This window comes from Chelonia mydas, chromosome 10 (genome assembly GCF_015237465.2).
Source record: "Chelonia mydas isolate rCheMyd1 chromosome 10, rCheMyd1.pri.v2, whole genome shotgun sequence".
Taxonomy (NCBI): Eukaryota; Metazoa; Chordata; order Testudines; family Cheloniidae; genus Chelonia; species Chelonia mydas.
The window spans coordinates 80,528,366-80,599,920 of NC_051250.2; the positions used below are offsets into that span (position 1 = coordinate 80,528,366).

The 71,555-nt window shown below is 44.7% G+C and overlaps 1 protein-coding gene across 3 annotated transcripts; it reads left to right on the top strand.

The window, feature by feature from the left end:
- Positions 1–2,509: 2,509 nt before the first annotated feature.
- Positions 2,510–26,996, top strand: KIF23 (kinesin family member 23). 3 transcript variants are annotated; one of them, XM_037911314.2, is made up of 23 exons: positions 2,512–2,702; positions 5,481–5,550; positions 6,854–6,982; positions 7,584–7,689; positions 8,955–9,091; positions 9,448–9,557; positions 11,028–11,198; positions 12,845–12,957; positions 13,073–13,194; positions 13,716–13,818; positions 14,172–14,251; positions 14,343–14,462; positions 14,984–15,143; positions 15,822–15,989; positions 16,341–16,498; positions 17,413–17,586; positions 18,317–18,496; positions 18,893–19,201; positions 21,985–22,215; positions 23,344–23,426; positions 23,799–23,880; positions 24,002–24,072; positions 26,135–26,996. In XM_037911314.2, exons 1-23 carry the CDS (start codon positions 2,692–2,694, stop codon positions 26,148–26,150), a joined length of 2,904 nt encoding a protein of 967 aa, XP_037767242.1. In that variant the 5' UTR covers positions 2,512–2,691; the 3' UTR covers positions 26,151–26,996. The 3 variants fall into 3 exon arrangements, with proteins under 3 accessions (XP_037767243.1, XP_037767242.1, XP_043380370.1); XM_043524435.1 differs by having other exon boundaries at positions 2,515–2,702; positions 5,484–5,550; XM_037911315.2 differs by lacking the exon at positions 18,893–19,201 and having other exon boundaries at positions 2,510–2,702.
- The last annotated feature ends 44,559 nt before the right edge of the window (positions 26,997–71,555 follow it).

Here is a 71,555-nt window from a genome sequence, read left to right on the forward strand (position 1 = left end):
AGGCGGTAGCGGCTGCCGGAGCCCTTTAAATCCCCATTGGAGCCCTGCCACCCCGGCAGCAGGGCTCAGGCGGGGATTTAAAGGGCTCGGGGCTCCAGCAGCTGCTACCCTAGCAGAGTTCCAGGCCCTTTAAAGCTCTGCCAGAGCCCAGAGCCCCGGGGTAGCGGTGGCAGCCGGGAGCCCCCAGGGCTCCTCAGTGATTTAAAGGCCTGGGGATTTAAGGCCCTGCCTCTTCCGATTGAGGCCACGCCCCCTACTCAGGACTCCGGTGTACTGGTAAGTCCTCTAACTTACTTTCACCCCTGGATATGTCTGTCATTTCTATCCATTCCTGATCCAGTGCCAGGCTCTAAGTTCCCTCTAAACTGTGCAGCCACGCAGGGGGAGAGGTGCCTTGGCCCTGTCCCTGCTGAAGCTGCCACCGCGGAGAGGTGCTCTCCCCAGCCCTGGGCTGCTGTAGGCAAGAGAGAGCTGGGGGGAATCCTCTCTCCCTGCCGCAGCCGTGGGGCAGCCTGCACCCTAAGTGCCTCATTCCCAGCCCAACCCCAGAGCCCACACCCCCAGCCAGAGCCCTCACTACCCTGCATCCCAATCCTCTGCCCCAGCCCTAAGCCCCCTCCCACACTCTGAACCCCTTGGCCCCACCCCAGCCACACATCACCTCCATATTGGTGCATATAACAAAATTCATTCTGCACATGGATGTAAAAAAACTAAAGGGAACATCAGCCAGGATGCTACATAGTATGATGCCTCTTGAATTTAACCTCTTCCTTCTTTTTAACCCTAGTCTTTATTTTACACCAGGCTCCCAACACTAACTCTCTTCCCATAATATTATGCCTAGTCCATATCCCATTCTTAGTCTGAGAATTACATTAGTCCACCTCTTAGGTCCAATGTTCTTCATCTCCACCCCACTGATTATCAGGAGCTGTTGAATGTATTACTTAATGTCATGGAAAAACTGGGGCATGGATGAGGGCTAACTGGCTGAGATTCAGTTCACATAAGACTGAGGTGATGTTGGTTGATTGACAAAAGCAACCAGAAGAGATGAGTGGATTATTTCTGCCCACTGACTGAGGTGTGGTCCTGCCTTTGGTGGCTGGGATTTGCAATCTTCAGAGCAATCAGATCATGGCTGTTGCTAGAAGATCAGGTAGCTGCTATTGCCAAGTTAGCCTTTTTCCCATCTATGGAGAGCTGGGAGGTAATGCACCCTGCCCCCCCCTTTTTTTTGGATGCAGGCCTTGCAACCATCACCCATGCCTTTGTCACCTTGAGATTAGACACTGTAGTATGCTCTCCATATTAAATCTATTTGGAAACTGGTTAGCAGGCAGGATATTCTCTGTTAGGGCCCTGGGCCTTTGGAACTTACTTCCTTTCCAGGTCTGAAACAGCCCAACTTCCTCAGCCTTCAGGGCCCACTAGAGGCACCACCTTTTCTCCCGAGGTCCAGAGGAAACAAGTAGGGCAGAGGGTGGGACTCGGGGGATTGATTCATTTCTGCTGTGTAATTAAGCTGATCTAGGGAAACTGATACATCTGCTTATTTTTGGGTAGTACAATAGATATATTTATATCAAGAGCAGAGCAAGTCCAGAGCAGTGGATGGACTATTCTTCTTGTAGTTTGTATAAATCTAAAGGACGGATAACTACTACAGTAAACAACAACATGAAGCTAGAGCATTTGGCCCGTTAATCTACCCACTCTGGGTCCCGCATTGGGCTTGTTTGTTAGCTTTCTGGCTGTTGTCACATGTCCCAATGACCACACTTTCGGTTTCAGCACTAAGGATACTTTCCTAGGGGACAGTCCCTTGCTGACAGAAAATTAACCATTTCCTGCTGTCCTCAGTAACTTCAAAGCGTAGAAATTTAAGCCCCGGGAAGGCTCATGCCTCGAGGCTCAGGCACTCGGGTGCGATGGGCACCTTCTCTCCTGCCCGGGCTCGGAGGGAAGCAGCGAGACAAGGTGGGGGAGGGAACACTTTTACATGCTCTCTGTTACTCCGCTATCAGTAAACAAAAGCTCCCCCTCCCCCGTCTCGTTACTATCCCGGGTATCCTGCGCCACACCGGCCCCAGCTACCCTGCAGCCAGCAGGGGATGGAAAGAAACGGGAAACCCGCCCAGGGGAACGTCCTAGGCAGCGGGTCCCCAGAGCACGCGCGGGGTGGGGGTGAGGGGGGCTCTCTCTCCTCCGAGCCTGCCCCAGCGCCACCCGGGGCTCGCGGTCCCCGGCTCGCAGCGAGGCCAGAGCCCGGGCTCCCGCCCCGCCCGGCTCTGGGCCTGCCCGGCTGCCCCTGGGCCCCCACTGCGCAGCCCGGGTCCCGGCCTCCCGCCCCGGGCCTCGCCCCCGCACCTGGAGCCTGGGCGTTCCTGTCGGCGTCTCCATGGGGACGGCGATGGTCCGTGACGCTCCGGCACGCCACACGCGTTGCGTGGCGACGCTCAGCCGCACGGCGCCCTCTGATTGGCCGGATTTGAATCGCAGCAGCGCGCGGGCCGCTGGGAGCGGAGGGACAGTTCAAATCGAATCATCCCTAAGTGAGAGAGAGCGAGAGACCCACCGACCCTCCTGCCGGCCCCGCGCAGGCCTCGGCAGAGCGGCCCCGCCCGGCCACCGTCCCGCGACCCGCCCGGCCACCGTCCCGGGACCCGAGAGAGCGGCCCCGGCACCATGAAGGCGGCGTGAGTATGGGGCAGACCCCCCGCGCGGGAACCCCCCGGCCCGACCCGGCTCGACTCGGCTCGGCTCGGCTCTACTGCCGGGGGCCTCGGGTCGCCGCCCTCCCCCGGCCAGCCCAGCTCTTGCCCCACTCGAGGCCGGCGGCGGGTAGAAAAGCCCCGGCGATGGGCGCGCCCGGAGGGGGCGGGGCGGCTGACTGAGCCGCCCCGCCGAGCGCGGTGAGGGGGAAGCGTGTGTGTGGTGGGGGGCCTTGCAGGGCGAAAGACACCCCCCCCCGTCCTGCCCACCCCGCACCCGGCAAGCGGCGTGACGGGGGCTGGCCGCTGCCGGCGGGGCGGGTCGGAGGGGGCCGAGCGGCGGGCCTGAGAAACCCCCGCTTGTGCTAAAGACGCAGCCAAGTTGACCCAGGAGCGGCCAGGACCGGAAAGCCGGCAGCGCAGTTGCGCGGTGAGGTCAGCCCCATGTGGGTTGTGTAGCGGTCAGCCCCCTCCCAGGAGGGGTGTTGGCTCCTTAGCTGCGTGTGGGGCCCTTGCCTGGTATGTTCTGCGGCTTTGCCGCGGCGGCGTAGCCCTGTTTGTCCCGGGCTGGTAGCGAGAGACAGAGCGCTGGGTAGGCTGGAAAGCCCCTCTCTTTCACCAACAGAAGCTGGTCCAGTAAAACACAGTCCCTCACCCACCTTGTCTCTGTCATTAGGCTTGTTTGCTGTGTTGGCCCCAGGGGATTAGGGTAGGTCTACATTGGAAATGTAAGTTGGCCTGTGTTAGGTCGACTTACAACCATCACAGTGATTAGTGCAGTGGCTCGTGTCCCCGTTACCCTCCTTTTGTCTGCGGTGCGCCATCCCCATGAGGAGTGCTTCTAGGGACTTAACAGGGGCAGTGTGGGGGGCTGAGAGCCTGGGCTGTCAGCTCCACACACAGCTCCTCCCTGCCAGGAGCCCAGTTTTCTTGTCAGGTTCATGGCTCCTGCCTGAATGACAGCCAACAGTGAATGACAGCCAGCAGCGGATGTAAGTAACACAGTGTCTACACACACACACTGCGTCACCCTGACTACACCGACATAAGCCCTACACCTCTCTTGGAGGTGGAGTTATAATGTCAGTGTAGTAGGGCGCTTACATCAGTGGGAGCAAGGCTGGAGTGTGTACGCTGACATAATTAGGTCAACATAAGCTGCCTTATGTTGACCTAACTCTGTAGTGTAGACCAAGCCTGAAAGTAACAAGGTGGGCGAGATATTATCTTTTACTGGACCAGCTTCTACTCGTGAGAGAGACAAGCTTTCCAGCTACACAGAGCTCTTCATCTGGTCTGGGAAAAGTACTCAGAGTGTCACAACTAAATACAAGGTGGAACAGATTGTTTATCATAGGCAGTTGCACATTGTAAGGGACCATTCAAGGTGAAATGGCTGTTAACACCACTGGAATCATTAGACAAAAAAGGGGGGTTAGTGAGTTACAGATTGCAGTAATAAGCCAGAAATCCAGTATCCTTTAGACTGTGATTTTTAGTGTCTAGCAAAGTTATGAATTTAAACTCCCAGACTTGTGTTAGAAGGCGTTGTGCAGGTTTCCTTTGCAGATGACGACTGAGAGATCAGAACTGGAGTAATTGTATTGTGAAAAATGTTTTCCCTTGGGTGATATGGTGTGTTTGTCTTTTATCTTTATTTGGGATGTCATTTGAGAGCTTAGTGATTGTTTTCACCCACATCATTTTTATTGGGGACATTTAGTGCACTGGATCAGGTACATCACATGATGTGATGGGCATTTGTAGGACCCACGGATCTTGAAAGGTCTGATGTGGGGTTATTGATCTTCGTAACAGTGGGGATATGTCTGCAGGTTTTGCATCTGTCGTTACGGCAGGTTCTGATACCACTTTGAGTTGGAGAGTCCTGGTCTGTGGGTAACTTGCTTGTGATGATGAGGTTGGGGGTTTGAAGACCAGAAGAGAGGGTTCTGAAAATATTTTTATTTATTTATTTATTACTTTCTCTGTTATTAGGCTTGGCAGAATTTGATATAGAATCATAGAATATCAGCGTTGGAAGGGACCTCAGGTCATCTAGTCCAACCCCCTGCTCAAAGCAGGACCAATCCCCAATTTTTGGGAGCTGGTCAGACAATAATTATTTATTGATTCAAAAAATTAAAGCTTTATACTGTTAAAACACATTGTCAACATCGCATGTCAAAATATACATAGTAAATAGTTTTCAGGCAGCATTTTTTTCTTTGCCTGTTTGATTTAAGACTATCTATAAATTTTGATGATTATCGATGGAAGTATTTTTTTAGTTTGTGTGTTTATGATTAAATTGATGTTTATTGACACTTATCGATTACAAAATCTAATCTGTCCAAGTTTAGTTGCAATAAATCCCTGTTTAAGTAAGTATTACAGTACAATCCTGACCTCTCCTATTTTACCTTAGGTAAAAGTAAAATGCTTTGTCTTCACTGTGTCTGTATCTCAGGATAGCTCTCATGTTTTTTACCCTGAGATAAGAATCAAAAACAAAAGCCTTCAGCCGTGAATACAAGGTCTTAGGAGCCTATGACATTTTGTCATTTTGGAGCAATGGTGTCCTGTTTCCATAAGTGGCCAGTGTTTTCCTAAAGAGATGTAGGTAGATCACTGCTGTTGGAATGTTAGTCTAAAAGATTGTTGGGGAGAGGCAAGTTAATGTTCTTTAGGTAGAACTATGCTAATCAATGTATGTATCGTGTGACTAGATGACAAGTCTAACTTTCAGTTCTTTATTTTCAGTAGAACTAAAACTCCTAGAAAACCAGTGCTAAAGAAGTCATCCAACACAAATCTGAAAGATCCAGTTGGGGTAAGGTGTCTTGCTTTCCCCTCTTGCTCTTCCAGGTCAACTGGAAAGCAAACCTACTGTAGCTTTGAGAGGCTGTTTGGGGTAAATCTGAATAACATTTCAGAAATGGTGCCATAGTGTTAGTGGCTGAGAATGTTTCTACAAAACAGCTGACTGGAAGCCCAGTGAGTCTAATTTCTATGATTAACTTTCTACTAGCACTGTGGTCTCCTTGGTTTGTGTGTGTCTGACATAATGCTGATGAGCTGAAAGCAGCCCCTACCTCTCCTTCTGTTATACAGGCTTATTTATACCTGTGCTTAAGTCTTTTTGGAATCCACTTGTTGTGATCAGGCTTATGCATTTCTAATCCATTTCTTCAATGTTTTTCTGCTTGCTTTCTGGTGAATCCCATCTGTGGTTCTGGGGAATGAAGGGGGAGGAAAACCATGTAGTGGCAGAGAATATTCCCTCAATTTCTCTCTTCTTCCCCATCCCCAGCAGAGTTTTACTCTCCTCTCATCTTTCCCTGATTCTGTGGCTCAAGGTCCTGAGTCATAACTTTACTTCTTGCCAACAAGGATTGTATGGGATCATAAGAATCTGTCAGTGGCACTCCTGGGTTGATGAGAGGCACTTGACAGACAGTCCTTTACCCACAAGGGCAGTGTGTGCTCCAGAATCTAAATCTGGGACTCTTGTGTGGTAATTTAGAGTAGAAAGATTTTCAGGGACAGCACTGTCAGTATGCAGTGGCAAGTGACAGAGGTAGACACAAATCTGTTAAAAGAGTGACTTTGTTAATCTGCTAATGGCACTGGACAAACTTGGGGGTGGAGGGGGAGGTCTTAAAATTGTCCTGTCACTGCCATAGTAGGAATTTCTCTGAAGAGAAGCAGTCAGGGAATTTCTTCATGTGGGTTGTTGTGTTTTTTTTGTTTTTTGTTTTTGTAAATCACGTGTATTTTCAAGTACATATGATCTGGTACATGATTATAAGATGCTGAGATAAAACAATTTCTTTGGTGACTTTAAAGTAGAACAAATTAAGCATTCTGCAGCATGAAATACCCTGCACAAATATCACTAGGTGGGAACGGTTGGCTAATGTAGATTCAATTGACCAAATGTCTTGGGTATTAAAATAAACTTTATGTATAAATGTTTTTAACTTTCTACGGTGCATGTAAACTGTAGTGGCAAACATCAAAATGTTAATTTCACCTTGCTGTGTCAAAAAAACTGAACCAAAGTAGACTGCCTTTTTATTATTATTTATTATTACTACTTTTTATTCTAAGAAAACCGACTTCTGTTCCATCAGGTGTACTGCAGAGTGCGTCCCCTAAGTGTTCAGGATCAGGAGTGTTGCATAGAAGTGATCAGTGAAACAACAGTTCAGATTCATCCTCCTGATGGATACAGAATATTCCGGAATGGGGAATACAGGGAGGTATAGTACTTTTTAAGACTAGCAGTAGAAACAAATTTAAAATGGGCAAGTTGATAGCTAATGCTCATGCTGGCTTTGTCCAGCAAACTTTGGACCTAATCTGTTTATCATAGGCGTGCCATACAGTTCGTATATCAATCTACAGAGGGCTGGCTTCTAAAATTTGTATTTCACTTTTTTGTAAACTGTTTGATTAAACTATGTATTTATTATCACACTAAGCTCTTAATTTAAGAGTTAAATGGCTTAAACTCAAACGCTGAAAATCAGGGAACTAACCAATTAACATCCACGATAACCTCAACTCGCATGCCTTTAATTCCCAAGCATAATATGTTAACATACTGTCAAGGGCCTGATCTAATGCTCATTGAAGTCAGTGGAAAGAATCCCTCTGACTTCAACGCATGTTGAAACAGGCTTCAGCTCTGCAGCTCCACAACACACTCCCCTTCAGTTCCATCATGGGACCACACGCTGTGCACACATCCAGTTCCTCATCCTCCTACTCAAATACAGTTCTAACCTCTTATTATCTTGCGGGAAGGAGGGTGGCTTTTTCTTCTGTCTGGAATGTGCTAGTGTTTTTTCTTTTCCCCAGACGCAGTATACGTTTAAGGAAGTATTTGGAACTCTTGTCACTCAGAAAGCACTCTTTGATGTTGTGGCTAGACCTCTAGTAGAAGATCTCATTCGTGGAAAGAATGGTATGCCCCTGTTTTGTATTTAACCTGCTGCAGTGGCACTGCATAGCTAAAACCATTTATTTTTTACTCTTGTTTGGTTGCCTTTCTCCTGGAATCTTTTTTTAACCACTGTTAAGCCTGTTCAAAACTTAAGGATACTTATTTTCTTCAGGTTTACTTTGCTTATTCTGGCACTCCCACAAATTGTCAAGGTTTCTCAGTTTGTCTTCTGAAAGCGAGTTTTCAAATAGTCCTATCCTTTCATGAAAATAGGAACAACTTCCTTGTAACAAAGTGGAAAGAACCCCCCCCTCCCCCCCGCGCATTCTAAATTACTCCTGTTTCAGATGCATGCAAGATATTTATATTGAGGCTTAATTTTCTTGCATACCAATCAACTGTAGAGGCTTTTGTCTACAAAACCATGACATTGTATAATTTTGGTAAATAGACTAGAGTCTTGATTGGCAAGCAATTTGGCCTAGTAGGTCTCCTGAATCCCAGTCCAGCGCTCGCTCTATGTTCTACTTTGGGTTCAGCCATGGCCCGCTGGGTGACCATGGGAAGTCACTCCCCTACTCCATGCCTCAGTTTCCTCAGCTGTAAAATAGGGATAATGATGCCGACTTTCTTTGAAAAGAGCTTTGAGATCTATGGATGAAAAGTATGATTGAAGAGCTAGATGGTGGTGGTAATTTGGTGATTGGCTCATGTGAACTATCAAAAAGTGTCTGATACCATGAGGCCAGGTTCTTCAGGTCCATCTTGCTGCTGTATCTGAAGCTCTTCAGAGCAGAATAAAAACAAACAAGCTTCCCGCAGTCAGGTTTTAAGCGACAGTCAAAATGGCTGCCTTCACTCTCATTTCTAAATGTACTTAACCAGAAAGGGGAACTCTGAGCAGCTAGAGTTTATTAAAAACTGTTCATTTCTAGTACTTCCCTGAGGTCTGTCTGCTAGTGCCAGCTAGCCTTGTCCTGAGCAGCATTACAGTATGCTGGGGAAATGGCTTTATACTAGCTGGCCCAGTCCTGCTCTCTGGGCAGTCGCTGCACTGACGACATGCAGCTGTGGTCTTTCCTCCTTTGGACTAACTCTTTCCTTTCTCACTCCTGGGATGGTACCAACATGTCTTGAGTATTCGTGCTGACCGTTCCAAATGAGGAAGTCTTCCCCTCCCGCCCCCCCGTCTTTATTGGATAGGATCAAGTGACAGTTCAAGTTGAAGGTTTTCTAGTTAATAAGGTCCAATTAGGAACATTTAACTGTAACTATTTTACTCCTAGGTCTCCTTTTCACCTATGGTGTGACAGGTAGTGGGAAAACACACACAATGACAGGTTCTCCTGGTGATGGAGGACTTCTTCCCCGGTGCTTAGACATGATCTTCAACAGCATAGGACCATTTCAGGCCAAGCGATTTGTGAGTTGCTTTGTTTTAAGTCTTAAGAGAAACTTTCCCAGTAACAGCCTAAAACACAGTCAGTTATTCTCTGTTCTAAATTGTTAAATTGTAAGAAAAACCTTACAGTCCTTTAATCAAAATAAAGTAATCAAACAAAACATCTGCATCAGAAGCAGAGCCTGATCAAAAATGGAGAATGACTACAGGATGGCACGTCAATGAAATAGTTCGGTCTGACTATTTCAGAGATCATTAGTCATATTTTCACTTTTTTATCATACTCACATTTTTATCACAATTAACCCTCGCCACAAATGACCATTTCCAGTGTTTAAGTTCGTCACATGACCGCTAACCCCATTTGCTGCCCTCAGGTTTTTAAACTTGATGACAAGAACGGTGTGGATGTGCAGTGTGAAGTTGACGCTTTGTTAGAGCGTCAGAAAAGAGATGCCATGCCAATTCCAAAGACTCCATCTGGCAAGTAAGTAGAATGAAATGGTGTATTAATACATATATATGAAATGTTGTAGCTGTGTCAATCCCAGGATATGAGAGAGACAAGGTGGGTAAGGCAGTATCTTTTTATTGAACCAACCTCTGTTGGGGAGAGAGACAAGCTTTCGAGCTGTACAGCTCTGCTCTTCAGGTCTGGGAAAGATACTCAGGCCATTCAAGGTAAAGTGGCCCTTTAACACCTCTCCAGGCATAGGGGGGAAAAGAGAAAGGGGGGCAAGAACTGGTGGGGGAGGCAGGTTATAGACTGTTGTAATAAGCCATAAATCCAGTGTCTCTGTTCAGTCCATGCTTTTTAGTATCTAGAAAAGTTATGCATTTAAGCTCCCAGGCTACTTTTGATGGTATTGTACAGGTTTCCTTTGAGGATGAGGACTGAAAGGTCCGATATAGAGAGGTGAAAAGTGTTCATCCACAGGTGATATGGTGTTTTTGCTTCTCATTTTCTGAGAGTTTATTTAGTTGTGACACTCAAAGTATATTTCCCAGACCTGAAGAAGAGCTCTCTGTAATCTTGTAAATTTGTCTATAAAAGAGATCACCTCACCTTCTTTTTCTCTGTTGATACATGTCATTCCAAAACTTGAGTTTTGATGACTTGGACGCCCTTCATGAACACTTCTTGCCACTTTCAGGAAGCGTTAATATATCACTCTACCTTTTATTCTGGTGTGATAAAGCATAGTCTAATCAACATTTAAAGCTGAGTACTTGGAGGCAGGCAACCTAGGTTCTATTCTTTGCAATATGATTCGTAGCATTACCTTGGTTAAGTCACTTAAACTGTCTGTGGTTTAGCCTTTCCTGTTAGTAAAAGGTATGTTAAATTTAAAAAGTGTTTGAGTCCAATGAATGGAAGATGCTATAAGTACAAAGTATTAATGAGCTCTGCATAGGGCTGACTAACTGTAACTGCTTGGTAATTGACTAGGTAACACAACTACATCTGAAAATTTTATATCACAATATATAGTAATAAACATGACTATATTTAAGCTTTTTACTGCTTTCACAAGTGCTCTAGCTCTTCCTTTTTGGAGGAGAACTGGATACATGGCATCAATGTTCAACGTGGGCATTTTTGGGACTGCAGTTATATACCCGTGGCTGGCCAATGCCAGCTGACTCTGGCTAAGGGGCTGTTTAATTGCAGTGTAGACATTTGGGCTCAGGCTGCATGCTGAGCTCAGGGACCCCCCACAGGGTACTAGAGCCTGGGATCCAGCCTGAGCCTAAAAACATCTACTCTGCATTTAAATGGTGCTTAGCCTGAGCCAAAGTCAGCTGGCCTAATCCACCCACAGGTTTTAATTGCAGTATAGACGTACCCTTAGACTGTGCTGCTTTCAATATAGCTTCTAATTCTAGGGTATATGTGATGAATTATCCGCTTGTCATGGATGCTGTATTGTAATAATGTCATGCATGGTTTTAACAGACGACAAATAGATCCAGAATTTGCTGATATGATCAGTGTACGAGATCATTACAAAGTGGAAGACGTTGAAGAAGACAATGTCTATAGTGTGTTTGTCTCGTATATTGAAATCTACAATAACTACATATATGACCTGTTGGAGGAAGTTCCCTTCGATCCAATAAAACCAAAGTAAGTGTCTTTTTTTTAATATGCCTCTTTGAGTGATTGTCACCTCTCCAGGTTGTAATTAATATTGGGTTACCTTGAGACATGCTCACAATCCCCACCTCTTTGTCTTGAGTCCAAACGAGATTACTCAAGAAAGGAATATTGGGTACAGTGGTCTGGAGACAAGACTGTGAACCAGACAGTTGAATCTGACTTTGCCACTGACACCCTCCATAGCCTTTTACAAGTCTGCCTCAACCTCATCTGAAAAATGGGGACTTGCTGTGATGTAGTGTGGAGTTGGCTTGTTTAAGTTTCTACAGCAGGGTCTAAAACTGCAGAACAGGGGTCTTATTGCTGGTGCTAAATTGTAACACACTCTAAAGGGAATGTGAAAAGAGGAACTTAAGTTTGTTACATTGGTACAGGCTCTTGGAACCTGTGGGACTCCCAAATCTGTTCATGCTGTCTTACAAACAGCACTCTCAACTGATGACTACAACTTGCAATCTATACAACTTTTTAGCTGCCATTCCTACTCCTGTTTCCAAAGAAACTGATACTGGCTTGGTGACCGTGACTCACTGTTAATCAGCTTCACGCTTCATTGAAACAGGAACAGAAATGTTGGGTGTCAGTTTGAAACTCTGGCTTTTGGAGGCAGCCTCTGGGTGAGCTCCCTCCCACCATTACAGTGTTGGGGAACTTTTGGGAAAATAGTGCCCTTCAGGGACAACACAAGCGCACCTCTAAACTTTTGTCTTGTCTCCACGTTAACTCTCTGCTTTGTGCTTGTGTTTAAATGGATCTAAAATTAAGGTTCTCACAAATAGCTACTGGTGTACAAATATGTTTGTGAAACTTGACACACTTATGGCAGAACAATTAATGCACACAGATTTGTCATGGCTCTGGCCTGAGGTCTTTGGATCTAATCTTTTTGGATTCCTTCTCTGAATAGGGTCCACAAACCAATAGAACATATTGGCTATGTCATGAGGCTTTAAGAGGAGAATTGCAATTATTTTGTTTAACCACTTGTTAAGCTCTCACTAGAGGATCACCATCTTGTTAAATGTTTCCATAACTTGGTCTTAACTTTTACATTATTTCCTGTTGTGCAAACTACAATGATTAAAATGTTAGGTGGTTGCTATGGGTGCTGTAATATTTTACCCTATTCCCTTGATAGGTGGAACAGTTGCAACACTCCTGTGCGGAATGGTGATTTTATGTATGTGCCCAGCATATTGTCTCTTCCATTAAAAATGGAGAAGCTGAATTTATTGTATGGTGTTGCTGTAAATAAATTCAGACCCCATCTCTTTCTCTGCTTCTCTAGCAAATTCAGAATAATGCTGTTGAAGTCTATTATATGCTTCTGTATGAGCTTATGCATGTAGGAGAGTAGCAGTAGTCCTCCAGCCTCATAGTGCCTACTATGCATTGCAATTAAATGTGTAAAAGCAAAGCAATAACTGAACTGTATCTAGTCCTGCCTAAATATTTCCCCATGCATTTGTATTGGCTCTCTGTTCTGTTAGTGTGGGATAATGTTTGACATCTGTGTTCAGGTTGAATTTGATCTTTAAACATAAGGATATGCATGGGGCTTGCTTTAAAAGCCTTGCTGCCTGTCAGCTTGATCTAAACCATGCTCTTTGCAGACCTCCACAATCCAAAGTACTCCGTGAGGACCAGAATCACAACATGTATGTTATAGGATGCACCGAAGTCGAGGTAAAATCTACTGAAGAAGCTTTTGAAGTTTTTTGGAGAGGTAAGAAATGTTCAGGAGTAGTGGTCACTTTAGTCATGTATATCCCTGTGGCATGAAGACCTGCATGGCCTCTACCGATCTGCCACTCAGATTAAAGGGCTCTCTCGTTTAACAGGTCAAAAGAAAAGGCGCATTGCTAACACTCAGCTGAATCGCGAATCTAGTCGTTCTCACAGCGTGTTTATGATTAAGTTGGCTCAGGCGCCGCTGGATGCAGATGGAGATAATGTCCTGCAGGTGAAATTCAGAGGCTAATTATTTTAAAGAGCACAATGTGTGTGTGGGAAGGGCGGTGATGACCTAGACAATGACTCCTCTCTGGGATGTTCTAATTACTAGTTTCCAGTTGCACTTTTTAAATGCCTCATAAGTCAAAGCTCTCTCTGTCAAGGTGAGCATTAATGAAATAAGCAAAGTTTGTTGTTCCCTTGCTCTTTGTCTTGGCTACTGTTACGCAAAAACTAAGCATATAGAAATTGGGAGAGGTTTTGGGAGAGGCATTTGTAGTTTGAGACTGCCTGAAATAGAATATGAATCCTGGATTCCAGAACCTGGAATGCTAGGGCACTAAACCATTAGTAGCTCATAGCCTCTCACGTAATTATAAGAGAGAGCTTCAATTCTCTCCCTAGCCTTTATTAAGTGTTAACTTACAACAGTTATGTAAGGCTTAAAAGTCTCATGTAATTTTATTTCTTCCCCTATATTGGGGACATGTTGCAAATGGCATTAAACATTTTATTTTTTTTCTTGAACAGGAGAGAGAACAAATAACTTTAAGCCAGCTGTCCTTGGTTGATTTAGCTGGAAGCGAAAGAACAAATAGGACAAAAGCTGAAGGAAACAGACTACGTGAAGCAGGTACATAGTTGGCTTGGGTGGTCTGTTGCTTATATGCTCATATGCAACTATTGGTTTGTGGACTAGAAAGCTGGTCATACGGTAGTGCCTCCTGGCTCAAGATAAATATCCTGGTCGGGTGTCTTTTTGTTCTGTTAAGTCAAATGACTCTTAAATCCCTTTGTCTGGAAAGCTGGACACTACCCATTGTCTTAATGTAACTAGAAAAGGCTTGAGGTATTCCTAAGCTAATCAGAATAGTTTATCCCCCCAAACAATGCAATTTTAGGCATAAATTGGCCACTAACTTTGGAACATTGTAACTGAGGGGCAATATCCATCTGAGTGCTTAACACTAGCTCTGTTTCTTTCAGGTAATATTAACCAGTCACTTATGACATTAAGAACATGTATTGAAGTTCTACGGGAGAACCAAATGTATGGAACCAACAAGGTATACGACAACCCACCTTCTTACTGTCTTTTAACCCGTCAAGACTTTTGCTTGAGACTATTGTTGTTGAGTTTTTTTTCGTTCTTTTTAGATGGTCCCTTATCGAGACTCCAAATTAACCCACCTGTTCAAGAACTACTTTGACGGAGAAGGAAAAGTGCGTATGGTCGTGTGCGTTAACCCCAAGGCTGAGGACTATGAGGAAAGCTTGGTAACTTGCATGTGATTCTTCTCTTCTTCCTCCCCCCCCATTCCATCCCCACCAAACTGATGAAATGAATATGAAGAGATAGAAAATATAAAGGGGAGGGAATCTCTCACTTCATCTAACAAGGAACAAAACTGAAACTTTAAAGGGAAACCCACAACCTAACAATCACACTCCTTATTCCTAGAAATGGCATTGAAGAATACTATAACGGAAAGAAGCCACATTTCTCCTAGGCCTTAACTGTTTGCCAACACTCTGTATAGTCACTTTCACTGTTTCCTTTGTTGGCAGCATCAGGGAGAGGGTGGGGAGGGGGCGACACACACCCCTGTAAAACCACCAGGGAAACTGGGCAGGAGCTGTCGTAGTTGAAACTACCTGTAACTTGGCTTTTAAAAGCCATCTCAACTTGATAATGTCCCTTTTTAATATGTATCTAGATACTTGCGAGTTCACACTGTGGCTAAAGATTGTGGTAACTAAATACGGAGTATCTAAAACAGCATATTATTCTATCATAGCAAGTCATGCGATTTGCAGAAATGACCCAAGAAGTTGAAGTTGCAAGACCTGTTGATAAACCACTGTGTGGCTTAACCCCGGGACGCCGATTTAGAAACCAGGCCTTTAAGGATGAACTCTCACGAAGACTTGAGATTCGAGGTGGCCCAATCGGCGGAGGTAAAAACTGGAATGATGTTACATGGTTTCATAGCACAGACTTATTAGTCAGAAGTGCTGGACTGACTAATAGAAAAGACATTAAAATAAAACAAAAACTCCTACATAATCTATAACTTAACCAAGACAATAAAGTCATAAGGATATTTGTTACCTTGGGTTTATGCTGCAGGGTTATAAATTATAATGAACACAGTTGGTTTTAGTGCACATATTACTAGTTCCAAGATACATTTTAAATATGGTGATAACAGACGTAGATGAACTTTCCCTTACCCCCTCCCTTGAGGGAGGTCATGGATCTAGAAATACAGCAATATTTGGACAAAGAAATAATTTTTAAACTGGATAAAAAATTGTATGCTCACAGGACTTCTAATCTCTCTTAAATTTCCAAGCTTCCCTCTACACCTATCTTTTGTTTATAACTTCTCTAATCGAAACACTTATTACATGCAGCAATGTCCCATTCAAACCCTTCTTTTGGTACAGTTGTGCCTGATCAGCTACCATCTAGGTGGTTGAAACTCTTCCTTGTTAAAATGTCCAGGCTTTTATATTTCCAAAATGCTTTGGGGTGAGAGGGAGTGAGTGCATGGCTTCAGTCTGTGTGCTGCAATGCTGAAGTAGGTTTAGAATAGCTTGCTGTCAAGGATTGTCTGCTTTAAATCCTTACAGAAACAGAAGAAAAATCTGTGACTGAAATGCTTCTGCAGAACTTCCCCCCGTTACCATCATGTGAACTACTGGACGTGAATGATGACCAAACACTTCCTAGGCTGATTGAAGTCCTTGAGAAACGCCACAGAATGCGGCAGATGCTGTCAGAAGAGTTCACCAAAAATGGTGAGCATTGATTCTCCATATGAAACCATTCCTCTGCTAATCAATACATGAAAGGCAGTTGTGCAAAGCAGCTGGAGTAAAATAGCTATATCTTCTATCCCAGTGGGCACGTGGCAGAACGTATCTGGTTTGCCTAAATTCATGAATGATGCTTCAAAAACTTCACTGTGGTTTGATATAAATACTCAGACATTTGGCAGGGTTGTGTCAGCAAGCAAAATAAGGCAATCTTCATATTTCAAGCTAGTAGGGAAGAGGCAAAAGTTGATCTAGTTTAATGTTCTGGGGAGGGAGTGCAAAGATTCTCCCTAAGTGAATTTATATGGATTACAATGTCTGAATCTGTTCCAGTACTCGCATTTAAAACTATGCTGCAGGAATTTGATAGCAGCATTGTATCCAAGGAAAACTACGCTCAAGGAAAACTCACTGAAAAGGAGAAAATGATAGCAGGACAGAAAATGGAGATTGAACGACTGGAAAAGAAAACTAAAACATTAGAGTACAAGGTTTGTTCTTGCATAATCTGAAATTACTCAGTTCTTAGGCACAAAACTTATACCTTACTTAGCAAATGTCAAATTTTTAATTCAAAGACCAGTTTTTTCCACATAAGGTTTTCTCAAAATACTTTAGTTAATTGTTTTTTCTCTTATTTGATGGGGATATTAATCAAAATGTCTTACTTGTTTTGGCTTTAGCAGGAGTTAAGGTTAAGTTTCTTTCAAGAAAACCAGAAATCGCTAAACTACCATATATACTTGTTCATAAGCTGAATATTTTTGGTAAAAAAGTGACACGTCAGAGAGCGGGGGTCGGCTTATAAATGGGTCTACACCAAAATTTGATGATTTTTAAACTCTGTGAAATCATTGAATTGAATATCTAATACATTGTCGTTTTGTTTACCCAGAGCATCTGCAGGCACAGAGCCCCTCAGTTCCCTGTGGCCGCGGTCTGCAGCTCCCACTGGCTGGGAGCGGCGAACTGCGGCCACAGGGAGCTGAGGGGCTCCGTGCCTGAGAACGCTCCAGGTAAACAAAATGTCCCGACCCACCAGCGGCTTATCCTGACGGGCTGGGAGCCAAAGTTTGCCAACCCCTGAAATATTGGGTTGGCTTATGAAAGGGTCATACAATTTTTACTATTTTTACCTATCCATCTTGGGGGATTGGCTTATAAACAAACTGGCTAATGAACGAGTATATATGGTATGTGCTACAAACTTCTGAAATTGTCTTTGAAATTTCAGGGGAACTTATGGAGTGTTTGTTTATGTCTGTACTAAAATCGCTGATTGTGGTCTAAAGCATGTTAAAATATGATTAGCTCCTTTGCTCTTTTGTGCACCTCTTCAAGAAAATGCTTTGTGAGCAATTAAATGTGAAACTTAAAAGAAAAAATGCTATGGTCTTTCCTCCAGATTGAGATTTTAGAGAAAACTACTACAATTTATGAAGAAGACAAACGTAATTTGCAGCAAGAGCTAGAAAGCAAGAGTCAGAAATTGCAGCGGCAGGCTTCTGATAAGCGTAGATTGGAAGCACGATTGCAAGGCATGGTGACAGAGACAACAATGAAGTGGGAGAAGGAATGTGTAAGTACACTAGCATATCTGTTAGAAATGCTTAATGGAGCAATGTTCGTTGTACCAAGCTAAGGCTGAAATTAATTTTTCTTTGTGTATCCAGTTTTGAGAGACAGACCAGACCATCCACTTTCATCTTGAAATTTGACAAGTGTGATCTTATGCTGAAGTAGAATTTTTCTAGAAGGGTATTGATGTGACCTTGGTAAATTCTGTTAAAAATTATTTTACAAAAATTTGCTTTTTTAAACAGTTTAGCATTGTTTCCTTCTGGTTCATAACTTTTTTGCCTCCTGAAATCAGATTTTCTTTGTCAGTTGTCGTCATTGACCTAGCCACAAGGGTTCTGCTCTTCCCATGGTATATTAGCAACAGCAAATTTTCTGCCAATTGCACACGTGTGTGTATGGGGAAATAGCTTTTGAGGAACCAACCTGCTATAGTGATCCATTACCTGAGCTAGAGACTTAGCCACTACAATATGAGCGATGTGTGCTACTAAATGAATGTAATCACTTTGTTCTTCAGTTAGGATATTGAAGATGCTAGATACCTTTCAAAGTTGGCCAGGCCTAGTGTACATAGGGACTACTTTGACAAGTCTACATCTTGGCTGGAAAGTCTTCATTCCGTTTGAAATACACAGCTCTCCTCAATTCAGTTGTTATCACAATAACATATGATTGTCTAATTTGGTCTTTGTTTACAACAATATCCTCCACCCTGTTCTCACCTGTAGGAGCGCCGTGTGGCGGCAAAACAGCTGGAGATGCAGAACAAGCTCTGGGTCAAAGATGAGAAACTGAAGCAACTGAAAGCTATTGTTACTGAACCAAAGAATGAAAAACCAGAGAGGCCTTCACGGGAGAAGGACCGGGAGAAGACTTTTCAGAGATCTGTGTCTCCCCCGCCAGCACCAGTATGTTATATGTGAATCTCTTTGTATGTCAGTGCAGAGACAAACAGGTTTTTATAAAGCTAAATGTAGCTGATTATTTTTCTCTCTAGTTGTTGGGAATGGGACACGAGAATGAGTATATGTTTTGGGCTCTACTAAATTCCTTAAGTGGTTTTTTTTTCTTTTCCCCCCTCTAGTGTGTTGTCTCTGCATGCTCTTTTACCTTACACTTGACTAATTGAAAGAGTGCCCTGGCTTTTTAAAGCTGACAGTGAAACACCTAGTTATGTGAAGTACTTGCGTTGATTACTCTCTGCATATACGCAAGTCAGCCACACAGGATGATTTCTGAGAAGTGTTGTACTTTACCAGTTCAAAATTGTATGTGTTCACTAACTTCTCTCCCATTTTCTTCAGTTTTCTAGTAACTATGTTACTCAAGTCCCTAACAGCCAACCTCTCATGAGCCAGCCACAGCTGCATAGACGCTCTAACTCTTGTAGCAGCATTTGTGTGGCATCCTGTATTTCGGAGTGGGAGCAGAAAATTCCTCCATACAACAAGCACACCATTGGCACACCTAAGGCAAGGAGTAGACAACAGGAACCAGAGCAAAATAGAAACTGTAATGTGTCAGACAGAAGGCGAGGGATGCACTGGACTGGAGTCATTGAGGTCCCCAGCCGTAGAGATGAGATAGAAATAGAAGAGGACCAATGCTGCAGGGTTAGTGCTACTCCTAGCAATGGTTACATGTAGCAGTGCTTGGTTGCCATGGCTCAGAAGATTACCATTCTCAAACAATTGCTAAGCTTAGTGTGTGCTGCCATATGTGAGCTCACCCCTGAAATGGAATTGGACCCAATTTTACAAATTTTCTCCAAGTTTGACTGCTGCCTCCAAGTTGTGTGTCATGGCACTTGCGAAACACAATCTAATTTGGTTTCTAAAGTCGGCATATAAAAGCCCTTAAAGGAGTGTGTCTGTCTGTGTCTCATCAGCGTGTGTATAGTTCTCTCCAGGAACAACAATTTAATTTTTCTGACTATAAACCTCCTTGTGTCTCCATTTGTCTGTCTCTTAAACTTATTTGGCAGTCTGCAATTGCCAGAGTCATTTTTGGGCAGATTAAAGATCTCATGAGCTGTTTGTGGAAATTTCATTTATCAGCTGGAAAATGTTTGGACAAGCAGTCTCGCTTGTAATGAGCTGAGTCTGGGATTCATACAACCGTTAAAATGTTCTTACTAAATTTGAATATTTGTAATAAAACTGGTGGTTTTACTTGCAGTTTTCATTCAGTTTTAATTGGTCTAAGTGATTCTTCTGTGTACCAGTTCGTATCAAGGAGATGCTTGTCTTAACACTATACGCTTTATCATCACATTCTTGCTACAGGGGTTCAGGTAAAACTAATAGACAAATACAAATACAAGATTATTCTGAGAGACGTTCTAAACAGGAGCAAAATCTCTGTTACATTGTGAATCCATATCTTGGACTCCCTTAATGGTATTACAAACAAAGTTCCTGTAACAGACTTTTTGATGCAAGTCATGCTTTCATACTAATGCCATTCAAATTAAACTTTACCTTAACCCCTGTTGGTAGCAAGTTAAGGAACATTGTCCACTGTCAAATACAGTGCACGCTTTTTTAAGGATCTAAACTCCTAAGGCAGCTTTTCAGAACTGTCTCAAAAAATTACCAATGGAAAAATGAATACTTCACTCACCCAGCCAAGAAAAAAGGTTACTGTAGGTAGCTTTAGGTGAGCCTTGAAAACTTCTGTTTGCCCAAATCTTAATGTTGCGTTCTACATCCTGGCAGCATGTAGTTTTTGATATCATAGATGCTTGTAAACAGTGTTTGGGGCTTCTGAGAAGAGACCTATCAAGAGGGTGCACTGTAAGCCTTATACCTGTTGCTAAAATACAGTGTAATCAATGCTCAAGTCTTGGAAGTACAGTGGATGGGGTTAGTATCCATGGATCTGAGTTAGGTGGTCTTGCCACATGTCACTAATGAAATGGATTTTCATTGGGTGTATATGTGAGACAGAAGTATAAAATCTCCCCTTATTATTTACAGCTGTTAGTTCCCAGAGCCTGATAGAGGAACACTTACCCATATGCGTGGTCTTGCTAGTTTCATCTTACTTCTCTTAAAACTGAGCAATGTAAACTCTCGCATGATAGGCGGAAAAGGCTGAATTTGATGGGGACAGTGAACTGTGTGACTGAATGGAGATCTTGTGTACTTTGGATGGGTCAAAAAGAGGCCCTTTTTCCCTCTTCTTCCCTGCACCTCGTTGGAAGGATATTAAGTGACCTCTGCTGTAGAGTTTATTTGGCAGGGGGACAACACTGTATATAATTGTTCTTTGTGGCTGGGATTTTACTTCTAGACTCTGACCCTGAATCTAGCTGTCTGTAGAATAAGAGTTGGTACGTAGTCACCCAGTTATGCAGTTCAAAAGAAGGTAGTGGAAAGTACCATTATAACTTCATCCCTTGAGTCTGGTGTTCAGATTGGCCCCTCCATGGTTGGTCTTCAGCTCCCCATCAAGAGCAGCATTTAAAATATGCACCTTGTTAAAGTCATGTCTTGGTCAAGAGTGATTTCAGTTTGACAAACATAAATCACGGCCTTGTGTCAGAGGTCCCTCAAATTCTTTCTTAAGAAGAGGATTACGTTGCCCCTCCTGAGACTTCAACCATCCTTCTGCTTAACTTTCAGAGAAGATCCTCGGCATAAAGCTTATTTTCTTGCATAATAATACTACCTCTTGTAACATTTTCACTTGTGATCTCATAAGAGGGTCCATATTTAACAGACCTCCTGTTGCAGTTTAAAACAGACTTCTAGTTCTGCCCAGCAGAGGGTGGGTGGTGTGCGGGTAGAGCTATCCACACATCAATAACTTCTGATACATTCCAGCAACTGAGTGCCAAACCAGTCTCACTCTGGAAAGAGGGGCTAATGTCAAGCTTCTTCCTTCTCCACAGTATTTACCCAGAAATACACTTGAGGCCTCCCATCTTTGAGTGACTCCGCTGAAGTAACACCTCCTAAAACCTGTGCCATGAATCTGCTCCCTTGATTACCTGAGAAACAGACCATTTGACCCAGGAATGTGTCCATGGAAACTATCTTATGTAACTGCTTTTTCAGGCCTGTTTAATGTGTGTAGAATTCATAGTTTGGCTGGACATTTGAGAGCTGCTGCAAAAAAGTTCAAATTCTTTTGTCTGAAGTTCTGGTTAAGGAATCCATCCAATTACGTAGAACTTAATTAAAACTGCAAAGAATGAGTTGGCCTAAGTGTAATTCTAATAGCAGTGTTGTGTAAGTGTGTCAGTAATGGTTCCCTGCAAGATCAATTCTGATTAAAAGTTTAGAGATGAAATTTTGGTCTTCATCCAAATACATTTTAACCAGGCCTGAAAAGCTGCACTTTAACTACTGATTATGCTTATTTCTTCTGGTTCCTTTTCTGCTCTGATCAGACTGCACCGCCAGTTCGTCTCAGACACAGACGATCACGCTCAGCGGGGGAGAGATGGGTAGATCATAAGCCACCTTCTAATGTGCCAACTGAAACAGTCATGCAACCACATGTCCCCCATGCCATCACAGTAGCAGCTGCAAACGAAAAGGCACTAGCTAAGTGTGACAAGTACATGCTGACTCACCAGGAACTAGCTTCTGATGGGGAGATTGAAACTAAACTGATTAAGGTAAAGCAAATACCTTTGTGTTGTCAAATCGTACTTAACTGATCCGGAGTTTCTGATTTTAGCTTGCATAAGGATGTGTTTGACTTTAATGTGCTTTTGTTGATTGTGGTTTTGGAAGTTGCAGGTTGGGGTAGGAGACACTTCAGTTCCTAGAAAACATTTCTAGTAAGCTTACAGTACTTGAATGTGTTCTTCTAGCTATTTGCATGCCAAGTTTCATCTGCATCCGTTTTGATTTTAAAAAAAAAGATAGTTTGTCCCATTATGTAAGACACCATCCATAATCAGTGGATGTGTCAAGCCTGTGACTGCCACTGGTTTTCTGAAGCCTAGTTACGGAGGCTTGACCATCTTGTTGAAGTGATGTCGCTTCGTTCCTCTAGCAGCGTGAACCAGTTCCCATCTTGCTGCAACAACAAAGCAATATGAAATCTAACACTTTCAGAATGTAGCTTCCAAGTGTTAGTCTGGCAAACACTTAAAGCAAGTTGGGATGCAGCGTAGGCTTTGAGTTCCAGGGGGCTCTGCTAGTTTCACACAAGTTGTCAATTCCGCCAGATGGCCGCTTTCAGCACGTTTGTTTGGAAATGCCAATTGTTGTCACTTAAACCCCCTCCCAAAGAAACAGTGTTGATAAGTACTTCTTGTGGTGAACTTTAAACTGGATAAAACAGCTGCAGTTTTCCTTTAGCTCTGACTACTAGGGCATGGTCACTTTTTAAAATAAAATTCCTCCATGCTACCCCAAGGGCTTGTTGACCTCACTTATCCCAGGGTTTATCCCATCTGCCAACACAGTTACAGTCCTGTCTAGACTGCCGAATGAAAGCATTGAAACTGGGCCTTACTCAGTTGTGTTTTTAATCTGCTATCTTAGGAATTTCTTGCACCATTTGGGGGGGGGGGGGGCAGCTGACAACCTCTGGGTACATCATGTGCTGATGGTTCACTCTAGTGCATGCTCAAGTGTTTGTGCTCTCTGGGTTGATCGATGAGCTTCCTTGAAAGAAATGGTAGTTATTGCAAACACTGAGGTCACGTACTAGTTGGCCACAATTCAAGTTTCTGTGCAAACATAATATCCAAGTAATTATATTAATTTGTAAGTAACTTGTTTCTTTTCCTCAGGGTGATGTTTACAGAACCAGAGGTGGTGGACAGGCAGTCCAGTTCACGGATATAGAGACTCTAAAACAAGAATCACCAACCGGGTCAGTCACATATAATTTTATAATTGCATAATGTCAAGAAACTAGTATCCCCAGAATGTGCACACAGCTCTAATTCTATCAATGGTTTGGTGAGAAACTTCAGAAGAATGAAGTTGCTGAGATTTTGAACTTACCAGCTTTAAGGTAAGACTGGCTTAATATACGTAAAACTGAGGTAAGGTTTTCTTGTAAAGCCTGCAGCTACAGGTATCGCTGGCGTGCTCCTGGAGTTTTGGGGTACCAGAAGCTATTCATCATCTCCGTATGAGTGAACCGTCTCTAGATAATGGCTTGTGCAGTCGCTCATTGGACAGTCTATTGAACTATACACAGCAGTCTTTCAGGACTAACTCTTCTCTCTGCCTCCTTTAGTCGAAAGCGAAGATCATCAACTTCAAGTCCTGCTCCACCAGAAGATGCTGCAGAATCTGAATGGACAGATGTAGAAACCAGAGTAAGTTACAAGTAGGCGGCCAGATTCTTACGTTGGTGTGAATCTGGAATAACGCCAGTAATTCTGTCGTCTTTTTGCTGGCTTTATGCAGCAGCTGTGACTAATGCATGTGTCTTTCCAGTGTTCAGTAGCTGTGGAGATGAGGGCAGGATCCAGTCTGGGACCTGGGTATCAGCATCATGCTCAGTCCAAGTAGGTGTCACACTAACTTATCATAACTGGAGCTTCTGGCTTTCTTGCTCTAAATGCTCCTTGGCTGGAAAAATGTTATTCCCCTCAAGTCTTACCAGCTTTAAGGTAAGGATTGACTCCTGAAATGTCAAACTTGGCGGCATTGCCACTTTGCCTTTGTGGTTCCAGCCATTTACTCTTCTCCTTTGCTGGTGTGAATGGGTTCTCTTGCTGACTCAGATTATCAAGGAGCAGTGATATGTCACCGAAGGGTCAACTGGAGACAGTCAAGTGCCATGGCAATTGGAATGACAAAGTGACCTAAAATTGAAGCCAAATTTAGCATGACAAGTGACTTTTTTGGGTGCCCAACTTGATAAGCCTGAAAGGAGCCTGATGTTCAGAGTTGGGCCAACTTTCTGAACATCAGTCCCCTGTAAGACATCTCAAGCTGGGCCCTCAAAATCACTGGTCACACGTGGCCTGAGGTGTGATAGTAACATCTGACATGGATACCGTATGTCTTCAGCGGCAGTTTGAGTGGACCCACAAACCTGTGCTGGAGCACTGGCTGCCCTAACAGCTCAGAGGTGGAGCAGTGTATCTGGGACAGAAGTGAAGAGAAATGATAATATTCTACCTTGATTTCCTTGGCCATTATACATCTAAGGTTGCAAAGGATTAAAGTAATCTCCGTGCCTGTCAATGTTAGTAACACGCTGTAGTGCAAATGAGCATATCTGCGATCTCTGCTTGATGACTGGAAGGAAGGATAGTTTAAGTACATTTTATTAGTTTACAAAAACTGTTCAAGGTACCTTGTAGAGGGGGATGGTGTTCAGCAATCTGATGGCAAAGTTGATGTAGTTCATATTAAATTCCAACTACCACTTGCCAGATTGGGTACTTAAAGCTTCTAACAGAGAAGCAGAGGCCTTAGCTGTGCCTGAGGAGCCCTGCTTCTGTTCAGAGTCTGGAGTACCACATACTGAATTCACAGATGACAGCCTGAGGCTTCTTGGGGAAGCTCAGTCTCACCCTGGAGAGTTTGTGAATCTAAAGCTCCCATCTTGCTATAACAAATAGAAAACTCACCTGATGTCGTGTAGAAGTCCCAGTTTCTAACACCAGAGTCCAAACAAATGCTAGAGTTTCAACATGAAACTTTGTAAGTGGCAAGACTGGGTCTCAAACACTTGCTGACAGAATACGTGCTTATTAGGCAGTCTGGTAGCCTAGCCGCTGGAGAACAGAGTTCACTTGCAGATTTGGCCTTTTGCAGATAGGTGCTGGCAGTGCTGTGGCAGTGATCCATTCAGCTCAGGGGAAGAAAGCTTGCAGTTTTACACGATGTTTACAGGCAGGAGAGAGGGCTTCAGAGGTAAAAGGGCTTTTCGTGAAGCAAAAAGGGGGTTGCGGGGTGGGTAGAAACAGACGGTGACCCCATAACGACCAAACAACCTTCAAAAATTTCAGGTCGAAATAGAGAGGCTAAACAACTGTAAGAAGCTAATGCATTAGACTTCAGTCTATGGTGTACACTGCTCCAAGTGGGAAAACTTGTCTGTACAAGTCCAATAGCAGTGGTGGAATACATTTGAAATCTGGCACTTTTGGGAACGTCTGGTCAGAAAACTTGTGATTTTTAGATCTGTTTACAAACTTTTCCCTTGTAATCCTGCTATGGTATAAACTTTTTTTCAAAGCCCCCTTCCCTGTAATCTTGGGGCCTAATCAAAGTGAGTGGGAGCTTTGTCACTGCCTTTTAGAGGAGCAGCATCAAGTCTTTGCTTTGCCTGTTGGGTCAGTTTTGCTGTTGTCCTGTGTGTGTAGGTTGAACTCTATGCAAAAGCAGATTGTGAACTTAACAGTTGTTGCTCCCTGATCTGATGCGTTGAATAAAATCCATAGCATAGTTGTATCACTGAACCAATTGATTCTTTTCATCACTATATACTCTTAGTCTGTTGTATGAATACAAGTTTTATGTAAATCTAAGTAACATTCTTGACCACGATTATAGAAAGTTGTGCTGTGAGAATCAAAACTTTGAGCTGAGAGTATTGTGTGCTTTTTATTTCAGGCGCAGAAAACCATGAGCTGGAATTCACTATTGTACTGCAATACTGTTCGCAAAATGAGGATTTTAATCAGTTCTTCAGAATTTGCTGCCAGTGAAGTCTTGGTAAATTTACTGCTATGCTAAACTGCAGACTTGCATTTTATAACAGCTTATGCTGGACAGCAGGCAGCTAAGGGAAACCTTTTTTTCACAGTTCTGAGGAAATATATGTATCCAATGCATTTGTTTTTTGCCCGGCTGTGTATTATGGATAACTTTGAAGAGAGCCTTCTGTTCTGTGTGTGTGTGAACCTCTTGATATTCTATATCTCCTGTAGGCTGAATCATGCAAGGCCTTTGCCTTGTGTTTTTGCAAGGTTTTCTTTTTGTAGTGTAAAACTTTTTCAAGTTTGGCCACAATCCTTTGTATGGTGGTTGTTTGTTCGTTTGTTTTTTAAATACACAATTGCTGCTATTTATTTAGCTGCAGTAATGCACTTTAGAAATATTTCTATGCCCATTCAGGTTTTTATTATACTTAGCAACAATTATTAATATGAACTACCCATCAGAACAATTATCCAATAAGAGATGGGACTTAATTGTTGGACTGACAGTGTTCTGTACATATACAAATCGTCTTCTGAAAGTCATTTCAGTCTTCGAGCCGGCATAATGACAAAAAGCAGAAATCCTGAGACAGTGCATAATGGTGAATTGGTGTCATACCTATTCAGTTCTGTGCAATGAGTAACTGTTATATGATGCTGATTACATCAGCAGATGTGGGGTGAAGGTAATATGCTCACTTGTTAGGTGACAATTGTATTAAGCATGGATCTGCAAATGTGTTAAAATAAATACTTTTATTCAATGGCTCTTATTCAGTGTAGACTTGTTAACTTGGGATAGTGTTTTACGTTTAGTGTATGTAATCTGGGCTTCCTCTCAGTGGAGATGTGAGGCCAGAATTTCAATACCGTCTTGCACTGTCTGGTCTTTAATAGCTCCCATGCCAAAAATATCCTGCAGTAATGGATCTTTGAAGTGGGAGTCTGGCACACTTTGAAACTTTGACTAAGGGATTACAGTGAATTCCAGTACGTTAAAAGCGTCAGAAAAGACCTTTGGGATTTTATATAGGCTGCCTTTCCACTTCTTCAGTCTCTTGGCTTATCTTTTGATGAAAGGGTTGTCTTGCTTTGGACTAGGAATAGGAACCCGGTCTCTTTAGAGAGTATGTTGGCTAACATGTTTAAACAACTGTCAAAAATATGGCTTTTAAAAATGGGTTTTGCCCACACCTAGTAAGCATGGTTTTAACAGCATTTGTTTACGCTGGCTGCTAAATAGTGTTTAAAAATATGCATATTTGTGTTAGCTAACACACTTGCTAAACATACCTCATTTCCTAGTCTACACTAGGCCTTAGAGTCTGAATCAAAAGTGTAGTGTGTAAAACCAAAAACCAATGCTACAGATAGTGAGGACTCATGTCCAACTCTGGTAACCCCTCACCCCCCTCCCAGGCTAATATTACAACTCCGATTCTTCGCAAGCCTTCCTAATAATAAACATCTCCCTGAGCAAAATGATAGACGTTAACAATCAGGTTTCAGAGTAGCAGCCGTGTTAGTCAGTATTCGCAAAAAGAAAAGGAATGCTTGTGGCACCTTAGAGACTAACCAATTTATTTGAGCATAAGCTTTCGTGAGCTACAGCCCACTTCATCCGATGCATAAAGTGGAAAATACAGTGGGGAGATTTATATACACACAGACCGTGGAAAAAAATACAGATTGTAAGGAGAGTGATCACTTAAGATAATGGTAATAGCTCATCTTAAGTGATCACTCTCATTACAATCTGTATTTTTTTCATGGTCTGTGTGTATATAAATCTCCTCACTGTATTTTCCACTTTATGCATCGGATGAAGTGAGCTGTAGCTCACGAAAGCTTATGCTCAAATAAATTGGTTAGTCTCTAAGGTGCCACAAGTACTCCTTTTCTGTTAACAATCAGATGTTTGTTGCTGTTACCTGTAGCCTTGAGCAGACAGCAGAGCAGGTCACGTTTCAAAGCCCTTCCATCTTAGGCTGGGAAAACCAAAAATGAGGCCTTCAGCCTCTCTGGGTCTGCCCGTGTAACACCGCTAACCCAGTTTCTACCCCACAATGGCGGAGCAGCCCCAAAGCACTGACTGGTGAAGAGCAAAAGTTGCTCTGCTTGTGAGACAGCATTTGCAGGCTTCAGAGGGCAAACTGCCCTCCTTAGTCCCAGTCCTTGTACTCTGGGCTGCACTGATTTGCTGCCGCCGCCCACACCCGTGCGTCTGCAACCTCACAATGGGAAAAGTTAACCAGGAGTTGCAGGATTTCCCAGGCGACAAGGGAGTGAGTGATCGTCCCACATACAAAGCAGGCAGTCCAGGGGATCTAGCGTGTCTGCTCTTCCCCGGCTTGAGACATTTGTGGACAGGATTATATGATGCGGTTGCCTGCCCTGGTGTGGGACTGGACGCATTCAGAATGGGTTGAGGCACGCCGAAACACCTGGCTCTTACAGAGGTCATGGGCAAATGTGCAGCACCACTGTTTGTGTCATTACTTCTCCCATGACCCATTCAGGAGTAGGGTGCAGGCCTTGCTGTAGGTCCTCATGCCTTTCTGTAACTTACTGCTAAACACTAGAAGAGGAAAACGGAAAGCAGGGCTTCAAATAACCAATCAGGAAGCCTTGTGGAAGAAGTACATCCATTTCTGTCACGTAAACCTCTACAAAGGGAGAGATGGAAGGGAATGAGCTGTTGTATCAATAGCTTAGCATAGAGATGACAGCTACTTCTATTAAAAAGGCAATACATTACACTGGGCATCTTGAGCTAGTGCCACTCGGCGGGGTGCAGTAGCAGCGTTGCTGATGTTAGGAAACAGTATGTGACCTGAGATTCTTCCCAGCCCCACAACTTAACCCTTCTGAGGTAGCCTCTGTCTGTTCCCCCTTGTGGGAAGTGCCTCCTCCCACCGGCATTGCTGGGCTTTAGAAACCTTGTAACCAGCCCCCGTGCCAGCACCCTCTCCTTGTACCAAATGACCGTTGCTCAGGTTATTGATGGTTCCTTCCTTTCCAGGGCTGAGAGCAGCTGGGGAAATGTGGTCTGTACTTGGAGCGATTAGGGGATTTTGTTGAATTGTGTCTGGATACGTTTTGCTATTGCACACTTGGCTTTTCTCTGGGCCAGGATCTGACACTTTCTGGTCACAGCCAGTCAAGATTTTTTTTTTTTTTTTGGTGCAAGGTGTACATTGGAGAGACAGACCCTTGTGTCTGAGGGTTCAGGTCTGGAACACAGATTCTGTGTAGTGTAACCCAGGCTGTGATTTGAAATCTATTGCTTGGTACCTCTGCTGAAAGGCTAAGATCTTGACCAGTACCAGTTGAACAAAATAGCTTACTAATACAGACTTAAGTGCTGAGCTGTCTCAGAGGAATTTGAGTTTAACTGCATTAGCTTGGATGCTTCACAGTGATTGACGGGGCTGGGGAGCTGAGCTAGTGGAATTAGCAACAAAACAGTCAAATGGGGCTGCAGCCACCGATTATTTGTTTTGAAGAAAACCCCTTAGATCAGGATGAAATAAGTCTCTACCCCAATCCCAATTAATCTTTCAGGGTTAATCACTGTGCTAAGTGTGTCACTGTTTAACAAGCAGTATTCAGGCCATATGCCACCTAAACACATCAGCAACAGCAGAAAAATATGATGGGAAACTACTTCTGTATGAAGAAAAGGAGTACTTGTGGCACCTTAGAGACTAACCAATTTATTTGAGCATGAGCTTTCGTGAGCTACAGCGAAGTGAGCTGTAGCTCACGAAAGCTCATGCTCAAATAAATTGGTTAGTCTCTAAGGTGCCACAAGTACTCCTGTTCTTTTTTGCGAATACAGACTAACACGGCTGTTACTCTGATACTTCTATATGAGCAACTCCATGGTCTGGGTGTTCCTAAGCCCCTGACTGCCAGAAGCTGAGACTAGAGGGCAGGGGATGGATCTGTTCTGTTCATTGCCTCTGGGGCACCTGGCACCAGCCACTGCCTAAAGACAGGATACTGGGTGAGACAGATCGGGAAGACTATGTAGGAAAGACTATGTAGCTGTGGAGCGAGGGTGACTCTTAGCAGTCTTCATGCGGGTTGCTGTTAACCTGTCCGGTGCCTGGCCGTAAAGCTTTCCAAATGCCCTTTAACCACTGGTGGGGAGGGATGCATAACTCTTGAGCACGTGGACACCCAGCCTTAAATGTTGCAAAACGACTTCCAGCCTCATTCCTTATGGGGAAAAAATTCTTTGTTTTTGAAATTGAAGACCTGACAAATTCCAGTGAGAATGGTGTGAAACGCTGAGGACTGCATCATCAATGGAAAAAACATAGTCGGGTGACGTTTAAATGTCTGGCAGACTTAAGACCTTACTACTAAGGAGAAGGATGTGTCTGTACATCCTTGGATTGTAAGGGAGGGGGGCAGGGAACGGGCGATGTGGCAACAACAATCTGTCATCAAGTGACCAGGTCCTGGATACATGGGTCTGTGAAGAGCAACTTGTTAGTTGCCCAGTGCTGCCCCATAGAAGCAGTTTGTAGGGATGGAATCTTTCTCCGTGTTATCTGTGTGCTGCACTGGGTCTCTGCTGAGCAGAGCGTGTTGGCAATCTTCAAGGAAGATAGGGGTTTTTTGTACATTACTGCCCGGGAAGGGCCATGTTAGGCCTGGCTGTGTAATTCTAGATGACTGTCTCAGGGTGAGGACAGAGGACTTGACATTTGCATTTCTGCTTCTATGCAGCCACTGAAACCCAAACCTCCAGAACGTGGGAGCCCCTCCCTTCAATTGTTGCTATTCTCTTCAAGTTGAGAGAAGGGAGGGAATGGAAAATTAAAGAATGAAACCTGATGACGGATGAGAACAAATGGCTCTTTGTTAGAATGTTTCTTTCTAAACACAAAAAGACTGAAGGAAAAACTTGGAAGAGAAATCAAATTATTTCAGAAACAACTCGTCAAGTCATTAGCTAATTCACGGGACAAGGCAGAGGTTGGATTTCTTCATTTGTGAAAAATGCCGAAAAAATCAGACTCCAGTGTGTGGATCCTGTGTCCCTTGTTTTTCCTCCCACCGTTTTAACCACCCATTGTCCCCCTCCTGTCAGTGAAATCCCATTCTAGTGAAGTCACCATTCATGTCTGCTCTTTTTTCTTCACTTGCTCTAGTGCACATCACTGGCAGTGTTTACCCTGCAAAGATTCCTTTAAGTCTAAGCACACAATTTACTCTGCAAACAAGACTTGGCATTTATTGTGGGTATCTCTGTTTACTTATCATTCTTTAGTCTCCATTGACATTCAGTGGGAAATGTTAAAAACAAACAGCAGCCCGCAGTAGGACAGCTGCATGTACCAATGTTCTCCAGTGAAAGATGTCTGAATGGAGGCCTTCTTCTCGGGTTTAGTCAGGGTTACATTCCATCAGTGAGTTGTAAATATATGTGGAAAAGAATATCCACAGTGAAGGAAATTTTTAAACATTCTTGACCGATCCCCCTAAAGGTTCTTTCCTCTTCAGTTGTATGTGGTTGTGTATATACACCTACCCTTATTGCTGAAATCAAGGGACAAACTGCTATTAGCACTTTAATGTAACACTTTATAGGGCCACGCCATCCCCAGTGTGGGGGAGAAAAACTTGAGGGAAGGTCAGGAATCTCCACCAGGTCTCATGAAGTCTTAGTGGAGTCATATGGCTGATGGTTTGCTCCCAGAGACTGGACAGGAGCAAATGGCTCTCCGAGCCCAAGGTTGTCACCATATCTCACCATAGTTGTAGACAACAAGAATACATGTGTGGAGACACCCATCCTCCATGTTGCTTGCCCTCCTCCCCACTCCCAGAGACATCTGTGCGTAGAACACATGTGGATGGAAGGGGTCTCAAACTCTGGATGAGGAACACTCAGTTGTATGACGGAAAACAAGATTAGTATAATCCTAAGGAGGAAAGTCCTTGCTGGTTTCATGTGGATGGATGCTGTGGACCTCTTCCACCTTCAATTCCATCCCCTCCACATCCAACAACTTCCCCTCCCCCACTGTAGGGTAAAAATATACAGAAGAGGCTTCCACAAAGTTGTGGGGGAGGGGTGATGCTGTTTAGACTCCATCTCTGCCTCTGACCATTCCTCATGCTGCTTTGCTGCAAGGTCATGTTGTCTATTAGTTATTGACCAAAGAAGCTCATCGGTTGTTACTTCCTCTGTGTACTCTTAGCCCCAGTGTGTGGCTCCTAGCCAATGCAGGCAGAAGCACTGGCAGAGTTTGGGCGCTGGGATGTTCAAGTGCAACTTTCCACTCATCTCTCCCCCCACCCCCAAAACAATCAGTGAACTGCTTGAAAGGGGAGTGGCAGGTGCTCAACACCTCTCTAGATATGGCCTAATGTCTGGAGAAATTTTGTAACCAAGAAGGAGTTTATTTTCAGTTTCGTTAGATTATCTCTGACAGCAGATGTGAAAACTCTCAAGCAAACCATGCCCATGTCTTTTCCTTTGAAATAGTTAACTTATACCCTAGTAAACTAAGGTCAAAGTTAGTTACTACACATACTTGGTGTGACATTGTCTGATTAAAATATAACTATGTAGATCATTGTTGCTACCACTGTTATATAATTGCAACAAATCTTGTACAAAGTATGTCAAGTAAGGTGTCTATGGAAAGGTTAGGGTTATGATTATGCTATTTGTATGCATGTATCATTTTTGTATTTGAAGTTATGAGTATTGGCTCTGTACCTGTATTTTAAATGTTGGCTCCCGTGAAAACACCACGATGGTGTTTAGCCAGCACGTCGTGAAGGAACTATTCAAGTTAAATGGCACATCAAAGGGCACTTAACTCACAATGGAAGACGGCTATCTCCACTTAATGGGCTTTCTGTGAATATTCTATCTGGAGTCTAGGTCATGGCTTCTGCTATGACTAAGCGAAAGCATGCGTGGACATGTGACTTGCCCATGTGACTCCAAACACCATCTTGTTCTCTGTAATTTTCCACAGTGAGAACAATGGGATTCCCTTCACTTGGCAGAAGCTATAAAAGGCCCTGGAAACATCTCCATTTGGCCTCTTTCCTGCTCAAACCTCTGGACTATGAACTTATGATAATGGGAGCATTCTAACCAAGGGACTGAGGATCTTCCAATGATTTGGAAGTAGCCAGAGACTTGACTTAAGCCAGCAGTTTATTGCATCACTGCTATTAAGCCTGATCTAAGAACTTTTCAATTATTGTATGTATTTGATTGCTTTAACCAATTTTAACTCACCTTTCTTTCTTTTTATAAATAAACCTTTAAATTTTTAGATACTAAAGGATTGGCAACAGTGTGATGATTGGGTAAGATCTGAGTTATATGTTGGCCTGGGTGTGTAGCGGGCCCTTTTGGGATCAGAAGAACCCTTTGATGAAATTGGTTTTAAATAACCACTCAACATTCAGTTTAGTGTTTTTGCTGCTGATACAAGGACTGGAATGCCTAAGGAGACTGCTTTTCTGACTTCGTGTTAGCCAGTGTGGTGAAACAGAAGTTTACTTTTTGTTGCCGGTATGGTATATCTTATGGTAGAATACCCACCAGTTTTGGGGTGTGTCTGCCTTGTTTCTCAGCAGTTTGTCCTGAATTTGGTATTCAGTTGTGACCCAGGGAGGGTTCTTCCAAAGTTTTTGCTGACTGTTCTCCTCTTCAATTTTTTAAACTCCAAAAAACCTCTGAGTCGGACGTTATAGGGCAACTGCTTATGCGATGTTGGCTGGGTGTTCTTGGCACTGTTAGACTGGCTGTTGCCTGCCCTGGGTAATAAAAAGCAGATGATTCATAACTAGTCTGTCAAACCTAGCAATTGGCAATGAGTGGGAGGGGAGCTGTTATCAAACAGGCTTTTTCAAGCCTGCAATCCTTACAACAGGGGTGGGCAAACTTTTTGGCTTGAGGGCCACATTGGGGTTGCAAAACTATATGGAGTGCTGGGTAGGGAAGGCTGTGTCTCCCCAAACAGCCTGACTGCCCCCTCCCAGGACCCCCTCCCCTGACTGCCCCGACACCCCTATCCACCCCGTCTGCCCCCTAACAGGCCCCCCCTAGGACTCCCACGCCTATCCAGCCCCCCCATTCCCTGACCACCTGCCCCAGAACCTCCACCCCATCCAACCACTTCCTGCCTCTCGGGACCCCCCTCTTCCTGCCCCCTTACCAGCAGGACGGGGCCATAGTTTGCTCACCTCTGCCTTCCAACATGATATAGAACGTTGAGTTTATGGGCCCGGTCCTTCCATTGCAGTCAAGTTGAGATCTCCTGTTGAACTGAGAGGTAAAAGTTAGACCTCAAGGGTGATGTGACTGGGGTGTACCAACCCCGCACTGGGCTGCTGGGAGCGGACCAATCAGTGTGGGCCCAGGAGGCCACGCCCCCTTTCCCCTGCTGCGTATGCTGTAGGTGGAGAAGCCGGATAAAAGGAGGCCGCCCAGCTCAGTTGGGGTGGGCGATGGAGGAGGAAGGACGTGCACGGCTGGTTCCTGTGGAGGTGCCTGCGAGGCTCCTGGCGGTAGAGTCCAAAGACCCGGACTATGCGCCAGACGACTGGCTGGCTGCAGAGACTGCCGGGGAAGCCAAACTGCCGCCCGCTGAGGAGGCTGCTGCCTGCTCTACATCCCAGCCCAGGGGGAACGTTCCCCAAGTACTGCTGCCTGCCCTAGCCAGGAGGCTGCAGGGCTCTTGACTGTTGCTTGCCTTGCCCCGCCCAGGGGCTGCAGCCTGATTGTTGCTAAGTAATGCTGCCTGCCCCCGCCAGGGGTGCCCCAGCTCGACGCACAGCGGGGATATTCAGAAGTGTTCAGCATTGGCCTAGCGACGCCGATGGAAGTCGATGGGAGTTTTACCATTGCGTTTGTTGGGAGCAGAGTTAGACTTGTGCACATCCTATTTCGCAAAAGCTTTGCTTCTGGGAAAGCCGTTCCAGCTGCACTCCGCCCTAGCGCACTGGAGCCGTCTGCTCCTGAGAACTGGGGCAGGAGAAAGACGGTGCTAACGTGGAACCTGCCTTTGATCCAGGCTGGCTCTGGGCATGCTTCCCCTGGCTCTGCTGATCTACTGCAGCTGTTCTGAGCGTGACCTCTGCCAAGTGCAGGCCCCCAGTCTTGCTGCGTCTTGCCAAACTGCAAGTGGATTTTGCAATCTGCAGAAATGGGGTGTAGGATGTAGCCAGAAAACTGACTGTTGTTTCAGAGCTAACCCAGGTCTCCTGCGGGGGGAGGTGAGCTTGTCACCTACCCCTGGACATGGAACATCCCAGCCAGGGTGACATGTCTGCTCTCTAGCTTTCTCTGCCCTGAGAACTGGCAGATCTCCCACTGTTGCTTCGTGGGGAGTGTAGCTCCAACCTGCTGGCAGCAGGGGGGGTGACAGCATGGAGCAGAGGTCAGTGTTTTTACCCATCATGTCATCTTTGCCCTGAGCCAGGTTACGGGGAGGCAAAGTGGATCAAGTACTAGGCTGGGGCTAAGGAGACCTGCTTCACATTCCTCATTTTGTCACAGCCCTGCTTTGAGACCTTGGGCAAGTAACATCCTCTCTCTGCCTCAGTCTCCCCAACTGTAAAATGGGGACAATGTGACTCTTCTTTGTACTGCACTTCAAGATCTATGGATGAAAAGTGCCACAGCCGAGCTCAGGATTGTTGTAATTAAAGAGGTCTACAGCTGAGCACCCCGAAAGTGAGGCACCCAAACTCAGACAGGGACCCTTTCTGAAAACATTGACTGAAGTAACTTGCTGATGCCATGGTGTCAATGCTGGGATTAGAGCACTGCATCTAATCTGCTACAGCACAGTTCTCTGTAGGGATCTGTTTTATACCTGTGCCTTTCCCCCTTCCCCTTGTCCATGATGTCTCTGTCATGGTACTAAGAACACCATTCATTAGTGCTGGAGTCCTGCTTCACTGCTCTAGGAAGCCTTGCGGCCCTGTTCTGGGGAGCCGGAGTGGTGTCTTACAGCCCTTCTGGTACTCGTGTTCTGGCACTGCAGGAGCATAGCTCTTGCCTGCTGATTCACAGAGTTTGCAGGATCAGGATATAAATGATCAACTCCCGGGGGGAAGCCTGTTGGCTTGTTTGCCTGCACAGCATGAATATTCTTAGCAGTAATAATGGGGCACAAGAGAAACTGTAGCTTGTTTTAAATTATAAAAATAGTTGACCCCTGACACACGTCAGCACCTGGATTAATAGATGTGTGTTGATACCACTTCATCTTCAAACACTAGTCCTCTCCTCTAGCGCCAGATGTTCACCACCACCTAGGACTGCATAACTCTTGTCAGAAGTCCTCTTATGGGGAAAAATAATTTCTAAAATGACTAGCTCTTACTACTGCTGCATTGCTTCAGCAGCCAAGGGGCAGGATTTTGCCCATTGTTATAAGCGAGTCACATTTTTATGTGCCAATGTACAGCATGAAGCCTGCCTTCCTCCTCCAAGTGCTGTCAGCCCAGAACTCCGCTCCTGGGCTGGGCCTGCACAGACCACAAAAGGCAAGTACTGAGTGTGAGTCTGTACTGATGATCCAGTCCCAGATGCCAAATTACAGGTAAGTAGCTTATCCTTTCCCCCCAAGTCACACTGTGCATTTCCTGTAAATACAATTCATCTCGTCTTTGTCATGATTGATATTCAATTACTATGCTGTTAAAAATAATCCAATCACATGCTAAAATTACACTGCCTGCGGCTACATTCGCTTTGACAGAGAGGATGCTGCTTAAAAGAATAACAAACAAAAAACGCTTTTTTTTTCCTGGAAAAATTACTTTTCCCCTCCTGATTTTGCCAGTTGCTCTGGAATCTCCTCTCCAGCCAGGGAGAAAGCAGGTATGGCTTCCTCATAGCTGATTTGCTATGAATTAGTTCACTGGAGAAGACAGTTACTTATACCGTTATTTCCCCGCAGAGGAATTCCATTTAATTCCCCATGTCTGCTTTGCTGAAAGTGCTGGAATTGAACAAATATTTATTCTGCAATTCAGATGCAAACATTTTAATTAGTGAACAGTTTTTTTCAGTTTGAGTTTTAGATGTCTAGTTGCACACCCCTCTCCCCCGATCTTTTTCTGCTCAAATCATATTTAATTATTCTCTATCTTTAGGCACTTGGATTTATTTATAAAATATCAAGTTCTCTTACCGTTTTTTTTTAATTGAAGAAAGACCTAAAATACAATTCTCATATAGGAATAAAGACCTACTCTTACGATTTTTGCAAGTTTCTGTATGATGATATGGCTGGATTATTAAAGATGAAATTTGTCACTGGATTCCATCAACAGTGGAATCCAGTGCATAAATGTGAACTCTACTTTTTGTTCTTTATTGTTGAAAAGGGGGAAAGTGTTCTGGAGCTAAAACCAGAGAAATGAAATAAATGAATCCTTACAGCAGTGGATCATGGGAAGCTTCTGTCCTGTTCCTTGTTGGCTCAAACAGCTACAACCTTTATCAGATAAAATGTAAGCAAATAGAGGATCAGTTAGTTACTCTTGTATCCTATTCTGTTTCTAGGTTAACTAGCCCTTCTGGAGTCTTTAGGTTTTGAAAATGTTTGCTAACTTCTGTGGGTTTGAGTCTCCTCTTTTGCCTTGCTCTAAATCAGAGATAGGTGGTACAGAAGGACTTGCATCTTTACAATGACCGGTGGACTTTCTGCAACAGCTGTCCTCACCCTTCCATCTGGTCAGACGGAATAGTAGCAGAAAGTTCTTTGGACAGAATCCTGTCATGAGAGCGATGTTTCCTTGAAACATACCTTGAAAATAAACATCTCAGCCTGGCTTCAGGATTTAGGAGCAAGAAATGACCACCCATGAACTCTTGAGCTTGCCTGCATTATGGGGTTTTGCACCAGGGTTGCTGGAGGTGGACTGCACTTACACTTTACTGTTAGCTCAAACTGGTGCCAAAGTCCCTCATGTAGACAAGCCCTCCGTGAACTGGCTGTTGGAAAGCTCATGTTTTCTGCAAAGAATTTTCTGTGCAACAATAAAACGTGTGTGCAGCAGATGGCGACGTAGCACTGACTAAAGCAAACCTAAAGGCTTTCGGTGCAGAGTTGCTCCTCAACTTGGGCTCAGTTTTCTGGGAGGTGAGGGCACATGGCATCTGCAGGAGTTGCTCAGCAAGCTGCAGGACTGGGTCCTTAAAGTTTGTTAGGGGGCTGGGGGAAGCCCAGGGTTGTATTATAAAAGGCACTGGGAACTAGTGACATTCTGGCCCATCTTTCTGTGAGATCGTTTGGAAAAGGAAGCACAAATGGATCCTTTCTGCACCTTTTTCTTCTTTAAGAAAATTACCCATCTAACACAAACGCACAAAATGGAGCCTACTGAGATTTGCTGTGCGATTCATTATAGATCTCTCATGCCACAGTTCTGTGCTTAATTTACTGGCAGCTCTCAGCTGTGCACTAGGTCAGTGGCTCTCAACCTTTCCAGACTACTGTACCCCTTGGCAGTCTCATTTGTCTTATGTACCCCCCAGTTTCACCACACTTAAAAACTACTTGCTTACAAAATCAGATATGAAAATACAAAGGTGTCACAGCCACACTGTTACTGAAAAATTGCTGACTTTCTCATTTTGTCTGCATGCAATGTTAATTTGTACTGACTTCACTAGTGCTTTTTATTTAGCCAAATATCTAGATGAGTTGATGTACGCCCTGCAAGACCTCTGTGTACCCTCAGGGGATGCGTACCCCTGGTTGAGAACCACTACGCTAGAACTTCCCGTGACAGGGATGCAGAGTGCCGACGCGGTGTGTTCTCTATGCTGCTGGAAATGCACCAATGGTACAGTCAGGGTTTCTTTGAAACATTTATATTCTATACGTTTTCAGAGTAGATGACTGATAACGGTGCAAATAACAAGCCTTTCTTAAAGGCCTGCAAAAGCAAGGAAATTCAAAATTAAGGCTAATCTGCCTGTAGGATTTAACTGAGCCCATTAGGTCAGTATTACCACATCCAGAGCCAATCGGCGGGGGGCAGGAGGGCCATTTGGCCTGGGCCTCAAGCTCAAGGGGGGCCTCAAATTTAGACACTTGTTAATTTTTCGGCATTTGATATGTTTCTCAAGTTGTTTTTATGTGCATCCCTATCGGACCAAAATGTGACACACATTCTCAGTTTAAAAAGAAAAGGAGGACTTGTGGCACCTTAGAGACTAACCAATTTATTTGAGCATGAGCTTTCGTGAGCTACAGCTCACTTCATCGGATGCTCATGCTCAAATAAATTGGTTAGTCTCTAAGGTGCCACAAGTCCTCCTTTTCTTTTTGCGAATACAGACTAACATGGCTGTTACTCTGAAACCTGTCATTATTCTCAGTTTAGAGCTGCAAATTTAAGCAAATAAGAGATGTGATTTGGTAAAAGACAATTTTTTTTCACAGAAAAAGGCTAGAAAGGCATTTGTTAAATAAAAATATTCAAATTATCTCACTCTTTTTTGGTGCCTTATTTTGTTTTCAGGTGTCGTAATTTTTATTATGGCTAGGGCCCTCTCTGGACCTCTGAGAGGGCCTGACCACATTTGTGGTATGGAAGCCTGTTGAAAGGCAGAGAAACAATGGGATGATTTCAGGGTGGAGCCTTCTCTGCATTTTCCCTGATGTGTGATATTTGTGGTTTGCGTCTAGGTTCGTTCTCTTTTAAGCTAGGGAACTGTCAAGAAACAAAAGGAGAAAGCAACACACAGTGCAGGCTCCATTTTGGCCCTGTTTGAGTTCTGGGCACTTTGCAACTCTTTGTGATGGGTCGAACTGCACTTCCTCAGCCACGTACCAGCTCAAATCCTGCTGTCCCTTATGCAGCCCACGTACTGGTAACCCCCCTGGTGGAGCTGGTGGATGAAGAAATCTTCTCCCACTGGCCATGGAGTGAGCTGCTCCTGCATCATCAAGGCACAACAACCCCACTGTACTCCTCTGGGGTGAGGCAGGTAGGATGAGCCAAGGCCTAGAGGACTTTCCTGTTCAGGTCACCTCTATGGGGTGAATTAAACTTGGGGATACGAACACCCAGCTTATCCTGGGACCCGCTTCATCTGCACACAAGAGTGAAAGACTTGCTCTAAAATTGTCAGTGGCTTTGGTAAGAGTTTGCGGTGCAAGGCCAGGCCCCTGTGCTGAGTTGCCACCTCCCTCTCTGCGGTCAGCTCTGCAGAACTGCTATGCCCTCCCTGGTGGTGGAAAATGTTTCCTAATAAAAAGGATGAATGGAGGAAATCTCTCCCAAGCTCAGGCTGGCTTGGTGATAGCTGCCCTGGCCATCTATCATCGCAATATGGCAGCAGACAACTTTATAGCTCCCTGCGTCATTAACAGGAGGTTTAAAGACGGCACTTGCTAAGGAGTGATGAGCTACTGTGCTAACTATTATCCAAGTGCTTCTCTTTGTGGCAGGCCTCTGACTTAGTGCTACAGAATTTCTCCTACCGGCTGGCTGGCTTAGGAGTGCCAGTACACCCAGTTACTGCAGAGCTGCATGCTGACCACACTAGGAGCTAGATCTTGGCTTGTAATGTCGCTACTTTGCACCAGGCCGCCAGTGCAAAGCAACTACAAACTGGGTTAGCTGGTGGCCTGAGAATTCCCTTTCCCCAAGGGATTCTGCAGGGACTGATGGAGGTAGCTCTTTGCTCCCCCTCTCTTAAAAGATCATGAGTGGGGCCATTGGAGTCAGGCCAGCGGAAAGTTAGAGCAGCTTTAGGGTTGCTCTAAATTTGTGCTTGGGGGCAAACCTGTCTGCAGCTGGTCTCGGAATAAAGGTGTAGAGCCCACTTTACTCTCCCATTCCTGGGCCTGTTGGACCAGAGGATGTAGCCCTACGTGTAGTACTGCACATCTATGCTAGCTAATGTCAGAGTAGCGTTTCCACAGCTATTTCAAATGGCCGGGAAAGGGGAAGTTTGGGTGTGAGGCGAGACAGGGGGAGATTCCCAAATAAGATGCTGGAGGTGGGAGCAGGCTTACTGTTTTCCCCTAGCTGTACCAGGTGGGACAGCTGGGCCACCAGGCTTTCCCCCCCAAGAAGATAACAGGTAGGGGGTCTGCCAGGGCCCAACCAGAGGCGGGCTGGTTTTGCTGGGGGAAGTTCATGGGGGCCGGCCGGGAGTCCTGTTTTAGGCTGTTTCTCTGACTGCGTGGCGGGGGTTCCTCATATCTGCTTCTGAAGGGCCTGGCGCTGCCCCCAAAACTCTCCCCGAAGCTGCTGGGAATTTGGGGGCATGAGGCGGAGTAAATCTTGCCCCCTTCCCTGCAGATCGCTGGTTTTGCTGCACTGAAGTCGAGGAGGTGGGGCTTTGCTCTTCTTTCCCTTCTGCATTGGGGCATCCCCACAGTGGATCATTATTGCACTGCACTCAGCGTACAGGCCAAAGGCCACAGGACTCCGTGGGACGAGCAAGAGAGCAGAAAACTCTCCCCTTGTCACTGTGTGCCCATGGCCCACTGGTGACTGGCTTATGTGGAACATTATCCCTGGAAAAATGTTCAAACGTTGGCAATTCTCGTAGAGACAGAACACATCGGGTCCCGCGCTGCCCCGCCTGGAAGCGCGTTATGCCATTCCTGGGCCAGTGGCAAGCTTTCCAATCAGCTCCTATTGAATGCGGGGGAAGAATTATTTTACACTACATAATCCAATCTGATGTTGAAATGCAGCCACTGGTATGTATACACCATAACCTCCGCTGACTTCCTTGGCCTGGTTACTTAACAAACAAGTTGGTTTTTTTAATCACTGACAACATAGAGTTCTGTGAGTTAATCTCGGCCAGCAGGCTGTAACAAGTCTTTTAAGGACAGTGTTTTGTCTGGTGAGGTATTAATGTTACATCTAGCAGCATAGAAGGTTTTGGGAAAAAATGAATTCACTAGGAAATAGTTATTTCTCTCAAGCTAGAGGGATGATTGGCCTTGTGGTTAAGGCATGGTACTAAAAAAAAGCAAGACTTAGGTTCAATACCTGCTTCTGTGTCTGGCTTTCTGCCTGACCCTAGGTGAGTCAGCCAGCTCCCGTTGAAATAGCAGTGAGGTGTCTAATCACTCAGGATTTAATCTCTGTAAAATGCAGCTCAAGGTGCTAGGAGGTCAGATCACAAGTTTTTAACTTGGAACAGCTTTGTGGAGAAGTTTTTTTTTTTTCTCAAATATGATGCTAAAAATTTCTTTCCATGGGATATGATGGAATACACTGGCCACAAAGGTTGTAAGGCCTGTTTGAGAGAAGGACCAATGAAGGGAGTGTGAGAATCATTCTCTACAGTTATGGGTCTTTCTTTTTTAACCTTTTATTTCCGCCCCCAGAACTGCACTTAAATGGACCTGACCACCCACTGCAATCACTCTGGCTTTTGCCATTGATTTGAATTGAAAGCAGAACTGGGCCCTGCTTGACTTAGGATGCAAATGTGTTTCCACGCCTACTTTGGGAAATTCATGTGAAAAATAACACACTGTAAAGGTTTACCTGATCTTGGACTAGCTGAACTAGATATTGCATTGGGAATTCTTAGCTCCAGTACGTTAATGCTTTCATCTTTCCTGTTAATAAGTTTTCTAACAGAGGGGTTTGAGCATGCGCACATCTTGTGGCCTCCATATCCACTGTAGAGTGACTAGAAGCTAGCTCTAGCCCTGTGAATTAACCAGCACTAGTTCTTCAGGAGCTTCTGAAAAACACTTGGTCAAGCACAAACTCTACCTATTAATCAATTCAGCCTTCAATGCAAATTAGATTCCAAATAATAAGTAATTAACTTTATCATGTGGGCATTACCATTTATAACAAAATGTCAACATTAGCTCTGTAAACAAGACAGAGTTGCTATTTACAAAGTTAGCATGGGGACCAGAATGGCAAGAAAATACAGCTAAGCCTGGATGAAAAGAATGAAATGACCAGAGACCTGCACTGAGTTTTTTGTCTGGCCTAGTTTTAAATCAGAGCTATTGAATCTTATAAACAAGGAAAACCTCCCTGCAGTTTACTATTTTTAACTCAGTCCTTTGGCATGTGAGATAGCAAGTTGCAAATTGGACTCTGGCATTTGTGACAGGATTTATATGCTAATAGAAACTGCATTGCTTGGAAAAATAAAACCTGCAGGTGGTGTTTGTGGCACTCTGTGTGTGTGTGTTTTCACGCACATGTGCACTGGGGACTGGGGAAGGCAAATATCGGAAAACCCATTGCTTTGTTCTCTAGCAATGCATATGTATTACTCTCTGATTAAATGACGTTTGAAGGAAACCATATTCAGTTGGTCTGCCAGAGGGGAAAAATACAAATGATGGGCTCATGACGCGGTATTGACATCTGAGTCTGGATTTCCATCCCACTGTGAAAACCTGAGACTGTTTAATGCCAGTGTTTTGGTTCAGCCTATTATAAGTACAGAGGCCTTTCGCAAAATGTGGATCTGGATCTACGGTTGGATTCCAAAGTTCTTAAGATATGGGGATGTTCCAGTCGGGGTTTTGGTTTGGGACCATCTCTGATGTTTGTTTGTATCTGTGTGTGTGTGTGTGTATGTTTTAAAATGCTTGAAAATTTCCAACCTGACAGGTTAACTTTTTTCTGCATATAAAATCATTGTGTTTACATGTATACAAGGAAACAAAATCCTTTATTGGAGTGCACTGGCATCAATATTGTGTTTTTTCTTCCTATTGCCCATGGAATCAAAAGTTACCCATTTACTTCCAACGTCCTCAAAAGCAGAGGTTAATAGCTGCAATAAGGATACAGATGATCCTCTTCACACTTTGCACCAAAAGCACAGATCTGCAAATGCAAGGTCAGGTGAGAATTTAAACATGCAAAGCTCAGAACACTTGGAGATAGGGTTTCCATGCAGGAAGTAGGAAGTAATGCCAACCCCTTAGTATTCTTTAGTACTGTATGTTTGTTAAATCTAGGGACCCAGCAGCCAGATTGAGTCTTTGTCAGGGAGCTGGATTACGTCCATGGGTCAGAGGCCTGAAGAAGAGAATCCTGTGCCTCTCAGAAACTAGAGAGATGCTGCAGGGAGTCCACTTTATCCCAATGGCTGCTGTAATTTTCCATAGCCCCAACACTGGAGTTGGTTGAAAATTTTGTCTAAACGGTGGTTGTGTTTTTTTAAGTGGGCAAATGCTTATTTTATCGAACTGGCAATGTCTCTGGGAAGTCTATTTTTGACTACAAATACCTGCCAAAACTGTAGATTTTTCATTTTGGGGCAAACAAAAACAAATTTTAAAAAATTGTTTTTTGGCAAACCTAAACTGGAAAAATTCAGCCAGGCAGGCAAAAAGATTAAATAAAACCAAAACCTGTTGCCTGAAAGGCTGAAATTTTTCAGTTGCCTCCAAAAACAGAAAAATGTTAGGGTTTCATAGAAGACCTGAAAAAGGTAGAAATTTTCCTACATTTCTTTTGTCAGGCTTCTTTTTTTTTTAAGGTGGTAATTATTTCCCTCCAAAAAATCTGACCCCAGCACCCTATTCCCCTTGGTACTGGTGACATGATAGGATGATCTATATGTGTAGGGCAGCCTGTAATTCTGCACCCTGGGGATGGTGTGGGAGGCCCACAGGGATTTCCCCAGAATTGAAATTAGAGGGAGCATTCGAATGTACAGGGGTCTGGAAAAGACTAAATTTGCAACACTGCATGAACCTAGTTGACCACGGTGGGGGGAGGGGTCAAGGGAGGAGGGGTGTAGGGAAATGTTTTGGAGGTAATCTCTCAAGTGGCACTCCTCTATCTGCTGCTATGGAGAACAACTCCCAATTCTGGAGACATTTGTAGCTCCAAATGCGAGGAGTCCTGCAAAACTCACATGGGCTAGCAGTTATGGAGACTGCTATAGAGGGCCCTAAATCTATGGGCAACTAGGAGCTTAAAGAAGCAGCCATTTTCTAATGGTCCTAGTTGCAAGAAAAGTGTTTGAAAATTTGTCTTTAAGGCTTAAAATTCACACTCCAATAACTCAGAACCAAACAGAGGGAATTTTACTGGGCTTTACAGATAAATCCACCTCTTGGCCAACAACAACCAGGAGAAATTTCAGCTCGAGGCCTAATTTTATTTGTGGCATTTCTAAGCACCTGAGAGCAGACATGACTTTAGAATGAAAGTGACTACCCAACCGTAAGAGCTTCAGGTGCCCAGCTGAAGTAGAAATTTCCACGGACTCATAATATGCTTTTTGATTCCCAAATCCATCTCCTACTTAAGAAAAAAATAAAAATAAAATAAACATAAAAAGGTCAATAATCTCATCAGTGGAAATAATCATTTTTGTTCTATGATCTTAATCTTTTATGGCATACACATCTGGAAAAGTACAGGAAAATAATACAAACTTCAGTTAAGCTGTATAAACTGATGAGAAAGCAATTTCATTTCACTGCAGCTCTGTGGACCTTTGTCACACTCCTTCTTGTAAAAATATTGACTTTATAACACCTACACTTTGTTCTTTTCCTTAACAGGATAGCTGCTAAGTGCTGTTAAAACAAACATCACATGTTCCATGGGGCTCTGACAAGGCCTGCAATCAAATCCTCTCTAATAACTGCTTAAATACTCTCATCAAGCTTGTCCTTGGTGTTTGCTTTAGGACATTGTGTTTTTCTCTCCTCGCTGTATTTACTCAGCACCAGCGATAGACTTAGCTACAGGTCACCCAAAGTAAATGCCAATTTTTCTCGGGCTGGCTTTCATTACTGAAGTCGCCTTTCCAAACCAGTTAGAAAGGATGTCTTTCTAAACAAATGGCCTTGCTTTTTAACTTCTGCTAATCTCTGCCGAACGTAAGGCTCTTCCCTACCTTTTTGCTTATGTTCAAAACCAAACAAAAGACAATGACTGAGCTAAAAGATTGTCAAGGGGGAATGAGAAAATGAGGCCTGACATGTGAGTGACCCTGGACTCACACAGCACCTCATCCAATTAGTTAGTGGGAAAATAAGGCTCTCCTTTCATACCAGCTTCAAGGTCAGGGGAAATGAACTAAGCTTTGACCTGACAACTTACAACAGGGTATAACATGAACTAGAACAAGGCGAGTGAAAGCCAGGCCTTAGGGGTTTCCGTCTCCGCCTGTCAGGCAGGCGCTGCCATGGCCTTGGGGAGAGCTGGCATTAGCTTTGCTGGGTCTGTGTAATGGGGGGAGTAGAAGGGTTGGCCAAGTGGGGCAGCCTTTTCCCTGGGGGTTTAATTCTGCTCTGGGGTGGGCTTCCTGGGCCTGGAATTTGGCCTACTAAGGCTTCCTCGAGCAGGGACCCTAGAGCAAAGCAGACTTCAATGTGGCAGATACAACTGGTGGAGGAAACCTTGGCATGGGGGAACTGTCCTAAAGCACTATATTGGCTCCTACACCACCCTCCTCTTGGCCGAGAGGGCTGGGCTGGAGGAGCCTGGCCATAGCATTGGCGGGAGAAGGAAGCATGGCTGCTGTGTGCCCTGCCCCCTTCCAGTTTGGGAAGAAGGCAGGGAGGGAGCGTGGCTCTGAGGGGCAGACAAAAGGCACTTCAGGGAAAAAAACAGTGAACTGTAGAAACCAAGCTGTGATTGGTGGAGCAGGCTGGAGGGGGAGGAGTCGGGCCCTTTAAAACTGGCTCCCTTGCCCACCTCCTTCAGTCCAGCAAGTGCAGGCTGGGTGGAGGAAGCAGATCCCTGGTCTGGTGCAATGGCGAGGGTAAATGCTCTTTTCAGTTGTTGGGATCCCAGTGTTTTGGGTTTACTGCCCTAGCAGGAAATAAAAGAGCCTGAAACTGAAGAGCCAAGGCAGAGTTGACCTGAGCTGCTTTACCAATGTTAAATTCAGCTGTGTGTGTTCCTAGTCCCATATCCAGAGGGAGGCGGGGGGGGATGGGACAGCCTGGTGCTTTTGCTCCCCCCAAAACGCTCTGCTAGTAGGGGATGATCCTCCTAGCACAGGCTGGGTGGGGTTTCCTCACTTGTTGCCTTCCCACAGAGATGGGGGGGGGGGGGAGGGTCCCTGTGGCAGAGAGAGGTGGGGTGGGGAGAGGTGGGTTATGAGGGAAGGAGGCTGGAAGAGAAGGCTTAGGCTGGGGTTTGTGGTGGTTTGGCAGGACCCCCTAGTTAACAAACCGGACTGCAGGAGGGGCGGACTTCACTTGACTCTGAGGAAGGTTGCGGGCGGTTGTCTGGAGTATAGTAGGGAAAGGAGCGAGCTGAGAGGCAGGATCCCAGCCTTTGGACAGGGGAGTGCCTCTCCCCTAATGGGCGGCCTGCTGCTGGAGCCACAAAGGGGAAAGGCTGTCAGCAGGGGTAAACTACAGGAGGCCTGGGAGCTGCTGACCTGGCTCCTGTTGCTTCTGTGAAGCCATATGAGGTGTGGGGGAGAAAAAGAGAGAAGAGTACAGAGTACTAGGGCCGGAGGAGAGGGGCAACTGTAAACCAGAGAGGACAGGAGGTTTTGCTGGCAGCTGGCTCAGGCTGGTCCTCTTTGCCACTTCTGTGAAGCCTAGGCTGTGGGAAATAGTTGAAGGAGGCCTTTGTCTCCCAAGTGCTTGGCCTATTCCCCTGCCGGCTGCCCCAGGACCAGGCTCTGAAGGCAGATTATAAACTGCCTTAATGCAAGCTTAAAGAGAGCTCTTCCTGTCCGTGTCATACTGGCCAGTGTCATACACCGCCCCCCGCAGTGACCAGTCTAATAAAGTCCATCACATTCTTGGTCCATTTGTATATGGCAAAATGCAGACTAAATGGGCCATTAGCAGGATCTGGCTTCTCCAGCTCCCCAAACACAGGATTCTAAGTTACAGCCCATCTGCTTTTCCCACAATGCTGTTACACCCAAATAAGTTCCCTAGAATCTGTTCTCTTGGAGATATTTCCATAACGTGACAGACCAAGCCGCTTGTGCTGTGCTCAATCATTTTCATGTTAGGTTTGGAAACTAAAACCTTATGATTAAATAACATTACTAGTAAGCTTATAATTTTAAGGTGCTTTGTAACCCTTCTATGTCTCATTGCTTGATTCAAGACAATGTTTTTATGGCATGAATTTTGGACAAAACACATTTGGTGAATGCAAAAATGTCTGTACAATAGTATGCTTAATTTGCATGTATGGTTATTACAATTGCATGAGCAATTCAGTACCTTTTGTAAATAAATTAGGGCTGTCAAGCGATTAAAAAAATTAATCATGATTAATTGTGCAATTAAAGAATAATGGAATACCATTTATTTAAATATTTTGGATGTTTTCTACACTTTCAAATATATTGATTTCTATTACAACACAGAATACAAAGTGTACAGTGCTTACTTTATATTATTATTTTTATTACAAATATTTGCACAGTAAAAAACAAAAAAATAGTATTTTTCAATTCACCTAATACAAGTACTGTAGTGTAATCTCTTTATTATGAAAGTAGAACTTAGAAATGTAGAATTATGTACAAAAAATAACTGCACTAAAAAATAAAACAATGTAAAACTTTAGAGTCTGCAAGTCCACTCAGTCCTACTTCTTGTTCAGCCAATCACTCAGACAAACAAGTTTTGTTAGATTTGTAGGAGATAATGCCGCCCACTTCTTGTTTACAATGTCACCTGAAAGTGACAATGGGTCACTTGCATGGCACTGTTGTAGCCGGCATCACACGATTTTTATGTGCCAGATGCGCTAAAGATTCATATTTCCCTTCATGCTTCAACCACCCTTCCACAGGACATGTGTCCATGTCAATGATGGGTTCTGTTCAATAACAATCCAAAGCAGTGCGGACCAACACACATTCATTTTCATCATCGGAGTCAGATGCCACCAGCAGAAGGTTGATTTTCCTTTTTTGTGGTTCAGTTGTGTAGTTTCCGCATCGGAGTGTTGCTCTTTTAAGACTTTTGAAAGCATGCTCCACACCTTATCCCCCTCAGATATTTGAAGGCGCTTAAGATTCTTAAACCTTGAGTCGAGTGCTGTAGCTATCTTTAGAAATCTCACATTGGTACCTTCTTTGTGCTTTGTCAAATCTGCAGTGAAAGAGTTCTTAAAGTGAACAACATATGCTGGGTCATCATCCGAGATTGCTATAACATGAAATATATGGCAGAATGCAGGTAAAACAGAGCAGGAGACGTAAAATTCTCCCCAAGCAGTTCATTTACAAATTTAATTAACACATTTTTTTTTTAATGAGTGTCATCGACATGGATGCATGTCCTCTGGAATGGTGGCCAGAGCATGAAGGGGCATACGAATGTTTAGCATATCTTGCAATGCCAGCTACAAAAGTGCCATGTGAACACCTGTTCTCACTTTCAGGTGACATTGTAAATAAGAAGCAGGCAGCATTATGGCCTGTAAATGTAAACAAACGTGTCTGTCTTAGCGATTGACTGAACAAGAAGTAGGACTGCATGGACTTGTAGGCTCTAAAGTTTTACGTTTTATTTTCTGAATGCAGTTAAGTATCAATTTTTTTAATCGCGATTAATTTTTTTGAGTTAATTGCGTGAGTTAACTGCAATTAATCGACAGCCCTAAAATAGATACAATCAAGCCCAGACAATACTTTCCTCTCCCACTATCAGCCTCCCCAAAAGCTTGGGTAAACCATTGGCCTTTGTGGGATTCACTGAAAGGCAAACTACCTGAGGTGGTATTAGTAATGAAGATAATATTATCTTGCTTCACAGATGTATTGTGTGAATATCCAGAAAGTGCTTTGAGCTCTTCAGGTGAGAGGCCTGAAGGAAGTACAGACTGTTGTTAGTATTCGCAAAAAGAAAAGGAGGACTAGTGGCACCTTAGAGACTAACCAATTTATTTGAGCATAAGCTTTCGTGAGCTACAGCTCACTTCATCGGATGCCATCCGATGAAGTGAGTTGTAGCTCACGAAAGCTTATGCTCAAATAAATTGGTTAGTCTCTAAGGTGCCACAAGTACTTCTTTTCTTTTTGCGAATACAGACTAACACGGCTGCTACTCTGAAACCTGTTGTTAGTATTATAACACTTAGTTTCAACCAGATACTTCTATATTGGAAATTAAAATACTTCCCTTTGTCCAGAGAATGAAAATGACCTGTGGTGTAGCAGGGGTAAGTGCACTTTAAAGAATCCAAAGTGTAAAACTACATGAAGAATTCAGCATTATGGTGGGATTTCTGTGTATTTATAGTATTCCACGTGGCTGTTACTGTCATTAATGGGTTACTTGGGAGCTGCTTCTCCCTGCTACAGGCTGTGTAGTTGGCACTGCCTGGTTGCAAAATCCTTGTAGTTCTGTAGAGTCATATGTCAGGATTTATGAACTGATGTCCCAGATAAAGAATATTTGTTCTAAAATAGGACCAGTGTCCTGGCTGACATGAACAAGACTTCAAATGTCAATAATCATTGTTCATACACTTGTGCGTATGTCTGAGTAGTTCTCTTATTTTCTGCTCCTCCAAAGGATTCCAAAAATGTAATCTTTTAAACTTTATATTCTTCTCTTTTTTTCCCGAATAGGAAGCAAAGCTGGCAGCGGTAACATTACTCTGCTTGTGCAGATAAAAATGGCTCCTTCCAGTTAGACAGCTGGTAAGTGACACTGGGATTCTGACACTTGCACTGTTCTATTTTTTGTGCTTTCCTTTATGAAGGTTACATGCTGTCACACTGAAAGCTTTGTGCCTACACGTGCAAAACTGCTACTGCCATGTGATCCCCAGAGGTACTGATTGAATGTCAAGGCAACTTTTCGATCACAAATCATGGAGAAAGAAAAGGAGGACTTGTGGCACCTTAGAGACTAACCAATTTATTTGCGCATAAGCTTTCGTGAGCATCCGATGAAGTGAGCTGTAGCTCACGAAAGCTTATGCTCAAATAAATTGGTTAGTCTCTAAGGTGCCACAAGTCCTCCTTTTCGTTTTGCGAATACAGACTAACACGGCTGCTACTCTGAAATCATGGAGAGTCACTGCAGAGGCTATGCCGGGTCCCATATGAAGGAAAAGGGTTAACTCCAGTTTGGGATTGCTCAGGTGGTCAGGCAAATGATTAGAGCAGTAATGCCAATCGGTGTAGGTAACTGCATGGACAGGTTGAGAGGGGAGAATGCCTTTGGCAAGGCCATGCTCCATGTCTAGAAATCACAGTTTATATTCTGATTGTTACATTTATTCTGCATTGTACGTGTACCCATGCACATATTAGCATGTATGCATGAACACTGCTAACCCTCAAGGAAAAGTCCTTGCTGACTTTCCCTGTTCTCTTCTGTTGAGTTATTTCACCTCCTTGTGGTCTTGCAATCCATTGTTCTTTGTACTGAGTCGAATTCTTGTTCCAGTTATACCAGTATAAATCCAGCGTGCCGTAAATCTGCTCTCACTAGATTTCTACAGTGATGAAAATCTGGAGTAATTCCATTGATTGCCAGTGGAGTTACTCCACACGCACACTGGTGCAAGAAAGAGAAGAATCTTTTTGCTTCTCTTTGGTTGTAATTTTGTTGCATAGCTACTGTGTTTAACCAACTGATGTAGGATCCTTCATGGTTTCCTTTAGGAAACTGGAGCTGGTGGGGAAAATAGTTGAAAATTTTCAGCAAGGAAATGGATATTTTCCCCCTTAACTTTTGCAATAAACTGTCCCAGTTTTTTGGATCAGCTAAATGGGAAGCCAGGAAAAAAAAACATAATTGGGTCTGGGGGGAGTGGCGGGGCAGTTGTTGTCCATGATCTCATTCAACAGCTAATAATATTCCTTGCCTGGTTTAGACTGTCCCTCCAAATATGGAGGAAAGTACCTTGTATTCTGCCTTGCCTTCAAAGGAGGGGATTACTTGTGTCTAAGTTCTTGTTTAATGAACAGAGTTCTATACATGCTGTAGATTTGCCAAATAACACAACTACAATGAGGAAATCTAAGGTCACCTGCACTCTTGCTAGGAATAGTCTGCACATGAACATTAATCTGGAATACGGTGGGGGTGTGAATTTAAAGTGTATTAACTATTACTGATTAACTTCATGTGAAGACATGTATTTTGGAAAAAAAGTGCCTTATTCTGAATTAGTTTAAGTGGATTAAACTCATTCAGAATAAGATATTTTTATTCCAGAATAAGAACAACCACAAATGGAATTAATCAGGATAACAACCATTGTAGACAAGCCTCTAGTGTAACACACACTGGGAACGTAGTACCCCTTTTGTGCTGGTTCACTATTGGATAACAGCCTACTACTGCTACATGCTGATAATGCAATTACTCCTTTAGCTCAAGTGGTAGAGGTCTATGCCACAGTGCTGAAGATCATATGCTCAAACCCTTGTGAGTATCCCCAGTTTAATTTGAAGGTCAAAGCCCTTTTATAATATTTCAGAATAAATCGTTCCCCCCTCCCCCCCGATCTAATTGGATAAACTCTGTTGGCAGTTTTTCTATAGAATTCTATCTGGGTGAGAAAAAAAGAAAATAAAAGATTATAGGAAGCACAATTCATCTTTAGCAATTCAGTTCTGCCTTTGTCAGACACCAGGAGGCCAGAGCTTTTTCTGCATGGCAGGAAGGGACCATTCCATTGAAAAACAAGATCGATATCAAGGCCCTGGATGCTAACCCAGATATTTAAATCACCCGGGAGACCATTTAAATGGAAAATCAGTAACTGAAGCATGAGAGATTGATTTTAAATAATTTTTATGGCTGTGGGCTTCAAGCTGTTGTCAATATTTCTGCATAAATAATAAAATATATTAAAAAGTTAGACATGACTGACAGCATGCCCAGATAAACCTTGGGATTGGAGCAGTTTCAGGGTGTGGGGAGCAGCGCAAATCATGTTGCTGGCAGGTTAAACCACTGCTGCAGGGTGGAGAAAGGTAAACAACCGCTGCTGACACACCGTTTATTCTCCAGTGCTGACAGTACTCAACCTCCTTCCTCTCTGGCAGAAACAACAGCAAGGCACTTATAAAAGAAGTGCTGATTTCAAATAAAAAAAGTTATGGAAGAAGAAGATGAGACGGACATTTTTATATCCCAAGCCAAAGTGACATTTGTTGATATCCAACATCAAGTATGACACTTACTTCTGTGCTGAGAAAAACAAACCCCACAGTCTGGTATCTATCTTATTGGGCTATAAACAGGTGAAGTCTAGTGGTTAGAGACGGGGCTTGTATGTCATGGCTCCTGGGTTCTATTCCTAGCTCTGCCTCTGCCCTTGGTTGAGTCACATACCTGCGTCCCACTATTGTTTCTGTAAAATGGGGTTTATAATATCCATTGCATGGTGATGTTTTGTAGCTCAATTAATCCATGAAGAACTCTGCAAACTTCACATGAAAAGGGTCTATGTGAAATGTTTGTCATCCAGTTTTGAGAGGGAAGTCTGTGGGCAATTCAGAGAAATCAATCAGCCATTTGTTTAAAGTTCTTAGCTGGAAATTCAGAGAGTAGGGTTCCTAACATCGAAGCAAGAAACGTGTCCCACCTGAGGGAAGCTTTGTCTGGCATTCCTGTTAGGCATTTAGTAGTGAATCGAAGGTCACTGCATGGATTCCACTACTTATTTATGGTACAGATCGGTTCTCATTTAAATGTTTTACTATTTACCGTCTTTCTGATGACAACAATCGCTTCTTTCACCTTGGCCACGTTGGAGCTCCTCGAAAATAATAAACAGGCATTGGTTGGCACAGATTTATGTAACATCTATTACCTTGGTCTCTGCAATTAAAAGCCATTTATAGTAAATGTGTTTGCTTTGTACTGAATTACTCACAATGCTGCCAAGTACAGCCACACCAGCTGTTAATTAGAGTTTAGCTTTTATGACCAAAAAGTCTGCTCTGTTGTTATGGAAAATGGGAATAAAAAGTCATTTAACCTATTGTGATGTGAAAATAAATGATGACTTGTTGGTTTAATTAAATAGTCTGTTTATCTAGCCGTCAAAGTGTTTGAACATACGCAGGATTACAAACAGCATTTTGCTGACTTGGTTCCTGTTGTCTGAATGTTGTCTGAAGCAACAGTTACTTACTAAATGGCCCACTGAACTCAACACGAATCTTTCAGCAGAAAGTCCAGTGCATCATTTTGCTTTGTGTGCTGCACAATGTGTTGTTAACACACAACCCAAGCCCCAAAACAAAACCCACCATCACCCTGCACAATTCTCTTTCTCACACAGTAAGAGGCATCTGCTTAAATATCTCATCATATTGCACATGGGTGCACGTACGCTCCTTTATTTCTCTGAACCATTCCCACAAGGCTATTTTGGGGAAGTTACCATTTATCTGTTGCATGGGGGGAGCAACATTAGAATTAATTCTTCAAAGACAAATGTATGGTTTTTCCATCCTGCTCTTCACAATGGAGGTTTCAGAAAAGTTCCTTTATGCTTAGATTGAATGTTCCATAATGTTGTTTATATTTTGTGCCTGTGGGTATTCTATGAGGGCTCTTCTGATTGAACCAGAGGGCTCTTCTGTTTTTTTTTCATGCTAATCTTTGGCATGGCAGGACAGGTGGATGGGCTGTCATGAATCCAGCAATTTGGTCTTTGGAAATGATTGGCTGTGCAGCGGCAAATAGGAAAGTTTGGCTCGTATGTTGGGGCCCTCAGAACTACTCTTGGATGGTAGAGGGGCAGTGGTTCTCAACCAGGGGCCTGGGGCCCCCTGGGGGGCTGCGAGCAGCTTTCAGGGGGGCTGCAAACCAGGGCCAGCATTAGATTTGCTGGGGCCCAAGGCAGAAAGCCGAGGCCCCGCTGCATGGGGCTGAAGCCCGGGGCCTTGAGCCCTGCCACCCAGGGCTGAAGCTGAAGCCTGAGCAACTTAATAAGTTGCCCTGCTTGCTACCCCATAAGGCCGCCCTGGCTTTTATATGCCAAAAAACAGTTGTAGCAGAGGTGGGCCTTGGAGTTTTTATAGTATGTTGGGGAGGAGGGGGGGAGTGGGAAAGGAGCCCAGAGAGAAAAGGGTTGAGAACCTCTGGTATAGGGCAAAGGAGTCTTTAACTGCAGATGCTGGAGAAAATCAATGTAAAGACCAAAAGGCAGCTCTCGTGTTGCAGAAGGTCACTGAATACTGTTGGTATTTTTTATAGGTGAGTGAGCCAATAAAACAGATGTCGTTCCGGATAGAAAATTACCTCACTGTGTTGGGTTACTGAGCAAGAGGCAGTGGGGACTTGGACATAATAAACGGGTGGGTTTTCACCGTATGGTCCACGCTTCCGCAACCACATGGATTGCAAGACTAAAACAAGACTGTTTGTGTCCAGTATGTCTGAGATTGTTGAAAAGCAGTGCACAAACTCAGTGCCAGCCTGGTCAAGTGAAACGCTTTAATTAATGCCACTTTAATTGGTGATTACCCCTTTCCTAAAGTGTTCCAAGAGAACGTGCAAGACTTGGGGTTCTTTACTCATTTGTATTAGAATTCCACTTGCTGCTGCTCCTCCGCCTTCTTCCCCGGCGGAATATTTCGCCAGTTGCCAATGTCATAGGCAAAATTCCCAGGTCTACAGTAAAAGAGCAGGTTGGTCTTACCAGTTATGTGCAAAAGCCACGATGGTATCACAATGGTACCCATTGCTATCTGATTTATACTAGAGTCAAAACAGCAGGCCCTACCTTGTTATGGAGATACATCCTCTGTCAGGGAGGCAATATCATGCCTTATGCAGAGGGCCTGGACTTTGCATCTGTAATTCCTATGATCCTATCTATCTCCTGCTTAGGAACAGTTTGATTCTTGTCTCTCACACCAGAAGTCCCAGTCTTGAGACAATGTCAAGGAAAAGTCTTGAAAAAAATGCAATAATCTGTTTCTACAGGTTTGTAACCTTTTAAAAAAAAACAACTCAACACCTTGTAACACAAACATTCCATTTAGTAAAATAAATAAAATAACAGCAAAGAGCTGCATCTATTGTGTCCTACTCGCCAGCTCTCTGTCGCTATGGTTGGTCTTGGCAAAATGTGCAGCTCATGGCAGATATCCTCGACACAGTCACACAAGGTGCCAACAAGGCCAGCTTCTCTCCATCTTGTTAGCTCTGATTTCTGCTCAGGATGAGAAGGACTTCTGAAAAGGAGACCTGGAGCAAAGCTAATGTACAGTATATGCCTGTTTGTATTTGTAATGGGAAGCTGGCAGTCAATGGCAATTACTCTGCAAATGGCAGTTTGAGGAATCTCAGCATTGCAACATTTCTATGGACTGTGGAATTCTGAGAGGAATCTGCCTTTAGATACACAGCTATATTTATGCGGCTAAGTTATACATTGACTATCGCTGAAACCAAATAGGGATGCTTTGTGCCGATGGTTTATCAACCCTTTTAATGTGACTGGGTGTTGCTGTTCTCTGTTTGCTTTATATTGGAAACTATGTACAAATATGTGCCACGCTCTCTCAAACCAACCTGCCTAGTTTGTACTGACCTTGTACAGTACACTCTCTGCTAAAGGAAAGCCGATCATGCATTGCTGTCTGGAGACAGCCTACTGCTTCCTCTTTAAATATTCCAGAAGGAGCTGTGGCATGAAGTACAGTCACTTTATGCAGAAGTTAGTCTCCAAGAAAGTGCTAAACTTGTCATGGCTGTTTACGTACGCTTTTGTACTGTTTGTGTAGTCAGAAGTCTTGATCTCATATTTATCTCCTCTTAAAACAGCTAGTTTATAATTTATACACATTAATAATCTCCAAACCTTTAAGTGGAGACATTGGCTTTGTTTGCCTTTTAATTTTTATTTAAAGACGCCCTTCCCAATTCAGCAGGCAAGTGCTTTAAAGGGCATCTAAGGAGTGTCTCCTCAAACAAACTGCTTATAGATAAGTGTAGTAGCATGCCAACTTTTCTTTTTACAATGGAAAAAGACTTGTGCTCTAGTGGTGAAATACACTCCTGGGCAGAGGACCCAACCACAAGGTCTAGGCACCACTTAAATTCTCAAATTAGGATTTAAGTGGTGTCTAAGGCACGTGTGAGGCTCCTGCACCTGAGCCAGTTTCACCCTTTGAGAGAATGTCAGATTGTGAACTTGCCTGTAAGTCTGTATTGTACTGGTCTAGCCATTCTGTATGTGTGCCACTGCTCTCTCTGGGACAAATCAGAGCTGCTTAAATGTGTCTCAGAGGCCCTACAGTCGCAAATTGATCAAGGGCTGGAGTTCAGATTCAACGGTTCCGAAATCTTACGAGTTGTTCTCCCAATAATTTAGCTCAAAAGGGAAGTGACTGGGATTAGATGTTGGCAGAAATCTTACAGGAAGTGAGCTAGTGAGGTTACCATCATTTTGGGTCTAAATCCTGCAATTATGGCTATCCTTACAAGATTCTGGTCTGTCCCAACCAGAACCAGCAAGGAGGTCTGGTCCCAGATTAAAAAACCTGTTAGTTTGGGGGAGCTTTTGATTTCAGTGTTGTTTCAGATTCATCTGTAGTTAATCATGGCTGTGAGGGCTGGATTTTGCTTTGTCCTGTAGTTGCAAATTTGGAGTAACTTCCCTGAACCCTTTTGAGAAAGACAGACTGAGTGTTGGCGCTTCAGGTGATTCATTTAATCTCCTCTCAAGTGAAATCTTCCAACTCAGTCACATTTCAGAGGGACATGTTTACTGACAGCATTTTACAGTGACCCCCCACAAAGCACTGCAGTAGCCTTACGGTAAGACCGTGTGTTTTGGAGCATTCTTGGAGAATACTGGAGAACTTTTTTTATAATGGGAAAAACTCTGAGCAAAACGAAGACAACCCGAGAATCCACTTAGGATCGAAATCTGCCACGCTGGGGACTGAGTGGTTCAGAGAACTAGTCATAAAATAAATGACTGCTCACGTCTTGGTTGCTGTCTCAAATCCAGCCTAGTTCAGTAGTGACCTATGTCTACTTTAGTATCCTGTATGAAATGAATCTGGTCTTGGCTCGTCACCAACTGGAACAGATATTTGTTACACAAGAGCCGTCGCAGCTAATGGCCACTCCTGTTGTCCACCTCTGAGAGACCAAGTCTTTGGGCATAGCCTGAATTATTCTCATGGCTGCTGCAGGTCAGAGTGAGGGATGCTGGAAGGCTGGCATGGGGGAAGCGTGCATTGCTCCTGCCAGTGTTAGATCTCTTTTCTGGACAATCACAGGAATTCAGATTCCCGGGCTGTTAATACAGCTCTTCGCAAAACGAAAATTCACACAAATACACATGATCTGCTGCTTGTCCTGGAGCCTCCTCCCAAGGTGCTGTAGGTTGTATTTACACAGGTGGCACATAAACTCCTGGCTCTGCCCTTCCTATCTTTCATCTGGTGAGGTGCTTGGGCACGACGCTGAGTGACAAATGGTACAGGAATGCCCATTAATAAGGAAACATTTTCCTGCTTTCTCAGTGTGCCCACAAAGTAGCCGAAGTGTGAGACTCCCTCTTATTTAATCTGAATATTGATGTTTCTCCCACAGCTATGTTGGAGTTGGATCCTTATGCAGTTTTCCCACATGGAATCACATAAAAGGATGAGTTAATTCGCGTTTATAAAGCCCCATGTAGTGCTCCAAGCATTTTTTTTTAATTGTCATCATTGGTGTCCTAGCGAGGTGCTGCTAAACACATCCAGATGTGTAGCATCAAGCTAATTTGGATCCTTTGAGAAGCCCAGATAAAGCATCCTGTCACTTACTGAAGAATCTCTGCGTCTGGCCGGTATCCTCATGTGAATTTGTGGAAACCTGGATATGTTTTGTTTCCTCCTGCCGTCGGAGTTGTATGAGGATTCCTATCCAGGCATGGCTAACAAATCCAAGGGTAGGTCTACACTGCAATTAAAAACCCACAGCTGGCCCATTCTAGCTCTGGGTTTTTAATTGCAGCGTAGATATAAGCCAAGCAAGGCTGGCTCAGATGCCCATGGAAAGTTGCTGGGGTTGGAGGGAGAAACTAGATGAGGTAGGATGTCCCCCACCATTGATGTCTTTCTTCTGTTAAAAAATAAAACATAACTCCAGATGCTGGAGACCTTAAGGTAATGATTTCAGAGTTTTCTACTGACAGGTCTCCTCAGTCCGAGTTGATCCAAATCTCCCTTTCTTTATTAAGGGGAGCTCTTACCCAGGATCTCCTGGTATGGTGTCCTCCTTCAACAGGGGCAGCTCCTCATATAATACTGTATAATTTATAGGAGGAGTCCCTGCCCTAAGGCTCCTGCGAGCTCACTCCCCTAGCCCCCATGCCAGTAAAATTAAAATGTAACTTACAATAAATTGTAAGCCTGCAGGTGGTATGAATCGGCAGAACTCCAGCAACTTCAAGGGTTTTACCCCAACAGAGATCTGGTCTGCCACAAGGCCCCTCAATCAGTGCAAAACTACATGACAAATGCAGACAGAATTTAAAAGAACATTTCAAAGGAAACAAACACAATCCTTGTGTCTCTTATGTTTGTGTTGGAAGAGCCCCAACAGTATCAAACTGCCCCAAACTGCACTAAGCTGCTTTATATCAACCCAAAAGGCAATTCAGGGGGTGGGAGGGTGACGTGGAGTCTTAAATGAACACAAGGCTAACCTGCTGTCTCCACCCTCTGCAGTTGTGTAGGCCATAGTGAGTGGTCTGGTTGCTCCTGTCAGTTAAAGCAGAGATCCAAATGCAGAATCTGGCACTTGAGAAGATCATGGATTTGACATGCTCCCTGGAGAGCTGTGGGTTCGTAAACCAACGAATAAATTACAGTGAGGCCTAAATAATGAAGTATTTACATCTGTCAGATGACTGCCCCAATATTTTTCAGTATGTAAAATAAAACTGGACCCATTGTCCTCCATGCTCTGGAATGTACAAAGAAAACAAACTTCTCTAGGCATGAATGAATTGAGAAACATGTGGCAGTGAATTTGGCACCTTCTTTTCCCACCTCACCCTGGGGTGTGTGCGGAAGAACAGTTTTTAAATCTCTTCCATTTTTTTAACCCACTCACATAATTTTTCTTGCACAGTGGCATCTCAAGGTGCTTGGCAAACCATCCATAAGAACCAGACTAGTATCAGGTGACTCATGTGACCAAGTTCTGTTTGCTTTACTTGGGCCTGCTCAGGTGAGAGAAGTGATCACAAGTCGTCTCTAGTGAATTAAGTTCCTGTGCGGCAGGGAAGCCGTATTAACCCCATTTCACATACCAAAGCATTCAGTGATTTGCCTGCAGAGAGTTCGTGGCAGAGCTAGGAAGAGAGCCCAGAGTTCCTGACTTCCTCTCCTGTGTCCTAACAACATAATCACCCTTCTTCTTGCACGTTAGTAAATGCAGCAGAGAGGACATGGCTTACTGAGAACACAGGAAAAGCTCATATCGTGAGGCATGCCCACACTTCAGTGAAGTGAGAAATGTTTCACGGATGCATGCTTTTTTTAACTATGGTATGACACTTAGGTTGTGCAGTCCCACTGGTTAGCAGGGTCATGGCACAGCCAAAGCTGTGACACTTTCTTCGCTGATGTGTATTACCCACCTCTCAGAAACCGTCTGCAATCTCTGTTGCCTACGGTTGCAAATACAACCCAGAAAAATGCTCTCCATTGGACTAGATTCTGTCCATTAGTTAGTCTTAGGAGACTCAGTCATCTGAGAACAGAACCTTTGCATGAATCATCATACTATTGATTTAATCTTTAGAAAGAATATTAACTGCAATGTCACAATATCTTTGCAATCCTGGTCTAAAGAGACAATTGCATGGTAACTTTTTATAACTCAGGGTTAAGGAAACATTCACAATCTTTAGTGTAAATATGACTTGTTTTTTCCACCGCCTCCTCCATCCTCTGTAAGACTGCAAATCTCTCTGATGCTGTTGCCTTAAATTAAGCAACTTTGCACCAAAATATTTACATCTTAATATAATTTTGGCTTGCAATATAATAAAAGCAATTGTGCCGTGAAAGAGAGGAGATGACATGGGAGGGATTAACTTCACAGGGGTTGGAAACATTCTAGAAACACAGTAAGTGGGAACTTCTGTGTCACAAGAAACCTCAGCTGGTGGTGCGGCTAGTACAGCAAGTTGTTCCAACTGACAAGGATAAAGCTTCCAAGATAAGATGCGGAGGGGCTCCAGCTCCTGTTCCGATCAATGGAAGTGCTCTTATGCTTGCTGGATTAGGCCCCAGGTGCTGAGTCAGTCTTTAGAGAGCGATGTGCCGTGTTAATGTGAACAGAGGACTAGAAACGGGGCTCGCCTGAGTTCTAATCCCAGCTGTGACACTGATTCCCTCTGTTGCCCTGGGCAAATCATGTCATCTGAATCTTGGCACAGCATGTGTGAAACAGGGCTAATGCAGGCCTACCTCGCAGGTGTGGGAGGGTGGATTGACAAGAGTTTGTGCAGTGCTTTAAAACCCAACAGAGCCAGGATATGGAATGGTTTGCTTCTCAGAGAAGGAGATCTTACTCCACCAGCCACACGTTAGACAAAACTAGGAAGCAATCACGAGTGCTGGCTGGAAGTCCCTGCCCTCTGATGGCTGTGCCATTGGTTGTCTGAAAAGTTGAGAAAGAGGCTCAGTCCTGTTTCTCATAGCAGGTGTCCACATCGTAAAAGCCACTCCTGGTCAGTGGCCCACCAGACCAGACAAGTCCTCAATTATCCTGCTGCTCACCAGAGATCAGAACTGAACCAACGATCCACAGGTGAAAGGCACCAGGAGCACAGCGCCTCAGAGCTGAGCAGTCCTCCTCAGACAGCAGCAGAACACAACTGAATTTTAACTTTGCACGAGCTGTGCCTGGACCAACACCATGTGCTTCAGGGGAATCCAGATTCGAATACCGAGGCCTGCCCCCTAAGGGAGAGGATCCAATATGGCTGGCAATGCTGTAGCCAAGTGTTCAAGCTCCCAGATAAATTTAATCTCTCCCTGATAGCAAGATGTATGGTCTTGGAAATGAGGCAAGGTTATAAAATAAAGAAACAAAATCTCCCCCACCGCCAATAAATTTCAAAATGAACGGAAAGCCATAAACCGACAGCAAGCGTACACTCTAGGGCATTTGGCCTATTCATGGCTAATGGCAGCTCTCGGGCAGAGAACATTAGCGTCCCACAGCACACCTGACGCACCCCGTGACTGGAGTATCACACACAATATGCCCTTTCATGCTCTCCTGCATACTTATTGTCACACAGGGCCAACTCCCAGCCACAAGCTGTGCCTCAGGGCATCCCTGAAAGGCTGTTGTGATGAAGGGAAGCCCAGAGCATGTCTTTGCAGCTGACTGGCCCCAGATCCGAGATGTGTTTCCTGTTGAAAACCTCGCACATAAAATCCTGGCCTTGTTGAAAGCAAAACTCCCACTGACGTCAGTGGGCCAGGAATTCACCCCCAGCATTTATCAACCCTAATTCCCAAGTGTTAAGAGCGCCCTAAAATCCCCCCCCTTTTCTTTAACACGGAGAGAGAGAGAAAAGTGTTTTCTTCTAATCTTTGTAATGGATTCGCTGCTGAGCAGCAGCTGGGGGATTGAGTTTCTTTTATTTTTCTATTACACTCTAGTCGGGGAAAAAATGAAGAAACGAAGCTTTGCAAAAATGGCTGGGAGGCTGTGACAACTGTTCGTTTATTGAATGGGAAGAAAACTTCCTTTCTTGGGCAAAGATTCGTCTCTGTGAGTGTCGGCAAACGTAACTGCCATGCCTTGGGGAGATGTTGGTCTGGAGATCTGAGGGCTGTTGTGGACATGAACTTGACTCTATTTGCTTACCTTGGCAGGGGGTGCCCCCGGAGGCTGGTAGCACTAACACTATAGAAGCATTGCTGGAGTCTGATGCTGTACTGTCCTTCCATTTCCTGTGTATGTACGAACGGAAAAGGAGGAAATAATTCACATTAGAATTATAGCCTTTGGCCCAAGTGTTTGATTTTTTTTTTTAAGGGAATGTTTCACAGATGGTTTGCATTAGTTCAATATTTTTTCGATCCAGCCAATAATATCTGCTAGGCTTGGGCTCCTGTATATAAATGGAAGGTATTAAACAAAACAGGAGACAGAAGAAAAGAAAATCATCTGCTTTCTCCACAGGATCTGAAAAATAATCAGGAAAATTGTTAGTGTAATTAAAATATCTTTTTGTAGGCTAGGACTTTCAAAGCAGACTAAGGAAGTTGCATCCCCAGTTCGTATTAGTTTCCAATGGCATTTGGGTCCCTGGTCACATAATGTTTAACTGTCCTTAATTTCTCCTTTTGGAGGGAGCATTGCCTTGTGATTGATTAGAGCAGAGCTCTGACTCAGTGTCCCACTTGGGGAAACATCATACAAACTCTCACTTAGCTGTAAAATGGGTACAATAGTATTGAATTTCCGCATGAGAGGTGTTAAGTCTAATCTGGTGACTCTGAAGCTCTGTGAGATCCCTGGATGGAAGGTGTTACCGAAATGCAAACTCTTTCATTTTTGGTTTCTGTGATGTAGTGCTGTAGGCTCAGAAGAGCTAGAAAACAGAGCTGCATTAGTTAGCAGATGGCTGGTTTTATTTATTCCTGTATCCAGGCCCATTCAACTGCCTGTTTCTATCCAACCGAACTTGTATCCCCAGACAAGTGATGTAGACACCTGGGATTCTCTTGGGTGAAGGCCTGGCTAATTCAGTGCTTTGCTATGCTAGCTTGCCCATAGTTCCTGTTTATTGAAACTGGCCTCTCCACCTCAAACTATCCTTCATGTGTCCATTTGCTCTCTTAAGTGTCCTTCAGAACCACTTCAGAACCAACCTGAGGCAGTGAGGCGTAGGCCTGATCTATATATGTAAATGAGACTGATCTAGCTACATTGCTGATACAAATTTTGCACCCTGTGTGATGTAGTTAGTACAACCTGATCCCCACTGTTGATGCAGAAAGGAAGAATTCTTCTGTCGACCTAGCTACTACCTCTCAGAGAGGTGGATTAACTACAGAGACAGGAAAACCCTGCCCAGGGATGTAGGCAGCATCTATACTAATGCCATGGGCAGTAGGTGAAGCTTCCCTTGCGGGAGGCTAGCCCCCTGCTCCGCTTCTTCCGGCCAAGATCCTGCCTCCTCCGGATGAGGCCACATCCCGCTTGCTGCTCTCAACCCTCTGTGGCTCCAGCCGGGGGTGGGGGGGCTGAGAGCTCGACCCCTCCCTCCGCCCATGACCCGAGCTGGGGTTGGGGGGGGACTGAGAGCTCAGCATGGCCAGGGTTGAGCTCTTGGCCCTGGCTGGAGCTCTGAGCCTGGAGCCCCGCCCCTGTTCCACTCCTTCTGCCCATGGCCCCACCCCTTCCTCCATGGCCCCGCCTCTGTTCCACCCCCACTCTGCTTCTGCCCCCTCCTCAAAGATTCCCCCCCGCTTGCTCCTGTCTCCCTGCTGAGGCCCTGAGACTGGAAAAGCACAAGTGGGAAGCAAGATCTTCTCCAGCCCCGGGGCCCTGGCAGGGAGAGATTTTTCTGGGGGCCCCAAATCTGCCACTACCTCTCCCCTCCCGGCGGCAGGAGGTTTGGGGAGGCTTAGCCTCCCCCAGCCTCCATTATGTGCCTCCCGTGACTAAGGTGCTGCAATGGCCCAGCTGTATCACTGCAGTGTAGGTCGCTCTGTTCGCTGGTATTCAGCACTTGACACCGAGCAGCGAGCTGCAACAACCGGGTGGGCTAGTAAGTACCCTATGTGCTCGGAGTCTCCGGTCACCTGAAAACGATCCTGATGCTAAGAACCGCATTGCAGAGCTTTTTGTTATTGGAGTTGTGCGAATCGGCTACAAGAGGGAGCTCGGAGCATTGACTCTTTATTTTGAGGGAGGAACTTGCACTCCCTCCAGATCTTCCATCCCCTTTTGATTATTCCCCTCCACCCCCAGAATTTTTTTTTTCTCACTACGCCAGAAAACCTAAGGCAAAGTGTCTTTGGAAATGCTATAGCTATGTTAACAGTAACGTGGAGCAGATAGGAGGTGACCTGCTAGCTCTTTTGTTAAACCATCCTGTTTAAAAGAGGAGCACAGGCTGGCTTCTAGCTTGTGGGGGTCAGGAAGGAGCTTCCCCTGTGGGCATGTTATTCCATAATTGCCCACGCTGGGGTTTCTTGCATCCTCCTCTGTATCAGCTGGTGCTGGCCACTGTAGTGGGAGGACATAAACTCACACTACAGCCACTCTCAGAGATGGATATTAGACTAGATCGCGGTGGGCAAACTTTCTGGCCCAAGGGCCACATCGGGGTTGCGAAACGGTATGGAGGGCCAGGTAGGGAAGGCTGTGCCACCGCAAACCGCCTGGCCCCTGCCCCCATTTGCCCCTCCCACTTCCCGCCCCCCTGACTGCCCCCCTCAGAACCTCCGACCCATACAACGCTCCCTGCTCCTTGTCCCCTGACTGCCCCCTCCCAGGACCCCCGGCCCCAAACCGCTCCCCCCCCGGGATTCCACCCCCTATCCAACCTCCCCTGACTGCCCCGACCTATCCTCACCCCCGCCCCCTGACAGGCCCCCCGGGACCCCCGACCCATTCACCTCCCACACTCCTTGTCCCCTCACCTCCCCCTCCCGGGACCCTTGTTCCTTACTGCCCCCCCCCAGGACCCCACCCCCTACCCAACCCCCCCCGCTCCCTGTCTCCTGACCGCCCCCCTGAACCTCCGCCTCATCCAACTGCCCCCTGTCCCCTGACTGCTCCCCGGGACCTCCTGCCCCTTATCCAACCCCCCCACCCCCTTACCATGCCACTCAGAGCGGCAGGACAGGCTTATTGGAAAGCCTGGAAGGTGGGCGGGCACAAGCCATGCTACCCGCGCAGCGGCATGGCTGCGGGGGAGAGGGGACAGCGGGGGAGGGGCTGTGGGCTAGCCTTCCCGGCCGGGAGCTCAGGGGCCGGGCAGGACAGTCCCGCCAGCCGTAGTTTGCCCACCTCTGGACTCGATGGATCACTGGTGTGATTCAGTCTGGCTGTTCTTATGTTCTGAATGGGCGAAGCTAACAGGGAGTCTTTATTCTGCTGAAAGTTAGTCCAAGTTGTGTTTGGACTATTTTCCGCTTTGTTTACCTGTCCTTTCCACTAGGAGGTCCAAGCTGTGCGCCACTGGGCGTTGTTTGGAACAAGGCTTTAGGCAGTCACTGTCCAATACCAGCCTCTAATCTCTGTCCTGCATGGTAACACAACTCTCAATGTTGTTTGAGATCAGGTGTTCCTCCAGCTCTTCCGCTTTATCTCACTGGAAACCCGCAGTGTAAATGTACTGAAGAAAAAGTACAGTTCTGGATATACAGCAGGGATGAATTTGCTATTATGTTCTTGCCAAAAGGAAAATAACAAATGTCTGTCTCTCTCCTGTTGGAGGCAATCTGTAGTACGTGCTAATCACACCAAAGTCAACAAATCAATACACACAACAAGGAAGTTTCTACTGCTTTCACCCAACCTCAGTGCGCAGCAAAGAGGACCTGAAGGAGAATTCAACAGAGGAGTTAAGAATTTTTCCATTTAGGTTCTTTCCTCGTGGTGTTGAGCATGAGCATTTTTGGAAAACACTGTCTGGGATTAATCTTCCTGATTAACTGCTGTGACTGTGGAAGGTGCAAATTCTCCACTGCCCCCTGGATTGTGTGACTGTGGAAGGACTTCCCAGATCAGCACTTGCCCCTAGCACATGGTCAGCATTCACTCAGTAGGACCAGATTGAAGTGTGTAGTCTTGGTTAAAGTTTCCTCACTCTGCCTGGCAAATTCAGACCTCACTTTTCCATTCTCCCCTCAGCTGAGCACAGACAGAACATCACCCCCAACTAATACTAATAATATCTGGCGTTTATGCAGCCCTCTACATCTTCGCATTGTTGTACAAATGTTAATTAAGTGGAACTAACGTTCTGTAAAGCACACTTAGGGTGGTACCGCTCATAGTCACAGCAGTTAATCAGAAAGATTAATCCCAGACTGTGTTTTCCAAAAATGGTAGCAGATACCTTATCCTAAACACCATGAGGAAAGAACCTAATTGGAAAGATTCTGAACTCCTCTGTTGCATTCTCTTGTATGCTGCTACACAGGAGAAACCGCAGCACTTTCTGGCAGGTTGCATACAGGTCTGCCTGCTTAAAAGAATATGACACAGCTGATGTGAGTTGATGTCATACCAACCAGGTACCTCAGTTTGGCTGGGGCATTGTGCAGATTTCAGCTAGATGGCATAGCGAAGCCACATATCTGTCATGCATGCTGTGTGTCCTCAAATGTGGCAGGACACAGTCGTCGTTAGACAAGGTGGGTGAGGTAATATCTGTTTTGGACCCACTTCTGTTGGTGAAAGAGACAAGCCCTCGCTCTAATATCCTGGTGTAAGCGGGAGAATAGTCCCGCTATTGTGGGGAACTTTCTTGGCTTCTGCACGACCCCGGTGAAGTGGGCTAGCGAAAGGATCTGAGTCCTCGCTCCCACTTCCTTTACCCAGTGGCCTCCCTGCCCTTGAGGACTCTCCTGTCTGGCAGTGTCCTCGTAACCCCAACAAGGCTGGGCCCAGGATTCCTGGGGGTTCGCCCCCAACCCTGCTGTGGTCACCTAGGACAGGGGCTAGGGTGTCCCCACTCCGGGGTACTCTCTCTGCCCTGGGCACTTCTCTGACCCACTGACCATTACATACAAGTTAAAGCAAATGCAAGTTATTTAATCAACAATTAATTTAAAAAAGAGTAAGAAAAATGGGAAAGGTTAAAGGGAACACATCACCCCGCTCTGTGGCAGGGAACATCACAAACAGTGTCTCTGGAACGTCAGGGCAGTTCACAGTCTGTTCCTTGTAAGTCCAGGCCTTCTTCTCAGGGCCCGGCTGTGCTGCAGGGATGCTGGGGGTTGGACACTCGCTCTGGTGGTGGCCACACGCTCTCAGGCTCTAGGTGGCAGGGCCCTTCTTCCCAGAGTTGTCCCTGCCCCGTCAGGATTACGTATCTCCCTCCGAGTCTGGCCTGCAGAGCCTCCTGGCGGAGGCGTCTCCCTTTGCTGGGCCTGCTGCCCAGGGTCCCCCTCGCTCTCCCCAGCTGCTCACGACACCTGGCTCTGGACTGCTCCAGCCCCAGCTCCAGCTCCAGCTCCAGCTCCACTCGGTCTCAGCACGGCTGCAGCTCTGCCTCCAGCTCCCGGGGCTGCTTCTCTGGCCCCTCTGGCTCTGGTTGCTGCAGCTCCGCTCCCAGGGCAAGTCTCTGAGCTGCGCCTCTGGCTTTGGGGCTGCAGCTCTGCTCCCAGGACAGGATCTGCTCTCTCTGGGCTGCTTTTCCGGTCCCTCTGGATCTGGCCCAGCTCTGCTCCCCAGCTCAGCTCGGGCCCCTGCTTTCTTCTTAGCTCGGCCCCACTCTGTCTGACCCAGGCAAATCCAGCTCACAGGGAGGACGGGACCCCCCTGGCCTCCTGACTCCCTGATTAGCCTGCCCGCCCTGTCATTCAGGCTGACCTGGAGCATTGGCCTCTCCCCATTGTTCCTGGGGACTATCAGTCTCAGGGTGCTGATTCCCCATCGACCCTTCCCCTTTTAGTACTGGGAGCTAGCAACTAAAACACCCCCCCGAATGTTAGTAAGGAGGCAACAGTCCCCTTACACTGGGACTGACATGGTTGCAACAATACTGCATACATCTGTCATTGTTGGCATTTGTGAGTTTTGTCGTGCATGTTGTTAAACAGTGGCTCACAGAAAACCCTCCCCACTTGGCTCGCCACTGGGGGATGAATATGGTTAAATGCTGGGTGGAACCTTATTATGGGTTGAGTTAGAGCATCATTGAGATTGATCGGTATGAACTCACTTTTCAATTTATGAAACTGTAAGGATGTTTCCTCACCTAAGAGAAGAGGAGTATGTGATCCCACCCAGGAGCTTTTGTTTAGTATTGCTTTGCCTAGGAGTGTCGGGGGAGAGGGAAAGGCAAAACAGACACAGAAAAAGTCTGGGAGAGACTGGGAGACAGGCAGCCTGAAGGAACAGCTGAAAGCACCATGGCTGACCCTGGGGAGAGGTTTTTGAGTCGGGTGCAGGCCGAAGAGAGGTTCTTGGTGCTGTGAGCATACAAAACTCTTTCCTGCTGTTTGATTCCTTCTGCATTCAAACACACAGGACTTTGTCCTGCCTTCCTAGATAAACAAAACTACATCAAAGAAACACTTATCACCAATTTCTCCTCCTAACCAGAACAGCCTACTAGGCCGTGAATGTTTTGGCTACCTGCTCAGCTCAAAAGGGGTAACAATATGTCGGAAGGTGGACCAGTGGTTAGGGCCCAGGACTTAGGACACTCAGGTTCAGTTCCCTGCTACACCACAGATATCTTGTGTGACCTTGGGCATGTCACTTATCCTCTCCATGCCACAGTTCCCTGTCTGGACAATGCGGATAACAACCTTGCCCTGCCTCACCCAGGGGATAAATACACTAAAGATTGTGGGGCACCCAGATACTTTGGAAATGGGGGACCATATAAATACCCAAGAGAGATTCTCACTGGTGATGTGCACACATTGTCATCTGTAAATTGGGTAGTTTACAAAAGTGTTCATTGAATAATTCATTTGATAAACTTTGTTAAATGTTGTGAATTATTCCTTATCATTACTCATCGGTTATGATTTTCAAAGCATTCTAGTGGATTTAGATAAACATTTCCTACTTATTTTAATTTCATTCCTACTAGCAGCTAGGATATTCCCACTCCCCCATGAAAGTCTCCCAAATATAAAGTTGAAATTCAATAGGGAAATGGATAACACCAAAATATTCAACACTCTTCCATAAAGCATGATTTTCTGCATCTGTATTCTTGTTTCTTTACATTGACGAACAATGTTTCTCCATTTGAAAATGAGCTTTGGTGCATTCAGGTTCTATGTATATTTTCATCATCATATACATACAGAATCACAGTGCTATCCCTACATTTCCCTACAAGTATCTCTTGTAAATTGATTTTGGTTCCTACAATGAACGGACATTTGCAGAAAGACCTTTTTTTTTAAATAAAAACATTGGAAGAAATATATTTTGGGGTTAAATTTCTGACTTGTACAGGAGATGACAAATCCTATATCCTTTTCTGCTGTATGGTGTGTACAGAAGGGGCGAGATTATGATCCCAGTTATGTTGGTGTAGGTCCAGAGAACTTCATTGATCTCAAATGATTTACACTGGCGTAATGGGAAACAACTCCATTTGAAGACAGAGCTTTTCTGGATTTACATCAGTGTAAACTGAGGGTAGAATTTGGGCCAATATTTTGAAAATCTCCCCTTCTAAACTCCTTTTGGCAAATTCGATTCTGAATATTCACACTGAAGATGCACAGTGGTGTGTAACATTGCTGGACCTTCAGCTCTGTAACTGTAACAAATATTTTTTCCATAAGATGTCAGTGTGCTGCAAGAATTTACATGTTTGTTTGTTTATGAAGTACCATAAAAACCAGATGGAAGCCCTTCTTCTGCACCATCACCAAATCTGAGTTCAGCGTGTAACTTAATACTTCGATTTGTTGAGAGCAAGAGGAACTGGTGCACTGCTGCAGTTCTGTGTATTTTGTACTGCAAAAAGATAATTACCACCCTTTGGTGTTTGTCCCTTAGTGAAAGCTTCCTGGCAAGGCAGTGAAAGATGAATGGAACCAGAAAATCATTGAACTACGTCCAGCCGATCAGAGGCCTTATCCTCCTCTAACTAGCCCCTGTCTTGTGTCAGTGCGATTCTGCTGACCTCACAGAGTTACTCCTCTTTTACACTAGCGTAAAAGAGAAAAACGGGGCCTTGTTTTTTGTTAGTTAATTGCTCATAATTTTCTGCCACGGAATTACTGACTTTTTTCAGGGGATGGGTGTGGGGAGAGGGAGAGGAGGGAGTGAAATCTAGGCAGGCTGGCAATTATTCCCAACAAAGCACGCAGAAATGTGAAAAGCCCCATTCGTATGAAAAAACACGCTGGAGAAAATAGCCAGAGGAGGTGGGTTCAAAAGCTGCATACGCTAAGAAATGAGTGTAGGGCCGGGGGCCATTAACGTTAATAGGGAATTTTGCCTAAGTCAGGGCTGTTTTGCGCTGCTGCTGTATATAAAAATTAAATACCTCAAGATTTGGCCCTTAACATGGGGCTCAACATCTGCATAGAGTCAGTCTTGTGCCAGTGCTGCTTTCGTCCTTGCTACGAGCTGTCAGGGACCTCTTATGGATGTGTTCCTGGAGTGGAAGTTGCCTGCCCTTGAGAGTTATGATTGCAGACAAGCCGAAAGGAAAACTGCCACACCCCGGTTTGACAAGCT

What these genes read in the sequence shown, in the direction of transcription:
- KIF23 (XM_037911314.2), top strand. An exon ending in CTAAAACATTAGAGTACAAG is followed by an intron (nt 16,499 to 17,412) that starts GTTTGTTCTTGC and finishes TCTTTCCTCCAG; the next exon opens with ATTGAGATTTTAGAGAAAAC. An exon ending in TTGAAACTAAACTGATTAAG is followed by an intron (nt 22,216 to 23,343) that starts GTAAAGCAAATA and finishes TCTTTTCCTCAG; the next exon opens with GGTGATGTTTACAGAACCAG.